This window comes from Rhyacophila brunnea, unplaced genomic scaffold (assembly GCF_057557595.1).
Source record: "Rhyacophila brunnea isolate RB1 unplaced genomic scaffold, BYU_Rbru_1.0 scaffold_1, whole genome shotgun sequence".
Lineage (NCBI taxonomy): Eukaryota > Metazoa > Arthropoda > Insecta > Trichoptera > Rhyacophilidae > Rhyacophila > Rhyacophila brunnea.
Window position 1 is genome coordinate 62,935,471 of NW_028232751.1, and position 52,801 is coordinate 62,988,271.

Sequence of the window (52,801 nt, forward strand, 5' to 3'; positions counted from 1 at the left end):
GGACGCGTTAAAATATAAATGTAATGAAAATAGTTGAAATCATTATTTTATATTTATAATATGACAAATTATGTTATTTCTTATTATGATGTTTATTAATATGAACGAAAATTACCCCTCACATAGTATAGCGTAATGGCTTGGTTAATATTTTAGATAATTATGTACAATTCAGTGTAAAATGTAAATTCCTCAAGCCTGGGAGTTTTGCCACTACTAAACTATTATGGTTTGGTTAAGCAGGGTTTAATTGATTTTTAAAAACTAACCAATACCATCTGTAAATAATTGTAGTCTTAGTTCAATAAAAACAAATATGTATGACTAACAAAGTTTAATGTACACTATTTATGGCAGATCTTCTTAACAGCCAACCTCCACCCTTCGCTACTGAGATCTATGCCTTGTTGAATTTTAAGGAATCTTGTTAAAAAAAAAATGAAAATTTCAGGTCCTACTAATGATAGACAGCGTACTGTTGTTGGTGCGTTCCAGCATGCGCGGGCTGGTTATAAAAAAATTGCTCAGGAGGATATCAAGACTGGTTTCTCCTCGCATTGACCATCATCGACAGCCTTGACACGGCCTTACTAAAGGTAACATCCTATTTGTATATTTAAAATAGTTGTTGGAGTCTTAACCAATACTTAACAAAATACACTTGCTATTAGCACATCGCATCAGTATGAGTATGCCCAAAGTACTCGCAGTGGCGGGGCTGATTCGCATACAATAATACCACTCCAGTATGTGTTTAATTACAGCTATCAGTTCGCTTTCATTATGCTAAGGAGGTACATGAGTCCGCCAAGACAGTCAACAATTTAAAGGCAATCCTGTTTTTGAAACTTATTATCATATTATAATATTTCAGATATTCCTCTTTTCTTCGTTTCATTTCATGATGAGAATTGAATACAGTAAAACCTCGTTAATAAGAACACTGATAATTCGAAATTCGTCGTAATTTGAAATATTCACAAAAAAGAGTTTTAGATTTTCGGTTCCGTGGAATTCGTATTAACGGGGTTTTACTGTACTATGTACAACATTAATTTCATTTTACATTCACTTATTCTCATCCAGATTGATTTGGGCGAAAGGTTGTTACCAGCTTTTGAAACACCTTCAGGAATTCCATATTCCGATGTGAACTAGGCTACATGGCGGGCTCACTCTCCAAAATGGTCACCTGACAGTTCCACATCTGAGGCTACCACTATCCAGTTGGAGTTCCGAAATTTATCCAGATCTTCCAATGACCCCAAATTTGAGGTACCTAACATATACATAATATTTTAATTTTCTTGAACTCACATTTTAGCCGTTTATTTTGTGATGGGTTGGGTTGTGTGGAAAGGTTGCAAAATTGCTTAGCTTATGAATTATTAAAACACAAAATATTTAATTTGATTTATAAATCAACTGTTGGAAACTAAGGACAGCCGTATTTACAGGCTTGAATTTTGTGTAATATTCAGTATGTTACTAAATCAATTTACTTGGCAGCCTGGCCTCTATATACAGAGTTTATACTACCAAGGCCTAAGAATTATATATTTAAGTAAAATAAAAAAAATCCTACTTAAAAAGAAAAAAATATAGCACTAGAATGAGGGTTACCACAAATTGTTTCACTTTGAAATAGTCAACATCGACAATGATGAATATTTACATTAAAGAAATCTGGCAATAATTTTGAATGGACTAGATTTGAGGAAGTTGGAGTTTTGTGGAGAATAGTGGACGCAGGGATGTAGTCAAGGAACTAACCTATGTTGGCGTTTGGCGTTGGTTGAATTGTAACTGAATAATTTGTAATATGTTTCAGAGAAAATGACTATGCCACTCCACCTATGTTTTTATTATATGTACTCCACTATACACTCAGGCTTTACAATCGGTTCTTTTGATTTATAATAAACTTTTCCTGCCGGCATTGTAATTCATATTTTTTATGCAGTCACATCTTTTTTCATATGAAAGAACCATTTCGTTTTCGTCATCACTCAGTTCGTCTACACTTCAAATCATAATCCGAATGCTGTATCAATATGTAACTTGAAATCAATAAAGTACAAAATTAGCAGTAAATTCAATACAAATAATTTACTAAAACACTAATATTCAATGAAATGTTGTTCATTTACAACAAAACTAAATGCATCAAAGCAATCACATAAAGTTCTATTAGAATACAATGTGAAAAACTTGTGATACACATTAAAATAATACTGAGTGCTCGGCCGTAGTGATTTTGCGGGCGCGGCGGCGTCTTGCGAAACTCAAACGTATAACCGTGTATATTTTGCCCCAAAAAAGACACTGTCTACGAACATTACACACACGGTTATACGTTTTTCGCAAGATGCCCCCGCGGGACCACAACGTTCTTGCACTGAAGCACACATTTTCCGATAGAATTTGCTTATAGTAATTGTATATTCAAAACAAAATTAACACGTTCAAGTGTGAAAATGTGGACAGAAATGGCCGCAAGTCGTTTGGAATTTCCTGATTTTGACAGCCCTGATTTCGTAGAATCAAAGTATCATGTCTAGTCTCTGTTTTACCATTGATTTGAATCAATTTTTCTTTCCAAATATTTTCGTAGAGTCACCAGCAACACCAAAATTGAGAAATGGTAGATTTGACAATTGAAAAGCCACGAAAATATGATGTGTTTCGTGCGTTACATGCATGTGTCTCACGATTTACTATAACGAGTCCCGTTTGTCATGGGCCTAAGAGGTCAATGAGATTTTATCTTGAATGTCTGTTTTACAGTTCTTATTTTTCTGCAGAAAGCCGCAGCGCAGGTCTCAATGGAGGTGCACAAGTTACAAAATACCCACTCGTGCCCATCTTGATCAGCCCCAGTACGGGGAAGTTTCTCTTTTACTCCACCATCGCATTAGACACCCGCGGCGATAGCTACTATGAATATCTTCTCAAACGGTGGTTGCGGACTGAAAAGACACTTGACTGGTATGTACTATGTTTTTTTTTTTTTTTTTCTCTGCATATAAATAAGTGTAACATGTTTGCTTGTGTGTGTATATTAGCTACTGCCATTGAGAAATTACAAAATATGTCATTCATGCGTTGCTTGTTCATAATTTTCGTGTTCGTCAAGAAAGTATAACCTCCAGTCCAGTACAGTAACATAAATATTTACATATTGTTTATGATACATTTGAAAACATTTTACATTTTCAGACTTATGCTACTTTTTAAATTGTCATTGCCTTACATTGATATACTACTGGATGAATCATATGCTTCTTAAAGTGACGCCCGATTTTCAGCGACTCGGCCAGTGTTAAAACTTACTGTTTTAATATCAGCGGACTTAACTCGATATAAGCTCACTTAATATTTGTTTCGAAAACGACCTGGCAATAATTATGGGTGAGCCCGATCTAGCTTGCATCTTACTCTAACTAATAGTCAGCGCATGACGAATTGCTCTGTCCGCTCAGACATGAATTTTTGGTAGCTTGCAAACTTTGGGTTGCAGATACCCTTAGGGTCACTATTCCAAGAACGCAAATTTAGTTTTACAGCCAGGGCAATACGGGTGAAATTCGGGAATCCATGTTAACGGTCTTAACGCATTATACCTACAAGGAAATATTATAAGACGATATTCGTAATATCTTTTGTGGTACATTTTTAAAATGACACTTGTATGGGAACTCCTCATCTAGTAGTATATCAATGTTGCCTTACAACCTGGTTCAATCCAGTTGCTAGATGGAAACCTCTCCAAATTAATTCCATTGCTCTTTGGCCTGTGTATGGCTACATTATTTATCACAATGATTCTGTGATATTGTCATTTTCATCTTCAGGCTGAATCTATTTTCTGATAAAGGCATCCCCTAGCTGATTCTTTTCCTGTCAGTCTGTGTATTTGGTTATTTATAAAAAAAAATGTGATATATATTCTTATCCATCTCATCAACATGAATTTATTGCAAGATATAGGCCTCGCCAACATAATTTTCCTCTCGGCCCCGTGAAGCAATAGCGTTGCTATATTCAATAATCGGCGTATGCTGACTAAATTCTTTTATTTGAATAGTACAACACAATCAAACTATCATTAACAATATTAAATTATTGTCTACGATTAGTCTAATTATTACCTGCGATGTCTCTAGAATTATGAATTATTTATTATTAATTGCTACTATTTGACGGAATATATTTTTCCATTGAATATCTTCCATTTTTGGCATATGTTTTTTTTTTATTTACATCACATTTTTGTCTAACGCGAGTTATATGAAGGCGGTATAATGGATGTTTGTGAATATTATTTAAGTTTAGGAACTATTCCATTTGAATATAATTCTACGATAGTTCGTAGTGCTCGGAAAGTTCACATAAACACATGCCATATTGTAAACAATGTCGATGTGTGAATAAAGAGAGGAGACGAAGAGAGAATATAGCAGTTTTCTGTTTAACTATTTGATTGCGCGCACAATATACTTGATTTGTTAGTACATATTTGGCCATATGCGATTAGCTGAGCGGGTCAATCTTTGAAATTTTGCGTTTGCCTGTAATATTGCTTCTTACCATTTCAGTCTGCGCGATGATTATTTGGTTACTGTCGAAGGGATTCAAGAATTTCTTGTCAGGCATACCTCACCTAATAAATTGCTATTTGTAGGAGAACTAGTCTCAGGTGGAAAATCAGAAAAGGTAAATGGAATTCTATATTCTACTCTCTGCACCGTATTAGTCTTCTATAATGAGAATTATCAGTACCTCGGAGGCAAACGGATGCAACTGCCATATTCCCAATTGTTCAGGAGAGCCATAAAACAATTTATATTTTAGATAAATGTATAACTTCTAAGAGAATGTCAGAAATCACTAATTTAATACCGAACCTATGACTTTTATGAAGGTATAAACTGTTTAAATATCAGTTGTCATTTAAACACAATGCTTTCGTCTATTATGAAGAGATTTTTGTTAGGCAACATCGAGTCTGGACAAATTTTTGCAGTGGTCAAGAAGTGTTCTAAACTATTTCACACGGGTTCATTGACAGTGTAATGAAGCATCTGCAAAATCAGCTGATGACGACTTCTGACCATCGTTCGACAAAAAAATTTAATTCAATAGGTCATTGCTCCAACGTTCTTCTATTATAAGACAGCAATTTCTGGTCATGAATTTTTTTGACCATATCGTCGGTATATAGTGGCAAAAGGTGTTAAGTCAAAAAACCTTGTTTTGAGATATTCGTCTTTTTCTAAATTCAAGAAATTGAAACCTCTCTATTTAAATAGTTTAAACATTTTTACCTAAACTTGCTACTTTATGATATTTGGTAATCATTTATGAATTCGATTTGAGTATTGTCAAGGCTTTTTTATAGTAATAATAATTATTTTTTTGAGTTTATTTACAAAATGGTGAATTAACGTTTTTGCCACAACGATTTTTGAGTCAATAGAATAGTCAAACATAAAATGTTGTAGTTGAGTAGTAATCCATTGGACTCTAATAATAATAGAAACTGGCCAATTTAAAATAAAATTAAAATTAAAACAGAAATAATATTAGGTAGTTGGATACTATTAGGTAATAATATTAGGTAGGTATAGAAGTAATTGATATTTTTGTATGTAAGATTAGTAATAATCTTGTTTCAAATTATGATACTTTTCATCTTTATTAAATTATTAAACATAAATTTGTGTAGCTAAGTACTAGGTAAAAATAATAAAAAAGATACATTTTTATATAATTTATTTATCAGAACATTGGATTAGAGGTGGATAAACAGTATGGGGATGATGATTACACAAAAATAATTTATGAAAACAATTAAAATTAACATTCACCCTGTAAAATTAATTAAGAAAACTTAAAATATAATTTAGAGATCATTATTTCCGCTTCATCATAGCCAACCTCGAAGGGTTCGAGAACAGTATTTAATTTATTTATTAGAAACATCGGATAACAGGTGTATAAACAGTATGGAGATTTAAAAAAGAAATTCGGCAAATACTTTCTTTTAATTCATTTTGATAAAAGTGGTATGATTATGAGTCCTTGCGCAGTTTGCCGTCAGCAATTCGTACCCTTTGGGTTTTGGAGCAGCACTGTCTGCATTCCTTAAAATAAAATCCCCTTTGCGCTCGAAGTTCTTTCTTCGTCTTCTTTGGCCATATCCGCCCCTTAATTGGAGCATATTGACACCACGCGGCGCCTCCAAGAATCCTTATCGCTCGCCAGTCTTTTTGCTCCGTTCCAGGTCAAACCAGCATCCTATAGAGCATCTATAGAGTAAACACTCTATAGATAGTATTTAGCGGCCTTCCAGGACGCCGGAGTTAGGTCGGCTTGAAGAACAGGCAAGCCAAGTTGAGGTTCTCTTCTGGCATCCGCAGCACGTGGCCGAGCCAGGTCCAATGTCGCCTCTTCACTCTCAGCGTGATGAGAAGCCGTTTAGTGCATTCTCTTATCTCCTCGATCCTAAAGTCATACCACCGCATACCCAGTATTCATCACAAACATCTGTTTTCGAAGCTCAGTATACGGTTGCTCTGAGCCTTCGTAAGGTGCCATGATTCGCTACCGTAAAGCAGCACCGTCAGAATGCAAGCGTCAAGTTGGCGGCATTTGGTTTTGACCGAGTACAATCGTGAGTCCCAGACATTAGTAATATTGTCTCCATCCACAACATCACTTTGGTGTGCATCATCTAAAATATAAATAAAACATATACGTTAGTAAGGATGTCTTTCCGATTACATAAAAATACGCCATAGAAACGTGATATCAGTACACAAATAATTAATAATTGTAGAGCAAACTTCATTTTGAGGTTATGTTGAATTAAGTTGCTTACCTTTTACATGCTCCCTTATTTTATTCTGTTGCCCATACAGAAACATAATATTTCCAATCTTAAATTATACACGTCGATAAAAACGATTATACAATAGATTACAAGCACAATCGTAGAAAATATGAGATATATAAATACGCGCGAAACGTCAACATTCAGAACCAACTGTCAAATGGTTGCAAGCTGTGTGTGGCATAGACAATAAGTCAATATAAATAACGGACAAGTGACTAGAAGCTTGAAGCCAAATAACGTTAAGTCATCTTATTGTTATTTGCCACTATGAAGTATGAAAGAAAGTGACTTAACCCTTAACACTCGAGTGCCGCCATATCGGCGGCATTAGAAGTTTCCCGTATTACTCGAGTGCCGCCGTAGCGGCGGCACCACCTATAAAGTCATTTTTTGTAATATTTTCAGAAATTTTTATAATGCGATTTCAATCAAGTTAGAATGAATAATAATAGGTTATTACATTTATCTGAGAAAGAAGTCGGCAAAAGAATACTGCGTGCCTAATTTCAACATAGTATTTTTATCGGAATCTTCTCTTTTTTTATTCGTAGGTCGTCGCTTGCAAGCAATGTTTTTTTGTCACATAAATTTTATTTATTGAACGTTCCCAGACTAGAGTGAAGTGTTTGTCACGCATGATTTTGAAGTGTGTTTATATTTTTTATTGGTTCTCGCTAGCGCAGGGGCGTCTCGTATAGTTTACAGTTTTATATTTGAATACTGTTTTTGATGACAATACTTACTAGTATATTATGCCGATTCGGAACCTATATAATGTGAAATACTCTAATGAGTCAAATGAAAATTATTACGTATCGATTTATTATTTTTTGAGAAATCTTTTGATAATGTGTACCGCACTGGGAATGAGTTGTTATGAGCCCGAAACTAATTTAGGAAATTTACGAGACAGCCGCTTATATTACAAGTGTATTTGAAGGCAATTCATTTGTATCATATTTACAGTCATAATGGACGATTTACACTTTATAGCCAGTTCTCTACATACCGCTATTTCATTACGATCTGTGATAAGCCAGGATTACATATTGGAGATTGCTTTGTGAAATACCACACAATGAAGAATTATAAATAAACTAAAAATAAGTACAGTATATTCCTTATAAATTTATTTTACAGAATAAAAAAAAATAATTTTTTTTTACATTTTTTTCACCAATTAATAGTTTTATATTGAAATTATGCTTTGTGCGGGAAAAAGTCTCGAGTGGGTGGTATGTACCTATAAAAAAATTTCGAGTGGAAAAGGTTAATACGTATTGAATTCTTTAAATTATGTCACAACTACATGGACTTTGGCGGAGCTTGTTTTTTCAGATGATGGAGCGTGTTAAACTTTATAATTCTGCATTCATAACTCAAATCAGCCAATTTTTGACTTATCGTCATCTGCCACTATACCGACGATATGATCCTAGGAAGAACATTTTTGTTTTTACGAGAAATGGGTGTTGGCCACTTGCTCACCTTTTAGGTCCATACTCTGACTCCAAACACATGCTGAAAAACAGTATGTGTATTTGCCAGACCCACGACATTGTACACTGACACGTTAACCGCTCAGCCATCATGCAATAATGAAACAGCATAAAACAATTTTGTCCATTACATTTCTATTCATTTTAACCCTTTCCCGGCGACCGTATTCCAGTAGGATACAGCTAGTACGTAACACATGGGCGACCGTATAGCAGTCAGATACGCAAACCTTGACCTGTGGATAACGCAAGAAATATTTTTCATGCGGCATTGAGAATTTTATTAAAAAATAGCCCGATCCATCCGCCTACTTCCACCTATTTAACTTTGTCAAAAATATGTTGTTTTAATTTCATAAACATCGATCTTTCGAACCCTCTCGATCTATTGAGATTCGCCGGTATGATTGCATCAGTTCAAATCTACGCGGTATTTTTCAGCGCCTGCGCACTAGGTATACAAAATATTTTCATTCGAGTTGAGTGTGCGCCGAGTGATTTATCGTGTCAAGTTGAATATTCACCGCGATCTTTACAACACCATGTTTGCGGGAATAAAATACAACCAAAAAACCGAACCTGTGTCGTCGTAATATTTATAAATATGTACTTGAACTTGTGTTCTGGATTATGTCATTTATTTTTATTACTCATGGTCATGTCGTCATGTGTCACCCCAATTGTTTGAAAGTCATAAATCGAGCTCATTATTGAAAGTCGTAAATATGTCGTAAAGATACGTCCACACGGAATGAAAAAATATAATATATTATTATATTTTAGTTAGGACGATTGCGAGTTTTACCAATAAATTACGAACTACTATGAAGGAATATATAAAACGTATAAATAAACGTAAGTATAAAAAAAAACACACGGGTATACAACATAATATAAAATGTAAATCATGGAATATTGACTCTTCAACTATATTACATATTATCTTTGTATGCAATTTAATGTTTATAAAATTTTAAAACCTCACGCAATAAATGTTTTATAGCACTTTTACAAGCACGCAGCAGATTTTACAAAATAAATATTGTTTTTTTTATAAAACATAAAACGACAATCACTAACATAACACAATGCTCAATAAAACTGAAAAGTTTAATCTAGTAAAAATCCAAATTACACTAAAAAAAGAACATAAGGAATTATTACCATATTTCAACCACTGTGGACTCAACTTTACGCGACCCATAAAACTTGTAATAATATGCGACACAATAAAAGCTATTATTTTCAATATTTTTAACGGCATTTTTAAGTGTTTCTAACATGACTAAAATAAAATTAGTGTCAGTGATTTATTTCTTTTCATAGGCGCACAATCTCAATGACGCGTTTTTACGTCACAAACATGGCTGCGTATTTTATCGGTACAAGGGACTATGGACGATTTTATTCAAGTATTCACAGCTAAATTCAACAATCGATTCTATTTTTTAGTGTGGCACTTCGAACCTTATGTATCTAGGCATGATAACAGTAATACCAGCTATTTTTAATTGCCGTATTTATCATAATATAGCGAAGCATAGCATTTAGAAAAATGGTACCGCAGAGAGAGCCCCTTTCATATTGAAACTGACGCGGCGGCCGGGTTAAATATGTGAAAAACCTCATTTCCATTTAATTCTCATTCAAATTTACTCTAGGGTTCTTCTTCCGTCATGTTCACGCTACAGTTATAGATTTTCATATTGTTCTTGGTCCTAATTCTTCAGTTTGTATTTGATTAATTGCCCTTTAAACTGCGAAGTCCTGCGTGTCCCTAGGTGGCAGCTTTTCGTCGGGCACCACTGAGAAGGCTGTGTAGGATTGATTATCTCTCGCCCCACCTCGCCATTCTTTCCACCGCAGGCAGCACCAAAATCTCCTCGGATGACCAAAGGATGCTATTCCTAGATTTTGATCGTGATTGTACCAGTGTATGTCAATTCGTGGTTCAACATAATAACACAGAGTTTCAAAATCGTGCACAATTGGTACAAAGGGTCCTACGGAAAATAGTTTAGATGTAGCCACTAGTGTCATGCGTAGAAGTGGAAGCCTCACCCGTAGTCATGGTCAACATCGGAAAGTGTCATAATCGTCCTGTTCTCTCAGCGCTGTTTCTCTTTTGATCAGTTATATTTCATAATCGGAATCCAAGAATTCTATGGTTTCTTGGACTCACTTATCGGATTCCATAGCATGTTTGGATATTTTGATAGCACATATAGACATTTGCACAAAAAATTAACACTAAATATTTCTCTACCTACACAATGATTCACACGAACAATATCAGTTCTTAAAAAAATAGATCATATATTGTCTTCGGTGGAGGTTTGCATTAACAGATTTTTGTTTTTACGAGAAATGGATGTTAGCCACTTACTCGACTTATTAGGTTTATACTCTGATTCCAATCACAGATTTAAAAACAATATGTGCATTTGCCAGACCCAGGATTCGAACCTAGGACCAACGACATAAGCTAACGCGTATGTCACTTTGCCATCGTGGGCGATAAGATTATATAAATAATAATCGATCTGTCAATAATTTTGAAATCATCTTTATTCTAAATTTATTATTGAACATGATTGATTGATTAGTACTACGTAATCACATTTTACCATTTTTTTTTTTAACCCTTTATAGTAGGGCATAGGTGAAAAACGGTTTATTTATCGACCACCTCATTTATGAGCTATAAGTCATACACTTAATGTGGAAATATCAACCTTAGTACTTCAAGACGTTGTCGAGAACGTTCTCTGGTTACGAAATAAGAATTCTCTAATCCCATCTCCATCTAATATGAAGTGTACGTCAATCGCTCGCAAAACATTATTTCAACAATTGGTCGATGTATCGGCCATTGCGCGTTTGCGGTCGCGACTCGACGAATTCGCGAGTGGCACTTGACTTTGCAAGTCATTTTGTTCCCATTTATATTATATTATAGTTGTGAAAAAAGGTATGCACATAATTATTTAATATGCATTTATTTATCGATTTACATTATATTGTGATGGAGTACTTGTTTCATCATTCTATTGCCAAGCGGGAAGTACATAACCTCAAATTTGCAATTCGCACGGCTAACTTCTAGAATTATTTTAAACATAAAAAAGCGGCTTAGGCAGTTGTGTATAGTTATATTTTATTGTGAATATAGTATACTATCATAAATATATTTAATTTTTACTCAGAATATTTGGGATCGGAAAAGTTCTCAAAATATCTGAGAAGAAATGGTGTTTTTTTGTTAGTTGTGACATCAATTGAATGCTAAAGTACTCAATTACTATCAATATCGCAACTTTCATGGGGTTGTATTGTATTATATTTGACTGTAGAAGCAACACATCATCAGCCGGGGTAGACGCAACCGCTAGATGAAGGCCTCCCCCATCATACTCCATTTTTCGCGGTCATTTTGTAATATGTTAATGTTGTAGGTCGGTAGGTACTGTTACGATAATATGTTTTATTTTTTTCAGTTCATTATAAATAAATCTAAGAAAAAGAGCTGTCTATGTGCTTCTAGTACGGCTAGATAAGCAAAACTCATATCTTATTTTTGTAAGCAATGTAACGTACCGTTTTTGCATACCATGTTTTGAAAAGTATTACGTAAATGGGTATAAAAAAAATAAAAACTGAAATGTAACTTTTCTTATGACTAAATAAATAATATTTACAACCATTATTTATTTGTTTTATTCGAAAAAAATTCATCATAAAATCAATAAAAAAAAAACCATAAATTATAGTTTTTACTAATATCTGATAGATGTTTTTAATTTTTATATTGAAATTGTTTTAAGATATTAAATATCTGATGCAAAATGATGGAGATCGGTTTGAAATGAAGAAAAAAATGCTTTGCCCTATAAAGGGTTAAAAGTAGAGGTGAGTTGGAAATACTGTCACCAGTTTGTGTACTGAAGTTTCGGATGAAACTACCCATACTACAACTGTCATTGTTCTCCCTTTCTCCTCTGTTGTAAAGTTGGTATAGTGAAGGACAGAAATGGTCACATGTTCGTTTTATAGTACCTATACTATTTGAGTCCGCCTTAGTTTTAGTTTTAAGTGTTTTAGTTTCAGTTGAGTATGAGACTTTATCGAGTTCCGGAGTTCGTCGCATGGTATGAGGTCTCGCCGTCCGCTAGCTAGTTCGTAGTCTTGCTACGTATGAAATCATCACCGCGGCGTCGCGACTCGCGTATGTTTAGTAATAAATACTATGGAATTAGTTTTAGTTTCAGTTGAGTATGACATTTATATCGAGTTGACGTCAGTCGCAAGCCGGAATAGCGGGTTCTGATAACGCTAACTGACTACGCGTTTATCTGGTTTTGTCATGTCGAGTTTCTCGATTTTTTAGTGTTATAATTGGAACTTATAAACATAAACTGAATTCAAATTGTATGCGTGATTGTATAAATGGATAATAATTATATTATACTTAATAAATAATTTGTGTAAAAATGGCTACTAAAAGGTTAAGTTTCGTGTGGAATCGTTCCAAAGAAATAGTTACAAATTATGCCATCTGTAATGTTTGTAAAATAAAAAATTCATACAAGTCAATGTCAAATTTGAAGAAACTTTTACAGCGCAAGCACCCAACTATTCATATTGAATTTGCCAGGCAAAATATAGCTCCACCTGTAAATGAAACCAGTGCTTTTAATGCTCCAGTATTTTCTACTGAAACAGGAGTGACTAGTGCCATAGTTCCAGCTATACCTGTCTCGAAAATGGGACTTTCCGAAAAGCGGATGTATTTTTAACGATTCTATTATAGCCGATATTTCAAATACTAGTAAGTATTTTGGAACAAGTTTTAATACTGGTAGTAAGTATACTTAGTCTTCAAAATCGACCAGTTTTCCCACCTCTAGTTACAAGGATTTATATGGATACAATGCATAAAATATCTATGTACCGAAATAATTGCACCTATTTACGGAATTGCGCAGCGCATTCAAAGTTTTTATAAAAGCTGAAAGATAACAGAACGGTATCGATAACTGGACATTATAATATTATTACTTCACTATTCCAAACAGAGATAAAGTCACTTATTTATTTTTGGACAACACTAATATGGGTTGAGTCTTATGCTATATTATTTTGATAATATTGACAAAAATCGAAAAACATCAGTAAAAAGGTAATAAGTAAAAACAAGTTTGGAGAACAAATTTCGTCTTTATTGCTTAACGAGTAACGAAAATACATAGCGTAAAAACTTATTTGTTATCTATATGTTGGTCGCGGTCTATGAACAAGCCCATGGCCTCCACAAGGGGGGGCTGACAGGGCTCTAGCTTGGGGGCCCGGCGTGGTGGGTCGACCATATGAACGAGTTCAACGCACATATAATAGGCGCGCTATTTTCTTTCAAGATTATTAATATTTTTAAATATGAGGTTGTGCGATGCAATTTTTGATTGTTTTGTGTTGATATGTATATGTCGACAACTCCATAATTCAAATTATAATATTAATGTATTAAAATAATCGCTGAAAATACACTGAATTCCCATAATTTCATCTCAAACTATTTGGAAAACACTACTGTTGAGTGTCACACTGCCTTTAACCTGAGCGATAGGTAGGGAGACCACCAAAGATCCTGGCCTGGGGGCCCGCTTCAGGATGAGGGGGCCATGCACAAGCCTCTCACTGTCATCTCACATGACGTAGAGGTTAACGGTTAATCTAGTTAAATGTAGTCTTGGTTCTACAATTGCGAATACTGCCCAAAAGAAATGTGTCGAAAATTGTTCAGACTAGGTGACTCATAAAAGATGCTGGTGATCAATTGGTGATCTGTATTTCAATGGCTTCCTTTATAGATATTCTCGCTTCTTGATATGCATATTCCTAATTTTTTAACGTCAATGTCAACACTCAGTTTTTACGCTGGGTAATGGTAGTATGCATAGTATCGATGCAAAATTATGCGCATAGCATCCTGGGAAGAGGCTCCTATGACTGATCGTTTATGATGTGCTCGAATGCTAATTTAGGTGATCTTATTACTACTTCAATTAAGTCCAAATGAGAAGCCTTTTTCCTCATGGTAATTAGGTCATAGCATTTGATCAACCCAACTAAAAATCAGACATAGTTGAGTGTGTAGCTTATCCTTTTCAACCGACACGGTCGATCGGTTGGTTGATCTGAAAACTTATTCATGGACTGTATAATATGTAATATGTGTCGCTAGATTTCAAAATCAGCCCATAATAAATGAATAGAAAAACAGCTTTTTGTTTTCTCAAATACACAGTCACAAGGGTGAACGTTTATATTATTTCGAGTATAGAATATTTAAAATGAATAAATTCCACATTTTGATAATGCAGAAATGTTAGAAAGCAGTAGAGTTCTTCAGCAATTCACAAAAAGTAAAAAATACCTAAAGGTGGACTTGGCTGATTTTGAAATGTAGCGACACATATATGGTAGAATTAATTATATGTTTTATGGAGTTGCGTCCTTCTGCTTCGAAGGGGTCATGACAGTTGCATCCATTGCATTGAGACTATTTTCATTATTATAGGAATTAGAAGATTAAAATTTTTATCAATAATTATTATAGAAAATGGTTTTAATTTAAATGGTTTTAATGGTTCAATGAAAATTGAGTTTCATCCTTCTGCTTCCGAGGTACCGATATATATTTGCATAGTTAATGTAGCTTTTCACTCATTGAATTAAAATAAAAATTTGGGTGATTTACAAACAACTATCAAATAGCACTTGAGGAGGAATGGTTTTTACCAGTTGATTATTACCAATTTTGGGATTGCCATCCTAAAGGAAAGTCTTTACCTACCAGAGGCACCTTATATATTAATGGCACCCAACTCGAGCAAGTCAGCAGCTACGTCTATCTCGGACAGCAGATGTCCATAGATGGAAGCATGCACGATGAAATTGCTCGAAGAACAAAGCTGAGATGGAGTGCTTTCGGACGTCTGAATAGTATCTTCAAGAGTGACCTACCATTATGTCTTAAGCGTAGGGTGTTCAACCAATGTGTGCTCACGTATGGCTGCGAGACGTGAACCCTCAACACGAGAAATGTCCAAAGGCTAAGAGTCGCACAGCGAGGTATGGAGAGTTGTATGTTGGGCATCACGTGAAAGGACCGTAAGAGAAACGAATGGATTAGGAAGCAGACAGGAGTACGCGATGTAATAGACATTGCCAAACAGCTGAAATTGAGATGGGCGGGGCGGGGCATATTGCTAGCCGAAAGGACGGCTACTGGACAAATGCCGTCATCCAGTGGTACCCAAGAGGCACGAAATGGTCACAGGGTCGCCCTAAAAGCCGCTGGATTGACGAACTGGTAAAGTTTGGTAAAAATACGTGGAAGCGAACGACACAAGACGTAGAGAGTTGGAGTAAGCTTGGGGAGGCCTTCATCCAGCAGTGGATTGACCCCGGCTGATGATATTTTTATAAAAATCGATGTTTTTTAACAATGAATAAAAAAAAATGTGAGATAAACTGAGAAAAAGATTTCTTGTTATAAAATGTTGAGAACCGCTAAATTTATTTCATTATATTTCTATCCAATCAAAATAAGAACAGTATAATACTATCTAATCATTCGAAAAAAAAATGGAACCGCAGGTTTGCTATAGTCTACTATATAATTGAAATAATTATAGTAGAATAACAATCGCTGGAACAAAATATATGAGGTGAATTTAGAAAAAAATATCTTTTTATAAAATCTTAAGAACCACTGAATTTATTTTACAATATTTTACTATCCAACCAGAAGTCTGACGTAAAATTATTTAAAAAAAAAAACTTTTTATGAAATGTGGAGAACCACTGAATTTATTTGACTATAATTTACTATCCAAGTAGTAATATAGTTTTATAAAAATATATATTTTTACTTACTCAACTGACCTTGCTTTTTACTATACTATACTGTCGCTACACTGGTTGGGAAACACTGCTATAATGTATTGTGTAATAAAAATAGTAATAGTACATAATGAAAAAATATTCTAAAAACTTATAAATCACAGTATAACCTCGTTTTTACGTGCCCGGAATTCATGTTTTCCCGGCAATTGCGTGTAATTTTTTCAGTCCTGATGTATTTCAGTACATTTAATACCCGCATTTACGTTTTTCTTTCCTGCGATTTACGTCGGAAATATTCAAAATATGCAAGTTACGCACGCTTGACAATGATTGGGTCGTGACATTCGAACGGTGTAAGGTGTTTGGAGGGAAAACTCCGTGTCTTGAGAGCGGCGCACGGTGATTGGTCGGCGAGCGACGCTGTGATTGGCCCGAGTTCGGCGCATAACAAGTTGATTGGTCCATTGGTCGCCATCTTTTCTTTTGGCATCGTGTTTGTGTTTTGTATACAGTCCGTCTGTCATTATTTTGTCATCAGTCTTGCAAGTTACAAGTTTGCGGTTTATTTATTTCATATTGCTTTCGGTTCGATTATTATTCATTTTTACATCCTCATTCTTTCAAACACATAATGTCTAACCAAAGGAAAGCTTTGTCAGTGCAAGAGAAAAGGAACATTCTCTCGAAAAAATTTAATAAACACGTTGGCTCACGCGTTTCACTGGCCCGATATTTAGGAATACCCATTACTACTTTGATCACAATCATCAAAAACCGTGAATCTATTGAAAAAAGCACTATTCAATGTGGACCTGGGGCGAAAAAACTTATGTACATCAGAGCGTCGAAGTACGAAAAAATGAAGGAGATTTTAAAAGAATGGTTCGTCAGTGCGCGGGCCAGTAATATTCCCGTCGGCAGTACAATCATTCGTGAAAAGGCGCTGCGCATCGCGAATCGACTAAATATTAAAGGACTTACTGCATCAAATGGATGGATAGATCGTTTTAAGAAGAGGCACAAGGTGGTCTACAGATCAATTTGCAGAGAATCGCAAAGTGTTGATTTGGACATTGCTAAAGATTGGAAGCCTACAGATGTGCCTACATTAATTGCAGACTACGCTCCCAGAGATATTTTCAAAGCCAATGAGACTGGGTTGTTCTTCAACGTTCTACCTTGTAAGACTTTCAGCTTCAAGGGTGAAGCCTGTCATGGAGGAAAATTAAGCAAGGTTCGTCTCACTGTTCTCTTGATTACAAATTCAGATGGCAGTGAAAAGCTTCCCCCGTTAGTGATTGGGAAGTCTGCAAAACCCCGCTGCTTCAAAAATATCAGGACATTGCCGACAAAATATGCAGCCAATAAGAAAGCCTAGATGACATCAATCTTATTTGAAAAGCAGCTTACTTCATTGCTTTGATGGGAGTAAAACATCGAAAAATATTGCTATTCCTCGATAGGTGCCCAGCTCACCCCACAAACTTTACTTTGAGCAACATTCAGTTGGCATTTTTTCCTCCTAACTGTACAAGTGAACTGCAACCCCTGGATTTAGGGATAATTCAGGCATTCAAGCACAATAGAAGAAACTTGGTACAGGAGTTATTGTGTCAGTTAGAACTAGGTGAGGACCCCAACAAATTTAAGATATCCATTTTAGATGCAATGCATTATACTGTTAAGGCATGGGGTGAAATAACCGACTCTACCATCAAGAATTGCTTCCGGAAAGCTGGGATATACAAGGAGCAGGATAAAGACGCACCCAGTACCCAAGAAAATATCCAGTGTGATGCTATAGAAGGCTGGTAAAGGATTTCAGACCAACCCCTGGAGGATTATGTAAACCTTGACTCCAATGTTATGACATCGGACTTGATGGAAGTTGATGACATTGTTGACAGTCATTTAACACCAGCAGACTTGTCTGCTGAAAAACTGTTTGATGAAGAAGAAATCTTCAAAATTAACTCACTCCCAAGATGTGTGCTAAATAATTAACTCACTTATCAAAGGGTTAATAAACTTTGTCAGTCATACGTATTTGTTTTCATTGAACTAAGTCAACAATTTACTGACGATGTTGATTAGTTTTTTAAAATTCAAAGAACCACTGCGAAAACAAAGTCATTATAGATAATATTCGAAAAATAATCATCTTATCTATAAAATATCCAAAATTATGTATGGTTTATACATAATTTTCGATATTGCAGAATGAATTAAGGGGCATATTTTTTTTAGTATGTCATCAGTATGATTGAGACAGTATCGAGAATTTTCCATTCAGAATTGGATTTCAGACGGTTTTCACAAGATTTTATTAAGTGTTTCTTCCTTTCATTTTGTAAAATGTAAGTCTTCGGTTCATCTCATGAAATCTAGGGATCTTATAAAAACATTTGACATGTCGCGAAGGCTAATGTTTTAATTTATCAAATTTATTTATTTTACATATAATGAACATATCAAATTATAAATTCAAAGCGTTCACGACATTGCATAAAATAAGTGTTCGTAATTTTTAAAAATAAAAATACAGAGAAATGTGAGTTAATAATACAATAAGAAATAAAATAAAATAACAAAAGTAAATGGAAGCACACACAGTGAACTTTGATAGACCCTATCTTAAAAACATATTAAACAACGTACACCTAAATTCACCCTCACGTAAGTGGAATATATCAATATCGGAAGCGATTTCAATAAACATGGTTATTGCCATCCCAATTGGCATTACTAATGGCAGGTTAGTTCTGCACCTTGGGAGAAACAAACAACGGATGCCCTCGATTCCTAAGGTAATTATCAAAGACACACAAGCCAACACCACATAGAATGGCAGAGTTCACATTTATGCCGTGTATAAGTCTGAAAAAATATGTGGCTAAATAAAGATCTCTTCAAAATTTTAAGTTACAGTATGTAATAGGGTGTTCATCCAAAATTTTCGAATGCGATTTTACGCCAGATATATAATACGCCCGTATAATTGCGTTCATCCAAATTTAGTACATAAGCATCTCGCCGAACCCGAACACCTAATGCCCCTCTACCATAAGTTTAGCGAAACCGATTGCTAAATTCGGCAGAGTCCATTTTTGACAGATCGCAACTGACAGCCCGCGTTTGTTGATAATTGTCATAGGTTCTTGTTTTCTTCCGTATTTCATTATGATTCAGTGTATTATTTTGATTATTGTCTAATGGTACTATCTATTTTCTAATTGATTCTATAATTGGTGCTTATTTTATTCAATCATGAATGCTTTATTTATAGGTAGTAAACTTTGCTTTCGTAGATAAAGCTAATCTACAATGCCGCAAATTTCGTAAAAGAGGCGACGCTTTCAAATTTAAGAGTCTCGTTAGTAAATACACATCAGACGCAGATTCATGAAATCAAATAAATACAAGTAATATAATATTTTGAACAACTCAATTCACATGATTATGCTGGAATCGATTTATGCATAATAATTATATGGTAGGTAGGTATACTATCACGATAACCATTTACTCTCATTTGTTTATATTGTAATGATTATTTATTCAATAACGTTTATTCGGCATTCGGATTATCCGGCCATTTTTTTTTTTTTCGACCATGTCCGATCCTGATAGGATCATATGGGCCTCCACAGAGTGGAGGTTTGTATTGACAGATTTTGTTTTTTACGAGAAATGGATGTCAGCCACTTGCTCAACCTATTAGGTCCATACCCTGACACACACAAATTGAAAAACAATTTTTGTACTTGCCAGACCCAGGATTCGAACCTGGGACCCACGGCTTTGTAGTCCAACGCTTATGCCGCGCGGCCACCGTAGCCGTACGGCCATAATGTAGTATTAATCGAAAAATAAAAGAAATATGTAATATGAAAGTAAATGTAATAGCGAGTTCAAAATATATGGACCACTGGGATATCTAGCGGCAAAATGTGAGAAATTGTCATTTATTTGACAGTTAAGTGCCCATAGACATCAAAAACTGACCATAGAGAAAAAATATTTTTCTGTTTTAATATAAGGAATACTTGTTTCAAATAGGCGCGCATGTACAAACACCGTTATTTGAATAGAGCATAATGGAACACGGCGGCGCCCGTATATACAAATCCGAAGCTAAGTGGGTGAACCAAGGCCTGAACAAAAACGATGCATGAGTGCGAGTGAGAAAGTATTCGGCACCCTTATAATCTCTGCGACACGCGCTAGAGTAAGATAAAAGGTCTACATATTTTTGAGTCAGTTTCCAAAAGTATCGCTGGCAAATCGTGGTGAATCGCTTCACGTAGCATCGATAATCTGCGAGTTCGTGTTGCTAAATTTAAAGTCAGTGGTATATATTTTTAGTTAATTAAGTAGGAAAGGTGGTTCTGCGTGTTGTATTAAAATATGGTAGCCGTACTGATAAGCAAGAAGATTGTATTACGTTTCATAGGTAAGTTGATACATGTTCGTGACAATTTATTTGTATTTTATTATTTATTTTAATATCAGTGACCTAGTGTTTCTTTAAAATAACTTAAATTATGGATATCTTTACCTAATGGTTGCATTTTGACCGCTTAAAAATACTATATAACGTAAAAAAAATAGAAAATTATATTTTAATTCTGAGCGTCTAGTGCGAGCACTTTGGGCGAGCACCAGCGAAATGGTCTATGGTCTCGAACATTTGTAGGCGAATGTGTTCGCTCGCCCACAAACCAAACGCACGGCACGTAGCTTCATTTTGCAATGCAACGGGTGGCGTCTAGATGTATCTATAGTCTATGGGGTGAACACTCGACAAGTTTTATTACGGCAATAAACGGTTTCGGCGTAAGGTGAGACCGTCATAAACCATTCGGTTCGGCTTATTTCCATGGAAACCCTATAAGTATACCTAAGAGAAAATCAGTCTAATAGAGCCGCCACAGATAATATCCATACAGCCAAAAGTAAAAATTTCTTTTGGATTTTCTCCACCATAAGTACTTCAACTGATGCGGGGCCCAAACAATAGACTCACTCTCAAGTCTGCTTCTAACTAAGGAGTTATAGAGAATTTATAGTACCGTAACATCCGAAAAGACCCGGGAAGTACGCAGACAAAGCCCAACATCTTTAGTGCCTTTTTACTAATGGTACCTATATGACCACTCGACATCAGTCTACTGTCAAATGTAATTCCAAGATATCTTACAGATGATATTCGTGAGAGAAATTTTCCATGCATCGAATACTGGAAAAACAATATTTGTGAGGCTTTGCATGCAACGATAAAACATTGAAGTCCAGTTTGTTACGCCTGCCCCAATCTAATATACGAGGGTGGGTCAATAAGTCCTTAGAAAAGCCGACAGGTGGCGCGACTAGTACTGTAAGCGGTTTGTTTTCATGCAGCGGCACTACCGATTCAGTATGCTGCGAAGTTTCAATCAGATTGGTCGGGTTGTTGTTTTTTATTTTCGTACATTTAAAAAAAAAATTTGCTTGTTTACAAAAATGGAGAAAATTGAGTTTAGAGCTGTTATTAAACATTTTAATATAAAAGGGTTAACAGCAAAGGAAATAAAAAATGAGTTGGATTTAGTTCACGGCATATCTGCTCCTTCACTTGCAACTATTTATAACTGGTTAAATGAATTTAAACGTGGTCGTACATCAACAAAGGATGAACCACGCTCAGGACGTCCTGTAGAGGTGACTACACCAGAAATGATCAATAAAATCCACGATATGGTGTTAAGTGACCGAAGATTAAAGTTGAGTGAGATAATTGAGGTTACAGGGATATCAAAAGGTAGCGTCATTTCTATTTTACATGACAAATTGGGCATGAAAAAAGTTTCTGCAAGATGGGTGCCGCGTTTGCTCACAGTCGACAATAAACGCAATAGGGTGGTGGCCTCTAAAGCCCTGTTGTCGCTCATGCAACGCAATCCGGATGAATTTTTTCGTCGCTTTGTGACTAGATGAAACATGGATACACCACTATACTCCCGAGACGAAAGAACAGTCAAAGCAGTGGATTGCGAAAGGCGAACCATGTCCAAAGAAGGCGAAAACCGTAAAATCAGCTGGTAAGGTTATGGCTACTGTATTTTGGGATGCACGTGGAATTATTTTCGTTGACTATTTGGAAAAAGGAAAAACAATAACAGGGGATTATTATGCATCTTTATTGGACCAGCTAAAAAACGAAATTGAAGAAAAACGGCCTCATTTAAACAGGAAAAAAATCCTCTTTCATCAGGACAATGCCCGTGTTCACACATGTTTACGATCAATGGCTAAAATTGAAGAATTGAAGTTCGAATTGGTCGACCACCCACCGTATTCGCCAGATTTAGCCCCCAGTGACTTTTTCCTTTTCCCAAACTTAAAAAAATGGCTAAGTGGACAACGTTTTTTTTCAAATGAAGAAGTCATCGATCGGACAAATGCTTATTTTGAGGACCTTCCGAAAACTTATTTTTCTGACGGTTTAAAAAAAATTGAGAAACGTCTAACCAAGTGTATTGAGCTCCAAGGAGATTAAAAAAAATACAAAAATAAAAACTGTTTTAATGCTTTTTTCTAAGGAATTATTGACCCACCCTCGTATTATCTATATCAAGTTGGAGTTGACGACAATCGTCCAAGGTGACAACTTCCAAGAAGAGTTTCAAGTCATCGGCAAACAACAAAAACATAGCATTTTTAATTACCAATGCTGTCATTTATAAAAATCGTGAACAGCAATAGTCCCAAATTTGAGCCTTGAGGCACACCAAAAAATGTTTCAAATGTCTGTGACTGATAAAGGCCGTATGATACGAATTGTTGATGATTCTTAAAATAACTATCGAATAACCTGAGAAATCGATCAGACAAGATAAGTTGGAGTTTTTCCATATGAATATCGTGATCGAGTCTCAAATGAATTCGAGAAATCATTGTAAGAACAGTCAACCTTGCAGCCTCTATATAGTACTGACGACACAATCAGTAAATACCATCTGGTTTGTTTCCGTTGAACGGCCTGCTCTAAATCCATGCTGCTCATTCATTATATATGACTCAATCCTTAGAGAAATCATGCTGTGCATCATCATCTCAAGAACTTTTGCTGGTGCAGAGAGAACAGCTACCGGCCTATATTTTTCTACTGATGACTCTACCACTTATGAATTGGAGTAACCTTCGACATCTTCCGTGTTTCCGGAAAGATACCTGTCTCCATTGTCAGGTTAAATATATAAGCAAGTGGGCCCTTGACAAAGTCAATACAACTTTAAAAAAAAAACGTTGGACATTATCCGGTCCCAAAGAGCATGTATTTTTAAGTTTTTTAATAAATCTAAGCACGTCACCCTCATCAATTGGGAAGATGACAACAGATTGGGCACCGCATCACGCATGATCGTTTTTTTGACGTTGAGACGACATCCAGATTCAGAATACTACTTGCGTAGATGGACCTGAAATGATCAGCAAATGCTTCCAGGCTGTATGATAGTAGTGTTTGACTATAATGTCTCCAATAATCTCCCGAGAAAACCACTTCGGATACCGTCTTCCACCTTGAAAAACATTTATTAAACACATTATATTATTATTATTCGACCATGTCCGATCCTAATAGGATCATATGGACCTCCACAGAGTAGAGGTTTGTATTAACAGATTTTGTTTTTTACGAGAAATGGATGTCAGCCACTTGCTCAACCTATTAGGTCCATACCCTGACTCGCACACAAATTGAAAAACAATATGTGGTCTTGCCAGACTCAAGATTCGAACCTGGGACCCACGGCGTGATAGTCCAATGCTTATACCGCACGGCCACCGTGGGTGTCATACATTATAAAAGCCTAAGCTATATACTAAACAAGGACTATAGATATCTAATGGATTTAAGTTTTGTACTATTCCTATCTAGTGCATTATAATATAAGGTAGGGGTTTTTTTTACCGACACTTCAACTATTCATAATTATTTGTTAAACATTTTTTTTATTGACTGGATGGTAGGTGATAAAGTTTTTACTTACATTATTGTATTGATTTATTATATAAGTTAGAGTTAATTGTTTTCTTTGTCAGTGTATATTTGCCTTTAGGTGATTGTACATAGTATAGTGCCTGAAGATGCCAAAAGGCGAACCCCGGGTCGCAAAAAACGACTCAAATGGAATAGTACAAAACTGAAATCCATCAGAATTTTAATTCAAAATCCATCAAGTATCGCAAGGACTTTAATTACTCCTTTTTAGACCGAGAAAAGACCTGTGTGCTCTCTGCACAAAATATAACGCAATGAAGGACGGTGACGAGAAGAAAAAACAGTTTGAGCAAAATGACACCGAACATAAAATGGAGGGAGAGAGAAGCCAACACAATAAAGCTATGGACAAAGAAAGGGCAACTCGAGAAAACACTTTCGCAACAGTAACCTTTGACCTGTAGATTGTTTTACAAATTCCAAGTAGCGATGTCTCATCTCTGTATTACAGCAGAAAACTCTGTTGCTACATTTTGAAAATTTATGAAGGAGCTCCGCCTAATAATGCTTTCTGTTATGCTTGGCATGACATAAATGGCGAGTGTGGTAGAATAGAGATTGGTACATGCTTGTATAGTTATCAAACTAACTTGCCAAGCAATATAAAAAAAGTTTAGTGACACGTGCGGTGGCCAGAACCGCAATCAAAGTATGTTGGCTCTTTTGATGTACGTGGTCCAAAACTCGAACAAAATATTGTAGTATTGAAGCAAAAGTTCAATACATTCAATGATGGAATGTGACAGTATGCCCAGTGCCATTGCGAAACAGAAGAGATTCGTGAGCGTGTATACGATGCATGACTGGATATGCATTTTTCCAGCTGCTCAATTTAATCACAATAAGAAAACTGCGACACTATACCACAAAAAACTAAAATACAGTGATTTTTATGATTTGGAGGCGTATAAGCCTCTATCAATAAGTTCACAAAAGCATAAAGATTTAATGGTATTATGTGAAAATGGTGTGATACCACAAGAATTCCACCACTGGTACCAATCTCTGCCGAGCTCAACCAGCATTATTTATAGGAATGCAGAACCTGATGTCGGAATTGATACAGAGGAGTAGTAGTTTTTAATTATTATTTGTTAATCTTTCATTATGTTATTACTTAATTTTCATAACTTTAATTGGTTCGTTATTAGCATTAGATTTCATTAAAAAAAACACTTAATTCATTTACTTTAGGTATTTATACCATGTTAAAAGATTATTTCATTCAATAAAACTTATTATTTACCGCATTATCTTTATTATTACTTATATCACTACCTTTCACTATCCTTCTTTGGCTAACATTGTTCAGATTATTAACAAGCTAAAGTCACCAAACCATAATTGAGCTACCTTGCCTCCATCAAAACCTTCCAGATGTTTTAATTAGCATCAAAAAGTAAAAGTACCTTAAAGAAATTGTTAATAAGACATAAGAAAATAATGTAAAAATGTAGATAAAACCTTAAAAACATGTGTTTTTTATGTTTATCTAAAAATCTGTTATTGCACAGCTCTCTATCCAAGTATCTTATTCTTTTGTATTCTGTGTACATGGTTGATTTAGTGTAGTCTTGGGTCCAGATATGATTAATTTCAATAAAATTTCTTCTTGTTTCAGAATCAACCGCCATAAGGCTGACTGATTTTTGCAGTGCTGATATGCTGAACGAGCAAAGTTTGTAGAAATAAACAAGTTTTATCATTATACTGATTCTTTTTCAAACCTCAAATAGCCATTGTAAAGTGTTTTTCTAATATAGTAAAACTCCGTTAATATGAAAATGATAAATTCAAAATACATCGTAAATCAAAGTTTTCTGCGTATGTGTTGCAACGGTTCCATGACAAAACAGAACAACGATAATTATAACTATGACCTTTCAGGCAAAATATTAATTTAATATTGAAATTGTTCTATTTCTATTATGTTGATGGATTTTTAATAGCACAGATTTTCAATACGCCATAATAAATCAAATTATATACTTAATTTCTGCATTCCTAATCGTTAGAAAGCTTCAGATAAACGGGACTTAACTCAGTGTGCCTGCAAGCTTAGAATATCTCATCTTAATCAATATCTATAATATGTTTAAAATGATTGGGTGACTAGGTACAACGAAATAATGACCTAACCTAACATAAATAGATTCCATAAAAATTGATGTTTCATTTTTCCCCTGGCTGTTCTGTTTTGTCCGGTTACCCTTGTGTTGTCAGTAATAAGATTTTGCTGTATGACTAATTATTGTAATTTGTGTGATTGATTTGAAATCAAAACGAATATGGCCAAGCTTACGAAAACAGCCTCACTAGGTTTGCTAGAGTGAAACAAGTGACGTGGCCGGCCCTGCGCAATGTAATAAAAACTTTCCACAGGCGCTGCAACGGATACCTGTGGCTGGTACATGGCACATCAAAAAAACCAATAATCATGTAAAAAATGCTATTAGAAATTTAAAAGGACACCGATATGGTAATGATCTAATTTCAAAATAAAAAACAATTGTATTCTATCAAATAATCGTTTTATGTAAAACGGTTCACAGTTTAATACAGTTACAGTAATTAAAACTTGGGTAAGGGCACACACCAACTTGCCTATGTTTATATTTCACTGTCAATTGAAAATTGAATGTGATGGGATGACTCACTAAAAATGACAATGGCCCAATGACTGTAATATATTTTATGAAAGAAAAATTGTCAAATTTCGTTTGCAATATAATATACATTTTGTAATTAGATTTTTTTTATATTTCGGTTCAATCGATTTCGAATTAACAGGGTTTTACTGTATTTAATAATTGTTCATATGTTATTAAAGTAAGTTTAAGTTAATGAAAGGATCAGAATATTTTTGTATCATTCATGCATTAAGTATTATACTTAAATTGTATATACCACTAAACATGTATTAAATCTGTAGTGGGCAGTGGCGGCTCCTCTAATACCAAGCAAGTCCTACGCACTTCCTGCATTTGTAAGACATCACTCATTTTTCATCATTATTCATACGTGTTTCACTCACTCACGCGAAGTAGAACATGTAGCATTATTATGAACAATACTCCTTTCATGTGCGCAAAGCGATTCCGATCCAAATACGATCTTCAGTTTACATAGGATTACTCTGAGGTCATTATAGAACTACATAGACGGTGGTCCTATGTCCTGTAGTGGCGTTTATAGCAATTTTTACACAGTTTAGATAGTCACACGAAATTGATGGTTCTAGAAACAAAAAGGCAGTTCTTATTTTATAACAATGTTGGCAAGTTAATAAAAATGTCATATTATTAGTATATAAACAATATTTGTAAGACCTTTTTTTAGAAACACCCATAAAAAAGATATGAGACATTTTTAATGAGTCACCAACATCTTACAAAAATAGAAACTGCCGTATTTGTTTCTAAAGCCCTCTAATACATTCAATATAATTAAAAAACACAACGACAATACTAGCAATAGTAGCTGAAAATTTAATTAGAACGGTACTATAAGAGAACAATCCTTTTTTAATAACATATACATACATTAGAAATAAATGGAGTTTGAATGAAGCATGATTTGCAATATAAATAGTACCCAGGTGATGCTAGTTCCTTTTATAATTTCATATAAATTTATAAAAATGAGAAAGATTCAAAAAAAAAAGTACTGCTTTACACTTTTAACAAAGTGACCTACCATGACCTCATACGTTTTTATAGTTGGCTGACTAATTGCATATGAAGCGGAAAGAACATTAATACATTCACTGCTGAGCATTCACATTATCCCTTAATTACCCCAATTTGATAACATGCTAATGACTTCTAATGGCCTTAGGCCAGGCGCGGTGTGTTAAATCACTCTCCATGTTTATTAACTATATACTATCAGAAACAGCAATCTCATATAATATGTAAACACTGAATACAATATTGATTCTTCGAGTATTTGACCATGAAATTTAAAAAATCCACATAATACGTACGATGCAGGTGACATCCGCTAAGTGTTTTTCTAATTTAAAACTTTTTTGAGAAATAGAATAAATAAACCGAGACAATTAATTTACCTTCTGAAGAAGTTAGGCATTTTAGCCATTTTAAACTAAGCTATCTTCTCTTTATAGAAGGTAAACCATTGCTCACTACCAAAAAATGCTATTCTGAAGAGTACCGGCCGCCACTGGTGCGCCATCAATATGAATCAATTGCCCATCCTCCTTTTTGTGCTTTGCTTTGTTTTCTTATATAAATTGATGACATCCGAGACAGAATTCTAATATTCCGTTTCCATTCATAAAAAAATACTGCAAAACAGTGACAATTATTTATAACAGTTCAAATATCTACATTAAAGTAACCTTAAAACAGCTGGTTTAGTAACTCTTTGAACAAAAAGTTATCTCTGTTATTTAATTGAACCAAAAAATAATAACTGCTTTATATTAACACGTTGTATAAGGGAAGTTCCTTAAAAGTTGTTCACTGCCGCGGGCACGAAATTAGAAAGGATTGCGTAATTGCAATGCGGAAGTGGGTAGTGCCAGTAAACTTCAAACTGTGGAACGCATACCAATAAAATGCAAGTTTTAACATCAAAATAATTTATAGAGGAGGAGAAAGGAAAGTATGTGATGCAATGACATTAATATGGACGAAGCATCAGGAAAAAAAATGACACTCACTTTTTTTGTCGGGTCTGCCGAATGGCATAATCTGTTCTAACGCCATTACAATAAAGGTGATATTGCTATAAATTCCTGAAACTTTTTGTCGGGTCTGCCGAATGGTTCGGTTTGAACAGGTTCGCTCAAATGAACATTGATACTAGAAACACTTTTCTAATGCCGTTATAATAAAGGTGATATTGCTATAAATTCCTGATGCGTGATATCGCATAATGGATATTGCGTGAAGTCTACATATGCACGTGCGAATGTCGTTAGGGCGAATTTACTTGCTAGCTACTGTACTGAGTGCGTCGTTAATAATTAATAATGTCATTGATGTGATGTCATAAAATATTTGCATGGGAGATGGAGATGCTTCGGAGAAGCTTTTTCAACTGTAAATCATGAATAAAAATGTGATAGACACTCACCCAGTCAATGATGATATATACACTCGATATATTACGAAATTCACATTTTCTTTATATTGTTATACAGCTTTTTTTATGATACTTATGAAATTTATATGCCTTCTAATATTATAATAAGTTTTGTTAAACCTGTATATTCAATAATTTTTGTTTGTATGGTATGTTTGAAAACATTTACCAACATGAAGCGGAATTTTGCATTGTTTGCACATGAACGCAATGCACTTGGTTTTCGTATTTTTAGTTTCGCACAAACCCGACAATTATATCTCACAAAGTTTTTGGTTTTCTCACTAGTTATTTTTACTGATTCATGGTTTTTTAAAACGTCAGATAGTCTATCGTTTGGGTCGAAACTGGGAGTTCTCATCGTGGTAGAAATAGAAGGTGCATTTATTTCCAAATCATGTGTGCCTGATAGTGAGGGGCAGTGCGGTTTGTTCAGAAGATCGATCTTCAAGCCAGGTCTATGCGACTTGTAATAAGAACTCGTGAAAGCGAAAATTGTTGCATTTAATTTAAAAAAAAATTAAAAAGCATTGAAGATGCCACAATTTATGTGATTTAAAGAGGCTTTCTTGGTCCTCTTTAATGATTTCCTATGTACAGGATTATAAGATAAATATTGATCTGCTAGATCAACACCATTCCTAAAACTATTGTAATCCACAACACATCTTGGTTTTCTGATGGGCAGCCCAGTTCTCTTGTCAGTTTTTCCAGTTTCCACTACATCCGTCCAATCCAGACCGGACGTCTCTTTTCTTATTGGTTTTCCACATTTGAATGAGAACATCCCCTTTTCCTCGAAATATAGTTTCCTGGACATGAAGGCGAATATTTTTCAGAATCGGCGGTATGCCACAATTTTTTCGAATTGTGCTGCAGATTCTAGTTTTTAGCCAACAGCTTATCAGATAATTAGCCAAACGATCGCTATTATAATAGTTGTCAGGATAAACATTGTACCATTTATTGATGTGTCGTGACAACAATTCAGAGATGGTGCCCAAATACAATTTGAAATTCCAGATACAGTAGTACCTCATTAATAAGAACACAGATAATTCGAAATTCGCCGTAAAGTCCCTTGAACATTATTTTCATATAAATCCATACCTTTAATTCGAATTTCATAATTTTGAATTATTCCAGAGTCCTAGGATATAAAAATATCTATTCAATAAATGTAATAAAATACACTATTTTATGAGCCAGTCAATGAAAATTGTAACACTTTCCAGGCTCTGTTAACCTTGAGCAATCCTTAATCTTTAGATTCGAAATATTCTGACATTCTGAATTGTATATGAATATCCTGTCATCATATTTCTCTTGACTAAGGAAGTGCAGCGTTATCAGTTTGTCTTTTTGTAAACTTCGTGGAGCAATTCAATATGTAATTAGTGCAGGTGGCTGTTTTGGGCGTTTATTGCCAAAGATCTTTTACAAAAATATGAATTGAATAGTATTCATAACAGGTAAACAACAATGTCATAGTGACCACCTACTGTTTCTCTATCAATATTGTCTGGGACATAGTTAGGATCATCGGTTTCCTGGTCATTGTCATTAATCGATACAACAATCTCAACTTGATGCACTGTGATATTTCGAGTAATGCATGATAACAGAACTCCTGTTTGACAAATCAACATTACAAATCTTACAAAGCATTACGGTATCTAGTAATATAACAACAATTAATCACAAAACAATCCACAATTGAAACTATCGTAACCAGAACCATTCGGCGCCAACACCACATCTCACATATCAATTGCCTTCTATTCCCTTGCCTTCAGGGTCCATGACTCGACTCTGTATAGAGATATCGAGAACAATAATGTTTGCACAAGCATCATTTTTGTGGCAATCAAAATTACCTGATCCTTCCATATAGTGGTAAGATGTGTCATCGCATTTTTTGCAATCTGTGTGTATGTCCGCTTGCTACTGATGGTCGATCGTCGACTGTTTCGAGGTTTTGGAGTGTACTTGCTGTTAATAGAAGGTTAGTCCGATCAACAACCATTAACTTGGTTACCAATTGTTATTCCGCCTTCCCAATGATCTATGGCTCTTCTCATTATATGCTCTCCGTATATATTGAATAATTGGGGAGATAAAAATCCTTAAACAGTAGGTAGGTGAATATTTCAGTCTTCTTTCTTTTGGAAGGAATGAATTGTTTAAAAATTAATCTACCCTTAAACACGATTATGCTCTCATCTATGCAAAGATTCTGATGCGGTATCATTGTTTCCCTAAAAATTGTTCTTGTGTGTTCTAACAGTAATCTAATTTTAGCAAGTCTATCATTTGAGGCGGTCACACTAGGATCAGAAAAATTAAGCATTTGTAAAATAAGTTGGTATCGATTTCTAGCCATTATTTTCCCAAAAATGTCTGCATGCAGGTAAGAATCGGTACTCCAATGTTCCTCTATCGACGTTTGCTTATTCCGAGTCATCAGCATTGATACCGCAAAAAATGTATACAACTCCGGCACTGACGTGTCTGTCCAATTGTGTGACCGCGATTTCGGTCCGAGGTCTGCTGCACTGTACGAATGGTTAAGAAATCTATTCGTTTGGTTCACTATTTCCGACATAATATTTTTATTCAAAAAATGTTCAAAGAAAAGACATTCGGGAGAGGATACGTTCAAGTCGTTCGATGTCACGCCAGATCGACAATCATTGAATTCGCGAACTATTGGAATATACGGGCCAGTTCTCCACGACCGCAAAAAATCAATTGGCTCGTCAGAGTCCATATCGTTGACGTCATGATCAGTCTCATACTGTTCCAATTCCTCTTCCGACATATCCAAATCTGAGTCCAATTCACATTTTCTTCCTCCATATTTACGCACTATAAAACTATGAAATGTTTTTAAATTGTTTAACTACAGTATTCTTTTCTTTCGACCATGTCCGATCCTAATAGGATCATATGGGCGGGCCTCCACAGAGTGGAGGTTTGTATTGACAGATTTTTCTTTTTACGAGAAATGGATGTCAGCCACTTGCTCAACCTCATACACAAATTGAAAAACAATATGTGTACTTGCCAGACCCAGGATTCGAACCTGGGACCCTCGACTCTATAGGCCGGCATTTAAGCCACTCGGCCATCGTGGGTGTTTTAGGGAACAGTATTACTACAGTATTAGGGCACGCCAAATCACAGAAACCATTAAACTCACACAATAGTTATTGATGTCAGTAATAATTTTCACATTCACTAAAATGGGACACGGTAGACAGTACAAAAAGTATTTTAAAAATCGCGGTAAAATAAAATCATACGAGATAAATACAATCCCGTGCAATGGCCTGTCTGTCGTGTAGTGCGCAGTCGCGGCGCGCAATTCAAACTGATTTCTATCGACCGGCGAAACTTGGCCATACGAATTGGTTCGAAACTTTAGTGATTATTTTATATTTAGAACCAATGGTTTTAAAATATGTCATAAGTGGCAGGAGGACAAATCAGCTCAAATTTACTTGAAAAAATCAGTCTCGTATGTTAAATATGGAAGCGGTGACATCGATTTATACCCATGCGAAATTTTCCCGATTTGTACAAGGTGTGTGACATCGGCGCCGGCCGGGTTAATTCAATCTGTTGCAAACAGAGGCATATATCCCACAATATTCAGGCCTAAAATTACGCGAGAAGACTTAAAAATAATTGGTCAATTTACTTTACTATTAGGCGGTTTGCCGGGTGAGACGCGGGTTGCTGTCTCTAACAAATCTCTTTGATATTAATAATTATTTATTATAGCTAAATTACACAGGTACTATCTCGAAATAAACAAAAAGAAAAAGTCAGGTTAAAATTATTTATTTCGAGACAGGGGTTGCGTCTCAGATCGGGTTTCTGCAGATGGCACTGATTTGCAGATTGATAGCGCGAGTTTCAAATGAGGCGGATACCCGGGAGGATGTACAATAAAAAGAAAAACGTAGAGACAGCCCAATACAAATTATTATAATATTACAGGCCTTATTCCTAGATAACACTATCCGGGGACTCTTATTTTTAAAGACACAAATAGTGATTAATCATTACAGTAATATCGCGTTAGAACAACCTCATTACGGTATTAGATAAAGTTAAGGGAAAGATGTTGTCGTAATGTGGTTACTTTTTAAATAATCTGCATATCTAATGGCGGTGGCTTGGGTCGTTAATACAATATCGATTAAACAAGAAACATACAATGAAACGGGAGAAATAATTGAGATCGAAATATTACCGACAATTAAATAATTAAATGGAATTTGAAGTAGAAATGATTAAAAATAAATGCACAGAGTACGTAGGGTTTTGTAGGGCGGAGCTGCTTGCCTCGGGACCTTCGGATGAAGGTGCTGTAGTTGACCAGGTCTGGTCTGGCTGTCGAAGGGGAAAAGAGACTTCCTTTACTCGCGCGAGCTTATTTAAAGACTGTCCGGCGTCCATGTTGTGGAAGGGTTATTTGAATCACTGCCCATGGGGTCGCTACTCCCCGCTAGGGGTGAATGTCGGCCGCTTTTATTTCGGCTTGGGATTAGGGAGGGGTTTTAATTCTGCTGGAGGTATTTTGGGAGGTCCTCTAGGGTGTTGTCCTCATGGCTTATTGATTGTCGGAGTGGTACCTTCGGTTATCATCCTCCTCGGCTTTAACTAGACGTGAAGATTGTTGGTTTTAGCAACCTCCACAAGCATGTCCCCTCTACCATCCCTTGAGCCATGTCTGACCGCTACGTCATCTCTGGTATGATCCAATACGTACATTGAAATCTCCCATTATGATGTTGAAGTGGCATTTACTTTTATTTTTCAAAGATGTTATTTCCTCGTAAAACACTTTTTCATCAGGATGGCTCTGTGTCGGAGAATATGCTTGCAAAATCTGAATTCGGTACCTAGCCATTGATTTTGATTATCACGCTTGCGACCCTGTCAGACATACAGTTGAATCCAACTATGCGGTCTTTCCAGGCTCCGTTAACCTTGAGCAATCCTTAATCTTTAGATTCGAAATATTCTGAAATGTATGTGAATATCCTATCTCATATTTCTCTTGACTAAGGATGTGCAGTGTTATCAGTTTGTCTTTTTGATGCATTAACAATTTAATTATATTTTCTTGGGTGATATTTTTTACGCAAAATATTAAATGCTCGAGCTTATTATATTGAATAACTGGGGAGATAAAAATCCTTAAACGGTAGGTAGGTGAATACTTCAGTCACCATTTCTAATTGTAAATGGCCCAAATGCATCGTTTGTCCTGACGGCAACATACCTAATTATTTCGAATGAAATGAATCGATAATCCATAAATATATTGGTATGATAATATGGGGGAATGATTCCTACTCAAATGTGCCGCCCTTTGGTAACTTCCGCAACTAGGTATGCGGCATATTATGGTCTGCTAGCCCCCTTGGTACCCAACCAACGTACGAGTAGTATCATACCTAATAATCTATACAATTCTCATCGGCGACATCCTTTTGCTTTAGGTAGATATCGGGGTCCATGTATCTTCGCAGTCTTACAGCCTATGCATGCCTCTGCCCAGGAGTATATGTCTGTATTCATGCTTGACCAAGAGTATTTGCTTAAAATGGATTTCCGTGTTGCCCTGACTCCTGAATGTGATGTGTTGTTATGTATAGTATTGAATATTTTTCTCCGGAGTATTTTTGCTATGTATGGGCGAAGTTTGTCTGTCGATGTGTCACACCAAATGTTACAATCGTGCAACGGGATTGCTATTTGTTAGAATTCCAGTTTAATTGATATGAATTGGAATACAAAGTACTATCACTACTCTCCATTTTATGTAAATGTAGAGTACTCCACCGTATGTAAATGTGATGACACGGCTGATGGTGTTTTCTACGTTTTCTGGTCAGACGAAAACTTAGTACATCAATATCATGTTTATGTTTCACTTTTTTATTATGTTCTATTATTACCACTTTTGTGGAATTGATCCCGCCACTGAGATTTAAGGAACTTTCATTTTCTTTATGTGATTCGAACATTCTTCGGTTAGCATAATAGTTTCTTGAGAATTTGGTAAAAATTTACCTGTATCCTCATTTAGTTCTCTCCAGTCTGTTTATTTATTAAAATTACTTTTTCCCGTTGTTTCAAACGAGTCATCATGAAGCGTGGTCAACATACGCACATCCCTCCTATCGTGCCATTTAAGAGTCAATAGTGGGCTTTTTGATTTATCTCAAGTCTCTCCATCTTTCAACCCTTTAAAACTCAGCATCTCCTTCCGGATCTTCCTAACCGTGCCACAAGCATTGGTTTTATTACTGTGGAGATATTTAAAGAGAGCTGGGCTGGAGTACCAATTATCACATATAAGGTGTGACCTTTGCTGATATCATCTTTCAATAACGTGGTCACCACCGCACCAGAAATTCCCGAATTTTGGATTTTGGTCGTCCACTATAATATCTTTGCCTTCGCCACAATATATATATATAATGAAATCGATTATATAACCGGTCATCACATCGCACAAAACAAACATTTATTCCAAAACGATGCTCTTTTGACGGTATAAACTGTTGTAAAGTTGAGTCTATTTTTGAAAACAATACTTTTGTCAATGCATAAGTTTTGGTGCGGGAGCATTGTCTCTAAAAATGTTGCGCGTGTACTCCAGAAGTAATCGTATTTTAACATACCCATTTGTGGTGGTCGCATTTGATTCACAAAAATGGAGCATCTGTAGGATCGGTTGGTACCGATCTCTGCCAACAGAGAGCCACTATTTTTGGATTCAATTTCACCTTACCTCAGTTTTTTTATTTTTTTTTATTTAATGGGTTTGTGCAATGAGGCATATTCCGCTGAAAAAATGAAAGCCAAAACATGAAATGTTCATCTGTGTGATGATACCGCATTTTTCGGAATTTTTTTTACTAATAAGAATAATTTTTTTGTAGAATTCCAGTTTAATTGATATTAATTGGAATACAAAGTACATTAAAATATGTAAAAAAAAAATTAATACCACTTCACCATATAATCATGGTGAAGTCAATGGAACTCACTCCAAAAACACATTTGGATGGTTTGATTGTGTGAGATTTTTCATCCAGACTAGCAATAAGGATATCGTCAATATAAGCGAAGACAAAGTCGAGGTTGCGCAGAACCTCATTCACGAAACGCTGAAATCTCTGAGCGACATTGCGAAGGCCATAACTCATACGGTTAAATTCAAATAATCCAAATGGGATTGTAATTGGTGTTTTGTAAAGTCTCCAGTCCGAGGAGTCCTTCTTTTCGACACATATGTAAATGTGATGACACGGCTGATGGTGAGGATTTGCAAATTCCTAGTTGTAGCATCGTTTGAAATTTGTTTTTTTGCTAAATCATGTTTAACCGGGTTGAGTCTACGTGGGCGACAGAAAGGTAGGTGACCTTGTGTAATGATGTGATGCTGGGATGCTGAGGTTGTTTGATGGGAAAATCGAATCTTCACAAAGCCAAAATACTTACCAAATGAATATTTCTATGCAAAACGTTTTGGTTGCATATTGCTGAATGCGATTCAGCATGAATTACTGATTAGTGGGTACACTTTCTGATCGATAGATTCGATGTTGTGACCCCTTTGCCGAAATATTGCAGTGGGCAGTACGACTTGGGCAACCTTCCCCTATTACTTTTAAAAAGACATTTTCTTTGAAAGTTTAAAAACATGATGATGGGATTAGTTACCAACTTTATAGATGGACTTGAGCAATCTTCCTAAACTATAGATGCCAATATAAAGTCGTAATCATCAACAAGGATTTAGATTTTTTTTACATCCTTCGATGGGCTTTCTAGGTACCTATTTAGAAAGTCAAATTTTTTAATGTTTGTTTGATCCAGAGCAATGAATGGGGGGGGTGAATGGCTGAAACCACTCATTAAAAATTTGTATACTGTCAGACCTCGGATTGCGAGCATAATTTGTTCCAAATATGTGTATGTAATCCAAAGCACTCGTTTCATCATCATCATCAGGGGCGCGACAACCCGGTGTGGGTCGTGGCCTCCTCCAACAGCTCCCTCCACCTGTCCCTATCCAGTGTTTAGCACTTGTTTATCAAAGCAAATTTCCCCATTAGAAAGAAATAATGGAATCTCAGATGTGGAAATTTCGTTATCATGTCCAAAATGTATCCCCAAAGATCAACGGGATCACGTGTATAATGATGAACTACCCCTTGTATCAACTTAGATGGTTTGGGCTCAGGATGTCACACCTCCCTGATTTGGCGTATTTAGCTAAGCATACATGAAGAAACCTTGTTCATCAATTTTAGATTAGTTGTGGGGTATGACGCCGAAGTGGGACTTATGTGCCCAGTATGTTAAAAAATAATTTAACATACTGGGCGCGTTACTTTACTAATTCGTTTATAATTAATAGCGCGTAAAGTCGCGTCGGGACTGTTTCAGCCCAATACAAATTATTATAATATTACAGGCCTTATTCCTAGATAACACACACATCAGGGGACTCTTATTTTTAAAGACACAAATAGTGATTAATCATTACAGTAATATCGCGTTATATCTACAGTACAATGGCGGTGGCTTAGGTCGTTAATACAATATCGATTAAACAAGAAACATACAATGAAACGAGAGAAATAATTAAGATCGAAATATTACCGACAATTAAATGGAATTTGAAGTAGAAATGATTAAAAATAAATGCACAGAGTACTTAGGGTTTTGTAGGGCGGAGCTGCTTGCCTCGGGACCTTCGGATGAAGGTGCTGTAGACCAGGTCTGGTCTGGAGATCGTCGAAGGGGAAAAGAGACTTCCTTTACTCGCGCAAGCTTATTTAAAGACTGTCCGGCATCCATGTTGTGGAAGAGATATTTGAATCACTGCCCATGTGGTCGCTACTCCCCGCTAGGGGTGGATGTCGGCCGCTTTTATTTCGGCTTGGGATTAGGGAGGGGTTTTAATTCTGCTGGAGGTATTTTGGGAGGTCCTCTAGGATGTTGTCCTCATGGCTTATTGATTGTCGGAGTGGTACCTTCGGTTATCATCCTCCTCGGCTTTAACTAGATGTGAAGATTGTTGGTTTTAGCAACCTCCACAAGCATGTCCCCTCTACCATCCCTTGAGCCATGTCTGACCGCTACGTCATCTCTGGTATGATCCAATACGTACATTGAAATCTCCCATTATGATGTTGAAGTGGCATTTACTTTTATTTTTCAAAGATGTTATTTCCTCGTAAAACACTTTTTCATCAGGATGGCTCTGTGTCGGAGAATATGCTTGCAAAATCTGAATTCGGTACCTAGCCATTGATTTTGATTATCACGCTTGCGACCCTGTCAGACATACAGTTGAATTCAACTATGCGGTCTTTCCAGGCTCCGTTAACCTTGAGCAATCCTTAATCTTTAGATTCGAAATATTCTGAAATGTATGTGAATATCCTGTCTCATATTTCTCTTGACTAAGGATGTGCAGTGTTATCAGTTTGTCTTTTTGATGCATTAACAATTTAATTATATTTTCTTGGGTGATATTTTTTACGCAAAATATTAAATGCTCGAGCTTATTATATTTTATTTATTTATTTGAAAAAGACACGTTGAGTACATAACAAATTATTACTTCAGGACGTTCACAACATGACATTTAGAATAAAAATTACAAGTAATCAGTTAGGAAAATCAGAAAAAACAAAGTGGAGGAAAAAAAGAAAGCAAAAATAGTTTTATACAAAAGAAATTTAAGAAAACAACAATGATTCAAAAAGTACAAATTAAACAATAAAATAGAATTTAAAAAACAGAATATATAATGGATCGCCAAAAATATCTACATCTCTAGGGAGTGCATTGACCAACCGCACAGCCCTCGCTATTGGTGCCTGGTGAGCCTGACATGAGGAAACAGCTTTCACCCAAAATAGGTCATGGCTGCGACCACGCATGTAATTGACGGGTGTGTAAAAATTTAAATTTTCTAGAATATCGGGATTGAAAATGATACCACGTGAGAGCAGGGAAAAATGCTTTAAGAGCAGAAGTGACCTACGAGCTTCAAGAGAATGAAAGGCGAGCATGCCTTGAAGAAAGTTAGTCGGAAAATACTCGTTTGAGAAGGTGTCAAAAGGAAAATAATTATAAACTTTAAAATAGAGATGACGAAGAAATTTTTTCTGAACACGCTCTAAAACAAGCTTATAGGAAACTTCATAAGGACTCCAGATGATGGAGCCATACTCAAGAATACTCCGTACTAACGACACATAGAGTGTACGTAAAACAGTTGGATTCTTGAATGACTTGGCTTGTCTCATGACGAATCCTAGAAGCTTGCTCGCACGCAATGCCGTAGAAGTGATGTGCGAGCGAAATGATAAACGTGAGTCAAACAATATGCCAAGGTCTTTAATTTCTGATTGACGGTTCAGTAATATATTTGACATATTGTAGTTGAAAATAATTGGTGATCTTGATTTCGAAAAGCTAATACACACACATTTATCAGTATTAAATTCGAGTTTATTTTTTTTCGCCCAAATTTCAATTGAGTTGAGATTATTTTGTAATATGTGACAATCTAATTCACTGTGAATTGACGCATATAATTTTAAATCGTCTGCAAAGAGTAAAAACTGGATTCCATTTATAACATTGACAATGTCATTGATGAATATAAGAAACATAATTGGACCAAGATTTGATCCTTGGGGAACACCTGAATAAGTTTGAAAGACGTCGGATCTACACCTTGAATAACTGGGGAGATAAAAATCCTTAAACGGTAGGTAGGTGAATACTTCAGTCCCCATTTCTAATTGTAAATGGCCCAAATGCATCGTTTGTCCTGACGGCAACATACCTAATTATTTCGAATGAAATGAATCGATAATCCATAAATATATTGGTATGATAATATGGGGGAATGATTCCTACTCAAATGTGCCGCCCTTTGGTAACTTCCGCAACTAGGTATGCGGCATATTATGGTCTGCTAGCCCCCTTGGTACCCAACCAACGTACGAGTAGTATCATACCTAATAATCTATACAATTCTCATCGGCGACATCCTTTTGCTTTAGGTAGATATCGGGGTCCATGTATCTTCGCAGTCTTACAGTCTATGCATGCCTCTGCCCAGGAGTATATGTCTGTATTCATGCTTGACCAAGAGTATTTGCTTAAAATGGATTTCCGTGTTGCCCTGACTCCTGAATGTGATGTGTTGTTATGTATAGTATTGAATATTTTTCTCCGGAGTATTTTTGCTATGTATGGGCGAAGTTTGTCTGTCGATGTGTCACACCAAATGTTACAATCGTGCAACGGGATTGCTATTTGTTAGAATTCCAGTTTAATTGATATGAATTGGAATACAAAGTACTATCACTACTCTCCATTTTATGTAAATGTAGAGTACTCCACCGTATGTAAATGTGATGACACGGCTGATGGTGTTTTCTACGTTTTCTGGTCAGACGAAAACTTAGTACATCAATATCATGTTTATGTTTCACTTTTTTATTATGTTCTATTATTACCACTTTTGTGGAATTGATCCCGCCACTGAGATTTAAGGAACTTTCATTTTCTTTATGTGATTCGAACATTCTTCGGTTAGCATAATAGTTTCTTGAGAATTTGGTAAAAATTTACCTGTATCCTCATTTAGTTCTCTCCAGTCTGTTTATTTATTAAAATTACTTTTTCCCGTTGTTTCAAACGAGTCATCATGAAGCGTGGTCAACATACGCACATCCCTCCTATCGTGCCATTTAAGAGTCAATAATGGGCTTTTTGATTTATCTCAAGTCTCTCCATCTTTCAACCCTTTAAAACTCAGCATCTCCTTCCGGATCTTCCTAACCGTGCCACAAGCATTGGTTTTATTACTGTGGAGATATTTAAAGAGAGCTGGGCTGGAGTACCAATTATCACATATAAGGTGTGACCTTTGCTGATATCATCTTTCAATAACGTGGTCACCACCGCACCAGAAATTCCCGAATTTTGGATTTTGGTCGTCCACTATAATATCTTTGCCTTCGCCACAATATATATATATAATGAAATCGATTATATAACCGGTCATCACATCGCACAAAACAAACATTTATTCCAAAACGATGCTCTTTTGACGGTATAAACTGTTGTAAAGTTGAGTATATTTTTGAAAACAATACTTTTGTCAATGCATAAGTTTTGGTGCGGGAGCATTGTCTCTAAAAATGTTGCGCGTGTACTCCAGAAGTAATCGTATTTTAACATACCCATTTGTGGTGGTCGCATTTGATTCACAAAAATGGAGCATCTGTAGGATCGGTTGGTACCGATCTCTGCCAACAGAGAGCCACTATTTTTGGATTCAATTTCACCTTACCTCAGTTTTTTTATTTTTTTTTATTTAATGGGTTTGTGCAATGAGGCATATTCCGCTGAAAAAATGAAAGCCAAAACATGAAATGTTCATCTGTGTGATGATACCGCATTTTTCGGAATTTTTTTTACTAATAAGAATAATTTTTTTGTAGAATTCCAGTTTAATTGATATTAATTGGAATACAAAGTACATTAAAATATGTAAAAAAAAAATTAATACCACTTCACCATATAATCATGGTGAAGTCAATGGAACTCACTCCAAAAACACATTTGGATGGTTTGATTGTGTGAGATTTTTCATCCAGACTAGCAATAAGGATATCGTCAATATAAGCGAAGACAAAGTCGAGGTTGCGCAGAACCTCATTCACGAAACGCTGAAATCTCTGAGCGACATTGCGAAGGCCATAACTCATACGGTTAAATTCAAATAATCCAAATGGGATTGTAATTGGTGTTTTGTAAAGTCTCCAGTCCGAGGAGTCCTTCTTTTCGACACATATGTAAATGTGATGACACGGCTGATGGTGAGGATTTGCAAATTCCTAGTTGTAGCATCGTTTGAAATTTGTTTTTTTGCTAAATCATGTTTAACCGGGTTGAGTCTACGTGGGCGACAGAAAGGTAGGTGACCTTGTGTAATGATGTGATGCTGGGATGCTGAGGTTGTTTGATGGGAAAATCGAATCTTCACAAAGCCAAAATACTTACCAAATGAATATTTCTATGCAAAACGTTTTGGTTGCATATTGCTGAATGCGATTCAGCATGAATTACTGATTAGTGGGTACACTTTCTGATCGATAGATTCGATGTTGTGACCCCTTTGCCGAAATATTGCAGTGGGCAGTACGACTTGGGCAACCTTCCCCTATTACTTTTAAAAAGACATTTTCTTTGAAAGTTTAAAAACATGATGATGGGATTAGTTACCAACTTTATAGATGGACTTGAGCAATCTTCCTAAACTATAGATGCCAATATAAAGTCGTAATCATCAACAAGGATTTAGATTTTTTTTACATCCTTCGATGGGCTTTCTAGGTACCTATTTAGAAAGTCAAATTTTTTAATGTTTGTTTGATCCAGAGCAATGAATGGGGGGGGTGAATGGCTGAAACCACTCATTAAAAATTTGTATACTGTCAGACCTCGGATTGCGAGCATAATTTGTTCCAAATATGTGTATGTAATCCAAAGCACTCGTTTCATCATCATCATCAGGGGCGCGACAACCCGGTGTGGGTCGTGGCCTCCTCCAACAGCTCCCTCCACCTGTCCCTATCCAGTGTTTAGCACTTGTTTATCAAAGCAAATTTCCCCATTAGAAAGAAATAATGGAATCTCAGATGTGGAAATTTCGTTATCATGTCCAAAATGTATCCCCAAAGATCAACGGGATCACGTGTATAATGATGAACTACCCCTTGTATCAACTTAGATGGTTTGGGCTCAGGATGTCACACCTCCCTGATTTGGCGTATTTAGCTAAGCATACATGAAGAAACCTTGTTCATCAATTTTAGATTAGTTGTGGGGTATGACGCCGAAGTGGGACTTATGTGCCCAGTATGTTAAAAAATAATTTAACATACTGGGCGCGTTACTTTACTAATTCGTTTATAATTAATAGCGCGTAAAGTCGCGTCGGGACTGTTTCAGCCCAATACAAATTATTATAATATTACAGGCCTTATTCCTAGATAACACACACATCAGGGGACTCTTATTTTTAAAGACACAAATAGTGATTAATCATTACAGTAATATCGCGTTATATCTACAGTACAATGGCGGTGGCTTAGGTCGTTAATACAATATCGATTAAACAAGAAACATACAATGAAACGAGAGAAATAATTAAGATCGAAATATTACCGACAATTAAATGGAATTTGAAGTAGAAATGATTAAAAATAAATGCACAGAGTACTTAGGGTTTTGTAGGGCGGAGCTGCTTGCCTCGGGACCTTCGGATGAAGGTGCTGTAGACCAGGTCTGGTCTGGAGATCGTCGAAGGGGAAAAGAGACTTCCTTTACTCGCGCAAGCTTATTTAAAGACTGTCCGGCATCCATGTTGTGGAAGAGATATTTGAATCACTGCCCATGTGGTCGCTACTCCCCGCTAGGGGTGGATGTCGGCCGCTTTTATTTCGGCTTGGGATTAGGGAGGGGTTTTAATTCTGCTGGAGGTATTTTGGGAGGTCCTCTAGGATGTTGTCCTCATGGCTTATTGATTGTCGGAGTGGTACCTTCGGTTATCATCCTCCTCGGCTTTAACTAGATGTGAAGATTGTTGGTTTTAGCAACCTCCACAAGCATGTCCCCTCTACCATCCCTTGAGCCATGTCTGACCGCTACGTCATCTCTGGTATGATCCAATACGTACATTGAAATCTCCCATTATGATGTTGAAGTGGCATTTACTTTTATTTTTCAAAGATGTTATTTCCTCGTAAAACACTTTTTCATCAGGATGGCTCTGTGTCGGAGAATATGCTTGCAAAATCTGAATTCGGTACCTAGCCATTAATTTTGATTATCACGCTTGCGACCCTGTCAGACATGCAGTTGAATTCAACTATGCGGTCTTTCCAGGCTCCGTTAACCTTGAGCAATCCTTAATCTTTAGATTCGAAATATTCTGAAATGTATGTGAATATCCTGTCTCATATTTCTCTTGACTAAGGATGTGCAGTGTTATCAGTTTGTCTTTTTGATGTATTAACAATTTAATTATATTTTCTTGGGTGATATTTTTTACGCAAAATATTAAATGCTCGAGCTTATTATATTGAATAACTGGGGAGATAAAAATCCTTAAACGGTAGGTAGGTGAATACTTCAGTCACCATTTCTAATTGTAAATGGCCCAAATGCATCGTTTGTCCTGACGGCAACATACCTAATTATTTCGAATGAAATGAATCGATAATCCATAAATATATTGGTATGATAATATGGGGGAATGATTCCTACTCAAATGTGCCGCCCTTTGGTAACTTCCGCAACTAGGTATGCGGCATATTATGGTCTGCTAGCCCCCTTGGTACCCAACCAACGTACGAGTAGTATCATACCTAATAATCTATACAATTCTCATCGGCGACATCCTTTTGCTTTAGGTAGATATCGGGGTCCATGTATCTTCGCAGTCTTACAGCCTATGCATGCCTCTGCCCAGGAGTATATGTCTGTATTCATGCTTGACCAAGAGTATTTGCTTAAAATGGATTTCCGTGTTGCCCTGACTCCTGAATGTGATGTGTTGTTATGTATAGTATTGAATATTTTTCTCCGGAGTATTTTTGCTATGTATGGGCGAAGTTTGTCTGTCGATGTGTCACACCAAATGTTACAATCGTGCAACGGGATTGCTATTTGTTAGAATTCCAGTTTAATTGATATGAATTGGAATACAAAGTACTATCACTACTCTCCATTTTATGTAAATGTAGAGTACTCCACCGTATGTAAATGTGATGACACGGCTGATGGTGTTTTCTACGTTTTCTGGTCAGACGAAAACTTAGTACATCAATATCATGTTTATGTTTCACTTTTTTATTATGTTCTATTATTACCACTTTTGTGGAATTGATCCCGCCACTGAGATTTAAGGAACTTTCATTTTCTTTATGTGATTCGAACATTCTTCGGTTAGCATAATAGTTTCTTGAGAATTTGGTAAAAATTTACCTGTATCCTCATTTAGTTCTCTCCAGTCTGTTTATTTATTAAAATTACTTTTTCCCGTTGTTTCAAACGAGTCATCATGAAGCGTGGTCAACATACGCACATCCCTCCTATCGTGCCATTTAAGAGTCAATAGTGGGCTTTTTGATTTATCTCAAGTCTCTCCATCTTTCAACCCTTTAAAACTCAGCATCTCCTTCCGGATCTTCCTAACCGTGCCACAAGCATTGGTTTTATTACTGTGGAGATATTTAAAGAGAGCTGGGCTGGAGTACCAATTATCACATATAAGGTGTGACCTTTGCTGATATCATCTTTCAATAACGTGGTCACCACCGCACCAGAAATTCCCGAATTTTGGATTTTGGTCGTCCACTATAATATCTTTGCCTTCGCCACAATATATATATATAATGAAATCGATTATATAACCGGTCATCACATCGCACAAAACAAACATTTATTCCAAAACGATGCTCTTTTGACGGTATAAACTGTTGTAAAGTTGAGTCTATTTTTGAAAACAATACTTTTGTCAATGCATAAGTTTTGGTGCGGGAGCATTGTCTCTAAAAATGTTGCGCGTGTACTCCAGAAGTAATCGTATTTTAACATACCCATTTGTGGTGGTCGCATTTGATTCACAAAAATGGAGCATCTGTAGGATCGGTTGGTACCGATCTCTGCCAACAGAGAGCCACTATTTTTGGATTCAATTTCACCTTACCTCAGTTTTTTTATTTTTTTTTATTTAATGGGTTTACAGTGTTGTGCAATGAGGCATATTCCGCTGAAAAAATGAAAGCCAAAACATGAAATGTTCATCTGTGTGATGATACCGCATTTTTCGGAAATTTTTTTACTAATAAGAATAATTTTTTTGTAGAATTCCAGTTTAATTGATATTAATTGGAATACAAAGTACATTAAAATATGTAAAAAAAAATTAATACCACTTCACCATATAATCGTGGTGAAGTCAATGGAATTTACTCCAAAAACACATTTGGATGGTTTGATTGTGTGAGATTTTTCATCCAGACTAGCAATAAGGATATCGTCAATATAAGCGAAGACAAAGTCGAGGTTGCGCAGAACCTCATTCACGAAACGCTGAAATCTCTGAGCGACATTGCGAAGGCCATAACTCATACGGTTAAATTCAAATAATCCAAATGGGATTGTAATTGCTGTTTTGTAAAGTCTCCAGTCCGAGGAGTCCTTCTTTTCGACACATATGTAAATGTGATGACACGGCTGATGGTGAGGATTTGCAAATTCCTAGTTGTAGCATCGTTTGAAATTTGTTTTTTTGCTAAATCATGTTTAACCGGGTTGAGTCTACGTGGGCGACAGAAAGGTAGGTGACCTTGTGTAGTGATGTGATGCTGGGATGCTGAGGTTGTTTGATGGGAAAATCGAATCTTCACAAAGCCAAAATACTTACCAAATGAATATTTCTATGCAAAACGTTTTGGTTGCATATTGCTGAATGCGATTCAGCATGAATTACTGATTAGTGGGTACACTTTCTGATCGATAGATTCGATGTTGTGACCCCTTTGCCGAAATATTGCAGTGGGCAGTACGACTTGGGCAACCTTCCCCTATTACTTTTAAAAAGACATTTTCTTTGAAAGTTTAAAAACATGATGATGGGATTAGTTACCAACTTTATAGATGGACTTGAGCAATCTTCCTAAACTATAGATGCCAATATAAAGTCGTAATCATCAACAAGGATTTAGATTTTTTTTACATCCTTCGATGGGCTTTCTAGGTACCTATTTAGAAAGTCAAATTTTTTAATGTTTGTTTGATCCAGAGCAATGAATGGGGGGGGGTTAGGGTGAATGGCTGAAACCACTCATTAAAAATTTGTATACTGTCAGACCTCGGATTGCGAGCATAATTTGTTCCAAATATGTGTATGTAATCCAAAGCACTCGTTTCATCATCATCATCAGGGGCGCGACAACCCGGTGTGGGTCGTGGCCTCCTCCAACAGCTCCCTCCACCTGTCCCTATCCAGTGTTTAGCACTTGTTTATCAAAGCAAATTTCCCCATTAGAAAGAAATAATGGAATCTCAGATGTGGAAATTTCGTTATCATGTCCAAAATGTATCCCCAAAGATCAACGGGATCACGTGTATAATGATGAACTACCCCTTGTATCAACTTAGATGGTTTGGGCTCAGGATGTCACACCTCCCTGATTTGGCGTATTTAGCTAAGCATACATGAAGAAACCTTGTTCATCAATTTTAGATTAGTTGTGGGGTATGACGCCGAAGTGGGACTTATGTGCCCAGTATGTTAAAAAATAATTTAACATACTGGGCGCGTTACTTTACTAATTCGTTTATAATTAATAGCGCGTAAAGTCGCGTCGGGACTGTTTCAGCCCAATACAAATTATTATAATATTACAGGCCTTATTCCTAGATAACACACACATCAGGGGACTCTTATTTTTAAAGACACAAATAGTGATTAATCATTACAGTAATATCGCGTTATATCTACAGTACAATGGCGGTGGCTTAGGTCGTTAATACAATATCGATTAAACAAGAAACATACAATGAAACGAGAGAAATAATTAAGATCGAAATATTACCGACAATTAAATGGAATTTGAAGTAGAAATGATTAAAAATAAATGCACAGAGTACTTAGGGTTTTGTAGGGCGGAGCTGCTTGCCTCGGGACCTTCGGATGAAGGTGCTGTAGACCAGGTCTGGTCTGGAGATCGTCGAAGGGGAAAAGAGACTTCCTTTACTCGCGCAAGCTTATTTAAAGACTGTCCGGCATCCATGTTGTGGAAGAGATATTTGAATCACTGCCCATGTGGTCGCTACTCCCCGCTAGGGGTGGATGTCGGCCGCTTTTATTTCGGCTTGGGATTAGGGAGGGGTTTTAATTCTGCTGGAGGTATTTTGGGAGGTCCTCTAGGATGTTGTCCTCATGGCTTATTGATTGTCGGAGTGGTACCTTCGGTTATCATCCTCCTCGGCTTTAACTAGATGTGAAGATTGTTGGTTTTAGCAACCTCCACAAGCATGTCCCCTCTACCATCCCTTGAGCCATGTCTGACCGCTACGTCATCTCTGGTATGATCCAATACGTACATTGAAATCTCCCATTATGATGTTGAAGTGGCATTTACTTTTATTTTTCAAAGATGTTATTTCCTCGTAAAACACTTTTTCATCAGGATGGCTCTGTGTCGGAGAATATGCTTGCAAAATCTGAATTCGGTACCTAGCCATTGATTTTGATTATCACGCTTGCGACCCTGTCAGACATACAGTTGAATTCAACTATGCGGTCTTTCCAGGCTCCGTTAACCTTGAGCAATCCTTAATCTTTAGATTCGAAATATTCTGAAATGTATGTGAATATCCTGTCTCATATTTCTCTTGACTAAGGATGTGCAGTGTTATCAGTTTGTCTTTTTGATGTATTAACAATTTAATTATATTTTCTTGGGTGATATTTTTTACGCAAAATATTAAATGCTCGAGCTTATTATATTGAATAACTGGGGAGATAAAAATCCTTAAACGGTAGGTAGGTGAATACTTCAGTCACCATTTCTAATTGTAAATGGCCCAAATGCATCGTTTGTCCTGACGGCAACATACCTAATTATTTCGAATGAAATGAATCGATAATCCATAAATATATTGGTATGATAATATGGGGGAATGATTCCTACTCAAATGTGCCGCCCTTTGGTAACTTCCGCAACTAGGTATGCGGCATATTATGGTCTGCTAGCCCCCTTGGTACCCAACCAACGTACGAGTAGTATCATACCTAATAATCTATACAATTCTCATCGGCGACATCCTTTTGCTTTAGGTAGATATCGGGGTCCATGTATCTTCGCAGTCTTACAGCCTATGCATGCCTCTGCCCAGGAGTATATGTCTGTATTCATGCTTGACCAAGAGTATTTGCTTAAAATGGATTTCCGTGTTGCCCTGACTCCTGAATGTGATGTGTTGTTATGTATAGTATTGAATATTTTTCTCCGGAGTATTTTTGCTATGTATGGGCGAAGTTTGTCTGTCGATGTGTCACACCAAATGTTACAATCGTGCTACGGGATTGCTATTTGTTAGAATTCCAGTTTAATTGATATGAATTAGAATACAAAGTACTATCACTACTCTCCATTTTATGTAAATGTAGAGTACTCCACCGTATGTAAATGTGATGACACGGCTGATGGTGTTTTCTACGTTTTCTGGTCAGACGAAAACTTAGTACATCAATATCATGTTTATGTTTCACTTTTTTATTATGTTCTATTATTACCACTTTTGTGGAATTGATCCCGCCACTGAGATTTAAGGAACTTTCATTTTCTTTATGTGATTCGAACATTCTTCGGTTAGCATAATAGTTTCTTGAGAATTTGATAAAAATTTACCTGTATCCTCATTTAGTTCTCTCCAGTCTGTTTGTTTATTAAAATTACTTTTTCCCGTTGTTTCAAACGAGTCATCATGAAGCGTGGTCAACATACGCACATCCCTCCTATCGTGCCATTTAAGAGTCAATAATGGGCTTTTTGATTTATCTCAAGTCTCTCCATCTTTCAACTCTTTAAAACTCAGCATCTCCTTCCGGATCTTCCTAACCGTGCCACAAGCATTGGTTTTATTACTGTGGAGATATTTAAAGAGAGCTGGGCTGGAGTACCAATTATCACATATAAGGTGTGACCTTTGCTGATATCATCTTTCAATAACGTGGTCACCACCGCACCAGAAATTCCCGAATTTTGGATTTTGGTCGTCCACTATAATATCTTTGCCTTCGCCACAATATATATATATAATGAAATCGATTATATAACCGGTCATCACATCGCACAAAACAAACATTTATTCCAAAACGATGCTCTTTTGACGGTATAAACTGTTGTAAAGTTGAGTATATTTTTGAAAACAATACTTTTGTCAATGCATAAGTTTTGGTGCGGGAGCATTGTCTCTAAAAATGTTGCGCGTGTACTCCAGAAGTAATCGTATTTTAACATACCCATTTGTGGTGGTCGCATTTGATTCACAAAAATGGAGCATCTGTAGGATCGGTTGGTACCGATCTCTGCCAACAGAGAGCCACTATTTTTGGATTCAATTTCACCTTACCTCAGTTTTTTTATTTTTTTTTATTTAATGGGTTTACAGTGTTGTGCAATGAGGCATATTCCGCTGAAAAAATGAAAGCCAAAACATGAAATGTTCATCTGTGTGATGATACCGCATTTTTCAAATTCCTAGTTGTAGCATCGTTTGAAATTTGTTTTTTTGCTAAATCATGTTTAACCGGGTTGAGTCTACGTGGGCGACAGAAAGGTAGGTGACCTTGTGTAGTGATGTGATGCTGGGATGCTGAGGTTGTTTGATGGGAAAATCGAATCTTCACAAAGCCAAAATACTTACCAAATGAATATTTCTATGCAAAACGTTTTGGTTGCATATTGCTGAATGCGATTCAGCATGAATTACTGATTAGTGGGTACACTTTCTGATCGATAGATTCGATGTTGTGACCCCTTTGCCGAAATATTGCAGTGGGCAGTACGACTTGGGCAACCTTCCCCTATTACTTTTAAAAAGACATTTTCTTTGAAAGTTTAAAAACATGATGATGGGATTAGTTACCAACTTTATAGATGGACTTGAGCAATCTTCCTAAACTATAGATGCCAATATAAAGTCGTAATCATCAACAAGGATTTAGATTTTTTTTACATCCTTCGATGGGCTTTCTAGGTACCTATTTAGAAAGTCAAATTTTTTAATGTTTGTTTGATCCAGAGCAATGAATGGGGGGGGGTTAGGGTGAATGGCTGAAACCACTCATTAAAAATTTGTATACTGTCAGACCTCGGATTGCGAGCATAATTTGTTCCAAATATGTGTATGTAATCCAAAGCACTCGTTTCATCATCATCATCAGGGGCGCGACAACCCGGTGTGGGTCGTGGCCTCCTCCAACAGCTCCCTCCACCTGTCCCTATCCAGTGTTTAGCACTTGTTTATCAAAGCAAATTTCCCCATTAGAAAGAAATAATGGAATCTCAGATGTGGAAATTTCGTTATCATGTCCAAAATGTATCCCCAAAGATCAACGGGATCACGTGTATAATGATGAACTACCCCTTGTATCAACTTAGATGGTTTGGGCTCAGGATGTCACACCTCCCTGATTTGGCGTATTTAGCTAAGCATACATGAAGAAACCTTGTTCATCAATTTTAGATTAGTTGTGGGGTATGACGCCGAAGTGGGACTTATGTGCCCAGTATGTTAAAAAATAATTTAACATACTGGGCGCGTTACTTTACTAATTCGTTTATAATTAATAGCGCGTAAAGTCGCGTCGGGACTGTTTCAGCCCAATACAAATTATTATAATATTACAGGCCTTATTCCTAGATAACACACACATCAGGGGACTCTTATTTTTAAAGACACAAATAGTGATTAATCATTACAGTAATATCGCGTTATATCTACAGTACAATGGCGGTGGCTTAGGTCGTTAATACAATATCGATTAAACAAGAAACATACAATGAAACGAGAGAAATAATTAAGATCGAAATATTACCGACAATTAAATGGAATTTGAAGTAGAAATGATTAAAAATAAATGCACAGAGTACTTAGGGTTTTGTAGGGCGGAGCTGCTTGCCTCGGGACCTTCGGATGAAGGTGCTGTAGACCAGGTCTGGTCTGGAGATCGTCGAAGGGGAAAAGAGACTTCCTTTACTCGCGCAAGCTTATTTAAAGACTGTCCGGCATCCATGTTGTGGAAGAGATATTTGAATCACTGCCCATGTGGTCGCTACTCCCCGCTAGGGGTGGATGTCGGCCGCTTTTATTTCGGCTTGGGATTAGGGAGGGGTTTTAATTCTGCTGGAGGTATTTTGGGAGGTCCTCTAGGATGTTGTCCTCATGGCTTATTGATTGTCGGAGTGGTACCTTCGGTTATCATCCTCCTCGGCTTTAACTAGATGTGAAGATTGTTGGTTTTAGCAACCTCCACAAGCATGTCCCCTCTACCATCCCTTGAGCCATGTCTGACCGCTACGTCATCTCTGGTATGATCCAATACGTACATTGAAATCTCCCATTATGATGTTGAAGTGGCATTTACTTTTATTTTTCAAAGATGTTATTTCCTCGTAAAACACTTTTTCATCA

The 52,801-nt window shown here is 36.3% G+C and overlaps 1 long non-coding RNA gene across 1 annotated transcript; it reads left to right on the forward strand.

The window, feature by feature from the left end:
* The first annotated feature begins 512 nt into the window (after positions 1-512).
* LOC147080057 (uncharacterized) lies at positions 513-27,984 on the forward strand. The gene is made up of 4 exons (XR_015070752.1): positions 513-596; positions 1,087-1,275; positions 2,805-2,988; positions 25,971-27,984. It is a non-coding gene; the product is annotated as an uncharacterized LOC147080057 (long non-coding RNA).
* Positions 27,985-52,801: the final 24,817 nt, after the last annotated feature.